This window comes from Macrotis lagotis, chromosome X (assembly GCF_037893015.1).
Source record: "Macrotis lagotis isolate mMagLag1 chromosome X, bilby.v1.9.chrom.fasta, whole genome shotgun sequence".
NCBI classification, from domain to species: domain Eukaryota; kingdom Metazoa; phylum Chordata; class Mammalia; order Peramelemorphia; family Peramelidae; genus Macrotis; species Macrotis lagotis.
The window spans coordinates 286,000,491-286,072,579 of NC_133666.1; the positions used below are offsets into that span (position 1 = coordinate 286,000,491).

The 72,089-nt window shown below is 39.3% G+C and overlaps 1 protein-coding gene across 4 annotated transcripts; it reads left to right on the forward strand.

The window, feature by feature from the left end:
- The first annotated feature begins 402 nt into the window (after nt 1-402).
- GDNF (glial cell derived neurotrophic factor) lies at nt 403-57,531 on the forward strand. 4 transcript variants are annotated; one of them, XM_074200444.1, is made up of 4 exons: nt 403-577; nt 16,978-17,030; nt 26,441-26,608; nt 54,192-57,531. In XM_074200444.1, exons 3-4 carry the CDS (start codon nt 26,467-26,469, stop codon nt 54,665-54,667), a joined length of 618 nt encoding a protein of 205 aa, XP_074056545.1. In that variant the 5' UTR covers nt 403-577; nt 16,978-17,030; nt 26,441-26,466; the 3' UTR covers nt 54,668-57,531. The 4 variants fall into 4 exon arrangements, with proteins under 4 accessions (XP_074056545.1, XP_074056546.1, XP_074056547.1 ...); XM_074200445.1 differs by lacking the exon at nt 16,978-17,030; XM_074200446.1 differs by lacking the exons at nt 403-577; nt 16,978-17,030 and adding an exon at nt 20,259-20,415.
- The last annotated feature ends 14,558 nt before the right edge of the window (nt 57,532-72,089 follow it).

Below are 72,089 nucleotides of genomic sequence, written 5' to 3' on the forward strand. Positions count from 1 at the left end.
ATGTGTCCAATGAAAGATTTGAACTCTTCACAGTTCTAAGGCCAGCCCTTCATCCACAATGCTACATAGACTCTCTAAATAATATATGTAGTCTCTATATTTGGTCATCTACATGTATTCTTGATATATGATGCTATATGTAATGTATTACATATGGTCTATGTTTTTACTCTTTAATGAACAACTTTCTATATGTGCTATTTGTTAGACTTCTGCCTAGATCCTCTGCACCTAGCCTGCTACATGTAGCTTTAACATGGTATCTGCATGAGGAACAATTACCTGTGACTAGCCATATGCAAATGAATAGCTCTTTGTGATGCTTGTGTACCCAGTTTGACTTGTTTTTGTTATTGTTCAGTCATTTTAGCTGTGACTGACTCTTAATGACCCCAAGTCCAGCTCCCTATCTACTGAGCCACTCAGCTGTGTCAGAGGGGACTGTAGTGAAAAGGAGAAAAGTCCATGGGACTTCACTTCCCATGGTGCTGATAATGAAGAAAGCATTGAAAGAAACTCAGTAGACTAAATTTCCAAGAAGGGTGACTAAGTGGTAGAAGATCAGTGGCCATATCAGGTAAAGATTCTGAATAGTAAGGGGTGTCCTTGAAGCAGGGAGACAAAAGGAATGTGTGTGGCAGTATAACCATGGTTTTCTTTGCCCCAGAGTTCTTAGGATGACTCTGGAGTCAAGCCAAGAACCTGTCCCAAGAGGTGTCACTGATCTCTGACTTGCCCTTAGAGATGTTAATGGAACTCTCCAAGGGCAGTACTAGATCTTAAGCTTTTTAAGAACATACTGAGGGGCAGCTAGGTGGCGTAGTGGATAAAGCATCAGCCCTGGAGTCAGGAATACCTGGGTTCAAATCGGGTCTCAAGACACTTAATAATTACCTAGCTGTGTGGCCTTGGGAAAGCCACTTAACCCCATTTGCCTTGCAAAAACCTAAAAAAAAATACTCAGTTATGTGGTGTGAAGCAGATGTGTCTCTTCTTCAATATGCTGGGGAGGTTATAGACTTATGTAGATTATAGACTAATGTATATTAAATGTAGATTAATGTATACTGTTTTCTCCCAGGTGCCTTTAAAGTGGAGACATCCATTTGTGTACAGAAACAGAGAATGATTCCATTGATTTCTAGTTATTTCCTATTCTATTGACTTTCTAGTTTTTTACTCTGATTTTCTAAAATGCTTCAATATTGATTTCTTTGGCTCTATGAACAGAGAACATTGAACAGTTGCAAGGCCCAACTATGATTTGCAAAATTGTTTACCCACAAAAGCCAACACTGATCCTGGGAGAAGCCACAAAGGGGTTTTAGGTACCTGATAATTAATAACTACAATGAATGTTTATATTTTTCAAAATACTTTCACTTACATTCTCACTTAATCCTCACAATAATCCTATAAAGTAGGAAAAAATTAGTGTGCTTCCCTTTTACAAATGAAGAAATCAAAGCTCAGAGACTTATCTAAAATTACCTAGCCAATTAGATGGAACTGAACCTAATAATTAGGTCTTCTCACTCTTTTCGTTCAGTGCCCTATGGTAGAGTTTCCAGGCATAAGATAAGGAAGCATTGCTACTCTGTACTGGTTAGATTACATATGTATATATGTTTATGCACATATATAACTTGACCAGTACAGAGTAGTAATGATTTCTTATGTGTGTATAGGTTTATGTATGTATATTCATGCGTGTATATATAATGCATGTGCACATGTGTTATATATGTATATGCATGTGCATATGTGTTTATATAAAACTTTGTATTCAGTTCTAAGCACCATATTTGGAAAATATCCAGAGGAGGATAATGAAGGCCATGTCATATGACAATAGATTGAAAGAAGGGTGAATGCTTCACAAGGAGAGAACAAAAGGAACATGATAAATACCTTTAATTTTAAGAGCTACTTTGTAGCAATAAACTTGTTTGTTCTGAAAAGGCGAAATCAGAAGCAATGGAAATGAGTAACAATGTGGCAAAAAATTAGGCTTGCAATTCTGAAAAAAAACTTCCTCTCTATCAGTTATTTATAAGTGAAATAAGATACACTGAAAGGAGCTGGTTCCCCCATCAGTGAAGGTTTTATTGGCTATCCTAGAGCAAGAATTCCTTTTCAGGTATGGGTTGAACTTGACCAGTCAATGAGATCCTTTCCTTGGCCTCCCTGCAAATATACAGCAGGATCCCAGGTGTGGAGATGAATTCAGGGCTTTGTCTTTTCTACCTAGGACTTTTATTTTCTCCCTGACATTTTCTTCTATCATTTACATATGAATTACTTACTTCTAGCACAGTACCAAAATGGTGGCAGTAAAAAGGTGTCTTAATTAGCTATAATCATTTGGGCTTGAATCTTTCCCTTCACAAACTATTCCTTTAAAACACTCTCACACACATAAAATTCGATATCCACCTGCACAATTTTTCTTTCATAAACCATGATGCTGTATTGGTCCAGATTGAGTAATAAGTTTGAGAAGCAACATGGGAAAGATTTATGCATAACTACAAGTTAGTGAAATAAAATCCTACAGTTATAATGACCCAAACTTCAAGTTATAGTCACAAAAACGATTATTACTATTATTGTGATATAATATAGACAACCAATATTTTATCCTGTCAAGAACAGTGAAGAAATATTTTTAAAGGGCAAAGCAATAAAAGTAGTGACAACAACAAAAAGACATCCTAAGGAAAGACAAGTTCTGGGAATTTGCAATTCATTAAAAATTCTTTTGAAAATATATTTTTCCCATTTTTCTGTGGTTTGGGATAAGCCACTTCAAAAAAAAGCCTTGAAAGACAAAATGCTAAATTTCTTTCAGGACAAACCAAGATGGTTTTATTGCAGTTTATAAAATTTGGTAACCATCATGCAACCAAAATAAGTCCAATCCTTAAAGGTCCATTTAATAGTTCTGAAGCAACATTATACTCACCCTACAATTATCCTCATATAAGGGCAAAAGTTCTTCAAGGCCAGGGGTTCTTTTTGGAATTTTATGAACGCTTCCATTTGTTTTACAAACTACTGGCCCCATGTGAACTGGAGAGCCCAGTGCTTGAGCTTATCTGTTCCCTCAATAACAGATAATTATCAGGCTCCAAGCACTATGCTGACATCTCCTGTGATAGGAGTACACAAGTAAGGAAATAAACACAAACAGCTGTGCTAATTCCAGCAGCATTCAAAGACTAAGTAAAAGAGGGTTGGGCTGGGGGAGCTGTTCAATCAAAAAGAATTGAATTCATCTCAGAAAAAAAAAGTTCTCCATAAAATAATGCTGCTCAAGTCAAAAGGAGTATAATCATGAAACAGGAAAGCACAAAAACTATAAACTCAGAAAAAAAGAATAGTTGAAAATGTTCTTTCTCTTCTTAATGTACATTTGTAATCTATAAGGCTCTATAATGAAGACCACATTCTCACCTGCCAAGTTTGCCTTACAAATAGATCACTCACTAAAGGCATTAGATGAGATATAGCTATAAAGAAGGAATTCTTAAATTTGCGGGGAGATCACTGAACCTTTTGTGGAAGCCTATGTACCCCTTCACAGAATTATATTTTTAAATGCATTAAATAAAATTTATAGGATGGCAAAGGAAGACAATTTTATTTAAATACATTTATTCAAAAAAATTTTGACTTTACAGATCTCAGTTCAAGAACTTTCAATATTACATTTTGATGGCTGTGTGTAACAGTGTGCTAAATAATAAATTTCCTAAAATTTATAATATACCTTCATGCTACTCCTGTCAAAGCAACTACTTTCAGTCTCTATTTTTTTAAAAAGGTTTCAAGAAATTAGACTATTTAATCTAGTGAATCTACTATTGTTTTTGTTTTTCTTAATTTATTCTAAAACCAGTTTAGGAACCATCTCCTGAAAATTAGTCACTATTTTATAGTCACACTCCCATTTATTTTTATTTGTAAAATATGTCTTATTAATGTCTTTTGTCTTTACATCACAGTCATGGGAAGATCCCTCCTTCAGACCAAAATCCTATCTTGTAACAAAAACAATTTTTAAAAGTCGCCTAATAAAAGTGACCATACCTGACAAACACACAACATTTTGATATATTCATTCCCTACCTCTGCTTCATGAGGAAAGAGATACATTCCATTGACTGTTCTCTGGTACCATCACTTGTTTTTCAATTGACTTCCTTTTATTAATCTTTTCATATACATTGTTGTAGTCATGGAATATAGTGTTCTTTTGATTCTTGCTCTCTGCATTAATTCATAGAAATCTTTTCATGTTTCTTTGAATTCTTCTCATATGTCATTTCTTTCAGTACAATAATGTTCCATGTGATCATATACCATAATTTGTTCAACCATTCCATAATTAATAAGCAACCAATTTGTTTATAATTATTTGCTATCATAAAGAGTGCCATTAGAAATAGCAACATATATGGGGTGGCTAGGTGGCACAGTACATAAAGCACCAGCCCTGGAGTCAGGAGTACCTGGGTTCAAATCTGGTCTCAGACACTTAATAATTACCTAGCTGTGTGGCCTTAGGCAAGGCACTTAACCCCATTTGCCTTGCAAAACAAAAAACCTAAAAAAGGGAATATCAACATATATTGGATCTTTGTTTTAAGTTTTTGACAATATACTCAATCTAAAAATTATTTCTCTAAATAGATTTTTATTGATGTCTTGTGTTTTTATACTACCTAGACTTCCCTTATATCCCTCCTCTCATCTCTCTCTTAAAAGTTATTCTTCATAACAAAGAATTTTTCAGAAAAGAAAAAAAGGGAAGAGAAGAAAAAGTCAGCAAAACTAATGAATGAACACATTGAAAACTGATTTTATATATAGTGTTTATACACCTAAGGATCCTTCCCCTACCTCTGCAAAAGAGCAGAGTGAGGTGTCTTCTCATATCTGTTCTTTGGGGTCAATCTTGTTCTTTATAATTCTGCACCATTCATTTTCTACTATCTTGTTGTTCTTTGCATTTACACTGTTGCAGTCATTGTCTATTGTTTTCTTAAATCTGTTTGCTTCACTTTGCAGCAGTTTATATTTCTTTACATGTTTCTCTATAGTCATGTTTATTGTTTTTATAGCAGAGAAATTATTCGATTAGCATAACAAAAAATTCTGCTAAAGCTATTCACTGTGAAATATTCAAGATATGTGACCTTAGGCTTATTGACCTCAGCTAGCTAATGAAGTTTCCCTCCTTCTTGCAGTAAATCCAAGAAATCTTGCCCTTGGGCCTCAAGACTTGCATCTTTCACACATTTCTATATTTCACTCATCATTGAACCTCACCTACCTCAAGGCCTTTGAGTAACCTGGCCCTTTCAAGTTCCTGAGCCTGCTTGGTTCCCTGGGTTGAGAAATCTGTCCCCATCTAATCCCCTAACTACTTTTTCCTTTCCTGCCTCTACCCCCAGAACTGAATGGCTATTTGTTACTTTGTTCTCTCATGCTCTTCTCACTGCTTTAAGGATTTTCCTATACTTGAAAGATTTTCTAGTGTTTATTGGAGGGAGGGAGAGAGAGAGAGAGAGAGAGAAGAGAGAAGAGAGAAGAGAGAAGAGAGAAGAGAGAGAGAAGAGAGGGAGAGAAGGGGAAAGGAAAGGGAAGGGAAGGAACATGTATAAATTTCTATTACATAAAATTAAGTAATGCCAAACTGGATTGAACTTAACACCTTATTCTATCCAGTTATATTTCTCCAAAACCTAGGTTGTCCCATGATTTCAGCTATGGAACCATCAGCTCCCTAAACAGCCTCAGCAGAAAAAGATATATTTTCCTAGAACACATCTCTATGCTGATTTTTAATGCATTGGATAAAACCTATTAACCTACTTAGGAAACACATCTTGGTTATGACTGACTCTTGTTTCTGTTATATATGCTCACTTAATAATCAATCAGCTACTCAACTAAGACATGCTAAGTCAATATATCCCAATAGAGATTAGGAATTAAGAGAGTCACAAATTATTTGCATTTCCTTTCAAAGCTCCAAAACTATACAAAACTAATCCACCTAGTGGAATCAAATACTTTATTCACCTGAATTGGCACTGAATTTCTCTAAAATATAAAGTCCCTAAAAAAAAGACAAAAGGGTTTATGACTTTGATGCCTTTGTGCCATCACCCCTCTTGTATGCCTTAGTATCTACCCTGTCCTATACATTATATGTAATATAATATACATAATTATATATTATACATACATCATTTCCAAATAAATATTTACCTCTCAAAAGCTATAAAATATTTGTTTCAGACTCTAAAGACAATTCCCAAAAAGGAATTATGAAAACAGTTTGAGCACTGTTAGACTAAACCTGAAGCAACACTTCAGTTCTTCACTGGGGCTAAAGGAACTGTGTCCATTTCCTGTTCTATTGTCAGTCATTTGGCTCCATTGCAGATAGGTGTTAGACTCCTCATTATTGAATTATTTAACTCATCAAGTCCCTCACCCCATGCTCCTCTACCCTTAAAATTAGGACAATTTTACTTATAGGTTCACATTTAGGAAAGCTAAACCCCAGGACAGCTAGGTAGCACAGGCCTAGAAGTCGTGAGATCATCTTCCTGAGTTCAAATCTGTCCTTGGACACTTAACTGTGTGAGCCTGGATAAGTCACTTAACCCTGTTTGCTTATGCTTCCTCATCTGTAAAAATCAACTGGGAAAAGAAATGAAAAACACCCCTATTATTTTTGCCAAGAAAAACCCAAATGGGGGTCAAGAAGAATCATAGTTAGATATGACTGAAAATGAATGAACAACAAAAAAACACAGGACACTTACAAAAGTTCTTTGGAAAGCAAAAGAAGCTTCAGTTTACTAGGAGTCTGACACCTACCATTTTAGAACACCAAAGCACTTTATAGGACTACTATTTGAACAACTACTTTTCACCTGGGCACTCAGCATTATCTAAACAATTCCCAGTACATGTCTTCTGATAAAAGCATTAAAGACTCAAAACAATTTCTTGCCAGTTGTCATCCTTTTGGAAAGAGACAGAAGAAACAAATTCAGTCCAATAAAACTTCTCCAACTCACAAGGTGACCTCCAATCCTGGATCTTTCTTGAGGATGACTCTTAATCTAATATTCAGGAAAATGACAAAGTAGATGAAGAAAGAAAAAGAAGGAAGAAGAAGAAGAAGAAGAAAAGAAGAAACAAGAAGGAAAGAAGAAACAAGAAGAAGAAAAGAAGGAAAGAAGAAACAAGAAGAAGAAAGAAGAAGAAAAAGAAAGAGAAAGAAGAAAGAAGGAAAGAAGGAAGGAAGGAAGGAAGGAAGGAAGGAAGGAAGGAAGGAAGGAAGGAAGGAAGGAAGGAAGGAAGGAAGAAGGAAGGAAGCACAAACCCCAGATTCAGACTACACTATGCAGAAAATGTGCTTTAGCTTTATCACATGCTTGAGCAGCCTAGGGCCAACCAAGCCAACTCCACCTACCTCTCAGTTCAAAACAGTTTTTCCAAATTAGCAACTAATCACTTTTGTATATCCACTGAGTCATTTAGCTATTTCCCTAGAGCCAATAAAGAGGCTTATCATTATATCACTGTATAACCCCCTCATCAATGAGTCACACATGGCCAGAAGTAGGTCCCTCAAAATTTCCATTCAATTGCCAGAATCAGGAATGGCAACTCTGAATATGCTCCATGGATGATGAAGGAAAGGTAAGGTGAGAATTAGCCCTTGCTACTCCAGCTTCAATGCAACAAATGTATGTGCCCAAGGTTACTGACTACTTTGTAGGGGACCAGTCTTGTTTGAATGTGCAAATCCCACTATATTCTGTAAAATAATGTTTGTTGTACCTAATTCTCAGGGTTAATATTTTAAGGTTCAAAAGAGATGATGAATATGAATTGCTTTCTGAATCTTCCTATATTATCTCTATAAAATTAAAGTCACAAGATCCTAATCTAAATGTTCTTAATCTGATAACATTTTTAAACATGCTTTGATAATTAGAAATCAGTGTGATTAGTTTCCTTGGTAATCCTATGGGTTGATTTCAGGTTTCATCAGAATGATAAAGAAGTCCATGACATAAAAAAGACTGATAAAGAAGTCCATGACATTCACACAAAAAGTTAAGAATTCCTATTTTACTAATAAGCTTAATAGGTACCCACTATATTTGCAGAACATAAATAGAGTCTGATTTTAGGAACTTTTAGAGGTTTCTTTTAACACTTTATAAATATCCTTTAAATTTGTAAAGCATCTCATAAATATATAAAATCTTTATAAACTCCTTTGCTATGATTTTGGGGTTATTATGGGCTCACCCTAGATTCTGTCCTCAAACTTTGCTGGGACTATTTGAGAATTGATAACACTGGATCAAAAGACTTGAATTGGAACTCTCTGTTGTTTACAAACTTTATGACCTTGGGTAATGTAGCCTTGGTCTTTCTGCCTCTGTTTTTCTTTTTTTTCTTTTTGTGCCCTCTTTCCCTTCTCCCTCCTACCTCCTCACAAGAACAGAAAGAAGATAAATAAGATAATGAGCCAGATTTTTCTTAGTGTATAAATGATTCCTGGGGAATAATTTACATTGTATTAACTCCTTCAGGCCACTGGGGTGCCATTTTGTAAATTGCTGTACTCCTGCAGTGTACTAAATGGCACCCTAGTGACCTGAAAAAGTTAACTCCTCCCCTCTAAATGATTGAATTACTCCTGGGGCATAATTTATATACTGGGAGGATCTGATAGACCATATGTGAAGTTCTTTGAAAGAAGGTTGGTTATAGAAATTCAAAGAATTAGCATTGTGTTCCACACATTTGAAGACTTGCTTCAAGAGGTCTGTCATGACATTTTCTCCTAACAGCTTTAAGAAGGAGGTCATTGTAATCCTACCCTTTCCAAAGCCAAACAATAGACCAAAAAAAACAGGAAAATAACCAAAATGAGCCTGGGGAGTGTCATATTTATAGAATGACTTCAACACCTGTAAGGAGTCATAAAAGAATATAAGGGAGAGGCCAGGAAATCAGTCTGATAATATTAAGTATGCATATAGCATACCTCTAGGGAGAAGCCAGAAATCAGTCTGATATTATAAAGTATGTTTGTAGCATACCTCTTCAATCTTCCAACCTTGAAGTAAGTACACAGGACAATCGAGAGTACATAGGAGTCACTGAAAATAAGACACTGTTAACTATCTTCCTTACCTTCTTCTAAAGAAGAAAATATAAAGGAGCTTATCCCCTATTGGGTAGAGGGAAAAAAGAATCTAAACACTTAACAATTCACATAAAAGACAAAATGGTTGGGTGTTTGTTTTTTGTTTTTTAAAATTTTTATTCAGGACCCCAAAATATCTAGGTCTATCATTCTTTTTCCTGATTCTTGACATAAAAGAGTATTGATACTACTAGTCAAGAAATAATATGAGAAGAGTATTGGACCTAAAAATTGAATGATATGGATTCACTTATTAGCTCTATTACCCTGGACAACTTGCTTCACTTTTCTGACTTTCTTTCTCTCCTCCATTTATCTTCATCTGTAAAATGAGATAATTAGACTTGCTTTGATAGCACTAACTTTAAGGAAAGCACTTTGTAAATGAGTCATTATTTGTGATGATTGTCTTTCAGGGCCACCATTTTCCTTTGACTGTCATTTAGTAGGAAGGTAATAGAATCTTAATTATTATGCCACATTCCCCTGGTTGCTCAAGATTATTGGACAAGTCTCTTGGCTATGCTAGTTTCAATTTCTTCATTAGTAAAATGAAGGATTTTAGACTAGCATGTCTCAAGGGTCCCTTCCAGCTCTGACTGAGTCATTCTATACACCTGTGGCTCAAGTAGCCTGAGTTCTATTTTATTCTTATTGATTTGTTTGATTGTGTGACCCCATGATCTCTAAAGTCACTTCTAGAATTCTACAGCTAATTACCATTATTATAATTGTTGTATAATTGATATAATTATAATAATAAATTCCACTAGATTGTAAACTCCTTGAAGACCAAGATTATCTGTCTTTTTTAAATATTTGTATCCCCAGTACTTGGTTGAACTTAACACACAACCAAATCAAAGCTTAATCTTTATTACTATTGGCTAATATGTCTCCTTTGATTATTTATGACCTTACTTTGAGTGATTGAATTGTTTGCATGCTAAGAAGTAACTACTTAAATATGCTGGGTATTGTTCTCTTCCAAGATTTCTGAAGTTTCTCATAATGTCAAAAAAAAAAAAGAAAGAAAAAAGGAAACGAAAGGAAGTCAATATAACACCTCCTCTTTAGTGAAGAGTTGATGCAATCATTGGAGGTTCTTCTGTTTTGGTTGGCCAATGAGACAACATGCATAAAGTTCTCTGAAATAGCTAAAGAGCTGTTTAAATGATAGCTGTTATCATTGCTATTAGCATCATAATTATTTTAAATTCTTATTATTAATGGAATAAAAAATAATGTTTATGATAGAGAAATTATCTCAGAGACTGGAAAACTTGGACTCAGGTCCTGCCTCTGACACATACCAGCTTGACCTTCCATTTCTGTAGGTACCTCTCTTAAGATCATAAGTGGCAGAAAAGGTATATACCTATTCTGTAATTGGGGAGTTTCCCTAGACCAATAAAATCACAAGTCCAGACTCCATCCCTAGCTAAATAATAATCAACAAAAACAAATCAACACAAAATAAGAGGGGAAAATTTTATTCCTACCCTCACCCAACCCCACCCCATCTTTTAACTTGAGAGAAAAAGAAAAAAGTGGTGGGAAAGGAGATTTTTCTTTTGTTCTCTCTTCCTCCCAGACCTCTCCAAAGTTTAGACTGCTTTTCTTCATTCTTTTCATACAGATCAATATAACTATGGATACAGATATGATATATGTGTGTATATGTATATATTATATATTTTTTTGCAGTTATCTAAATTTTTGTTTCTGTTGACCTCATTTTATACCATAATCTTTAAATCTTTTCATATTTCCTTGTATGTTTCATATTGTCATTTTTTTCATTGTGCCATAATATCCATTATGATAATATGTCATGGTTAATCAATTATTGCCCAATTGTTGGAACATTTCCAATTTTTTGCATTACAAATTGGTCAGTAAAATTTTTTTTCATGATTGATTCTTATTGGAAAGAACAAAATATTTTTTTCTACTTAATCTCTCCCATTATCAGTCTTCAAAGGGATTATTCCTTTTTTATTTTTAAATAGATCTAAAGAATAACGGAAGGCTTGGGTTTTTTTTAATTTTCAAGCAGTTTTATTAATTGTAGATAATGACTTTCCTATATGACACTTTAAATTTTAAAAAATATTTTCCTGTTAACAGCCTGCTGTCAAAGTAGGAAGTACAAATATTATTTTCCTCATTTTACAGATGGAGCAGAGATTAAGTCACTTGACAACAGTTACAAATTTAGTAAATGCCAAACCAGGATATAAATGCCAGTCTCTCTTCACTCCAAGGCCTTCTCTCTTTTCAGTCTTACATTCTGAATCCTCTGGAGTTGGTAAACCCAATACCACAAATATAGAAAGCCTGCTGAAAGTGAAGGACAAGCTTAGATGCTATAAATACAAAATTAACTAAGATAATTACTATGAGAAAACTTACTGCCAAAAGGGGGCAATAAGAAATACATGCCAGGGACAGCTAGGTGGTTCAGTGCATAAAGCACTAGCCCTGGAGCCAGGAGGACCTGAGTTCAAATCCAATCTCAATAGTTTTGAGATATAGTCATATAAAAACTGCCCTAAAATCAATATTATTTAGAGATATGCAAATTCAGACAACTATATAAGGTACCATCTCCCATCTATCAGATTGACTAATATAACAGAAAAGGAAAATAATCAATGTTGGAAGGAATATGGGAAAACTGGGACACTACTGCCCTATTGGTGGAGTTGTGAATTGATCCAGTCATTCTGGAGAGTAATTTGGAATTAAACCCAAAGGGCTAACCCTTTGATCCAGCAATATGACCTCTGGGTTCTAAGACTGTATCCCAAAGAGATTATTAAAAAAAAAAAAAGGAAAATACTACATGTACAAAAATATTCAAAGCTCTTTTTATGGTGGCAAAGAATTAGAAATTGAGGGAGAATTAACGGCAATTGAAGAATGGCTGAACAAGGTGTATATGAATGTAATGGAATATTATTCTATAGGAAATGAGCAGGTGAATTTCAGAAAAATCTAGGAAAACAAACATGAACTTAAAAGGCTAAGTGAAATGAGCAGAACCAGAAGAACATTATACATAGTAACAGCAACACAGTAAAATAATCAACTATGGCAAACAACTCTTCCCAGTAATAAAGTAACCAATTACAATTCTCAGACTTGTGATGGAAAATTCAGAGAAAGAACTATGAGGGGCGGCTAGGTGGCGCAGTGGATAAAACACCGGCCCTGTAGTAAGTAGTACCTGAGTTCAAATCTGACCTCAGACACTTAATAATTACCTAGCTGTGTGGCCTTGGGGAAGCCACTTAACCCCATTTGCCTTGCAAAAACCTAAAAAAAAAAAAGAGAGAGAGAAAAAGAACTATGAATGCAGCTCAAATCATACTATTTTCACTTTTTTCAATTTTTTTTTGCTTTTTCTTTCTTTCCCTTTTGTTCTGATTCTTTTTTCATAGCATGACTAATATGGAAATATGTATAACATGAATGTGCATGCATAACCACATCAGATTATTTCTTAGGGCAAGGGGAGGGCAGAGTGGGAGAGAGTAAACTTTGTAAAAATGAATGGTGAAAACTATATATATTTATATATATGTATGTGTGTGTGTGTGTGTGTGTACATATATATATATATATATATATATATATATAATTGGTATAATTAATTTTTTAAGTTTTTTTTTTTGAAAGGTAGTGGTGTTAAGTGGCTTGCCCATGGTCATACAGCTAGGTAATTATTAAGTGTCTGAGACCAGATTTGAACCCAGGTACTCCTGACTCCAAGGCCGGTGCTCTATTCACTACCCCACCTAGCTGCCCCTGGATTGATTAATTTTAAATATCCAACCTCAAACATTTTCTAGCTTTGTCACCCTGAGTTACACTAAATGTGTAACTGTTGTCAGGTGACTTAATTGGTAATGAAGGAAAGGGAAGGAAAGGAAGGGGAGAGGAGGGGAGGGGAGGGAAGGGAAAAACAAAGGCATAAATTGATAAAGACAGCCTAGTGTAAACAATAGAGGAGCAGCTTGACTGTTAAGACCTGAATTAAGAGTTTTACTCTGGCACATACTAATTAGGTAGCCAAAGAAATCCAATTGGCATTAATAGAAAGAATTTCAACATGAAGAGTTCCTGATATTGATGAAATCACAAATTCAAAAAGTACCGTGATATAATAAATGCATTCTTTCCTTACCTCTACCTCTTAGAAGTCAAGTCCTTCAAAATGATTGGGATTCAAAGAATATGGTGGACCAAGGCAAGAAACTACCTGGCTCTCCCAAATTTTCTTCCACAAATAATATAAAATAATGCCTCAGAGTGAATTTTAGAGCAGTAGAAATAACTAAAAGTTGTGATCAAGCAGTTGTTCAGCATGAGAAAACTTGGGAGGATATTAGGAAAGACTTGACTTCCTCAGGGGGTGGTGATCTGGCCTGATTGAAGGGAAGATACCTCCAGCCAAATACTACTGAACAGATAAACAAGTCCTAGGGAAAACTATGTGGGCAGCAGCCTCAACTTCAGAAACTTCTTCCCCAAGGAACACTGTGGGAATAAGGAAGCTGGTCTTAGGAATATTATAGAAACCTCTACTGGCTGTCATTGGATGAGGGACCCAAGTGCACTGACCAAAGGCAGTCACAGGCTGGGGCAGTGTTCAAGAAGGAAGGTACATGCTGGTGTGTATTGTATTTGCAGAAGGGCAAGGGCCCTGCTGGCTATGTTCACTCTAAAGATAGTGAAGTCCCTGGTTTTGATTCCAGGGATGGTGCAAAAAAAAAAAAAAAAAAGAAAGAAAGAAAAGAATGTCAACCAACTAGAAAAGACATCCAAAAATTTGCAAAATAAAATAACTCCTTAAAAATTAGAATTGGGCAAGGGAAATCTAGTGATGTTATAAGGCACCAAGAAATAATAAAACAAAATAAAATGAATGAAAAAATAGAAAAGAATGTGAAATATCTCATTACATAAACTGACATGGAAAACAGGAGGTACAATATAAAATTTATTAAACTACATGAAAATTATGTTAAATAAAAAGTCTAGAATACTATACTTCAAAAATTTAAGGAAAATTCCCTGAAGCTTTAGAGTCAGAGATAAAATAATTTTTTTAATTTCTCATCAGAATTGGGTTAAAGAGGGAGTAGCATGTGTATCTAGAGGATATAAAAGTCAACGTAGGTAGAACTAGGAAGATGAGAGGTGAGGATAAAGGAGGGACTCAGAGGATAAAAGTAAATTAGAGAAATATGAAGCATATTACCTATCAGACTTGTGGATAAGAAAAGAATTTATGAATAAACAAAAGACAAATTATTGTGAAATTGTAAAATGGTTGATTTTGATTACATTAAATTAAAAAATCAATATCAATATAGTCAAGATTAGAAAAAAAGAAGAAAATGAGGGGGGGAAGAATTTATAGATACTTTTCAGATAAAGATCTCACATTTCAAATAGAAAATTTTATCAAATTGATAAGAATGAGTCATTCCCCAGTTGATAGCCAAAGAATGTGAAAAGCAGTTGGGGATATATACAAAGCTATAAAGTCATATGAAAAAATGCTTTAAATCATTATTGATTAGAACAACTCTGGGGTACCAAAACATACCTATCAGATTGGCTAAAATAGTTGAAGGGCAATATAACAAATGTTAGAGGGGATGTGGAAAAGTCAGGACACTAATATACAGCTACTGGAATTAAAACTGATCCAACCACTTTGAAGAACAATCTGGAGTTATGATCAAAGAGTTATAAAACTATATATAGTTTTTGACCTAATAATATTATTAGGTCTATTTTCCAAGAAAATAGGTAGGGAGGATAAAATATAGCAACTCTCTGAGGTGATAGAACTGGAAATTAAAGGGATGCCCATCAGTGGGGAAATGGTTATATAAATTGTGGTATATGATTATGATGAAACACTACTGTGTCATAAGAACTGATGAGTTGGTTGATTTAGAAAAACTTGGAAAGACTTGCATGAGATAATGAAGAGTAAAATGACCAGAACCAAGAGTATGTTGGATACAGTAACAGCAATGTTGCTCAAACAATAACTGTGAACAACTAAGTTATTCTGAGTATTATAAATATTCAAATCAACCACAAAGACTTATGAAGGAAGTTATTGCTACCTTTAGAGAAAGAACTGATAAGCAGAAGTATGAATAGTGTGGTTTTATATTTATATTTATATACATGTATGGGTGTGGGGGTGGAGGTGTCAGGAGGGAGAAATGGTGGCCTTCTCTAGTTCAGGCTGAAAAAGGAGGGAGATAGCTTGGAACAAAAAATTATTCAATTTCTTTAAAGTCCTTCAAAATTCAGATTAAACATTAAAATAAAGCTTTTTTTTTGGATCACCCCAGACACTACTATTTCCCTCCCTGCCAAATACATAGAATGAATTGTTTATGTTCATGTTTCCCCTGATTATTTTAAGAATAAGCTCCTAGAGGACAGTAAGGGTTTATTTCATTTTTGTTTTTTAATTATCATCACAAATGATTGATGTGTAGTTGGCAAGCGATAAATGATTGCTAACTCATTGTTTGGTTAATTGATTTAAAGCATCATGACAAATATTAGGGGAAGTTTATTTTAAACTAGATGCATAAAAGGCAAAGGAGAGTTCACCCAAGATAGTCTAAAAGAGAGGAAAATCTTTCAGTAGGTAGAAACAGAAGGAGGGAGGGCAACCACTCCAGACATGGTGTGAACAAAGCCAAAAAGGCAGGAGAAATATGTGAAGCATAAAAACTCCTATCAAGTAAACTTGTGACTTTTAAAAGAAAAAATATCATGAAGCAGTGAAAAGCATTCTTGATTTAGAATCAAGAGACCTAGGGTTGTATCCTACCTTTCAAGCTTCCTAGTCATATGGACATTCCTAAGTCACTGTCTCTAAAATGTAACTAATAGTCAGACCTGCAATACCCACTTCATAGGGCAGTTGTGAGGATTAAATGAGATAATGGATGTAAAGTGCTCTATAAACCTCCCAGTATAGTGGAAAGAGTCCTTGGCTCAGGAGTCAGGGAACCTGTATTAAGTCTGATGCCAATTATCTATGTGACCCTAAACAAGTCACTTAAGCTCCCTTGGCTTAGTTTTCTTATCTGTAAAATGAAAGGGATTAGACTAGATGGCTTCTGGGGTCCATCTATGGTCCTATGATCTTATATAACTATGAGTTAGTTATTATTGCTATTAAAGATATGATGACCCATGTTATAATGGAGCTCAGGGACTCAGGTCCTGGCTCTTACAAGAAAAGCAGCTGTGCCCTGAACAAGAGCACATGAAGAGGGCTCTGTATATAGACAAGGGCTGAACCATAATCCCTGCCATTCCCCCCTGCACTTGGCAGCCCACAAAAATCAAAGGAGTCTGGGCATGAATGTGTGAGGAGTGAGTTGTGTGTTGTAAACCATCGCAGCTATAAACAGTAATGCCTTTCCAATACAGAGATGTTATTCCCCCTGTCTGGAATGTTCTCCCTCCCTTCCCTAGTCTATGTCCTATCCTTCCTCTGAGGCTCAGTTCAAGCCCCACCTCCTCCACAAAAGACCTTCTCTGACCACCTCAGTTCACAGGGATTGCATTCTCCTCTGGCCTCCAGCAGCACATACTCTATTATAGGGCCCTAGAGCTAGAAGTGCAAGGAACCTCAGGGTTAACTAGTCCAAACCCATTTCCTCTTACAGATGAAGAAACTGAGGCTCTGAGAGTTAAAGGATTTGACTGGGGTCTTCCACAGGTAATAAATATAAGAGGTAGGATTTGAACCCAGGTGATGAATCTAAATCTATTTGTTTCCATTTAACCATTCCAGTTATTTGACTTATAATCAATAATTTTTTTACTCACAAACACAAAAATCTCCCACTATTTACTGCATTTTCCCCTAGATTTTTCTTTGCAATTAAACAAAACAAACCCAAAGTATTTGGGGGTTAAAAAAAAAGTTCTACATTACATTATTCTTTATCTCTTTGTTCTTTTTATATTGCCCCCCCACTCCCAACTAGATTGTAATTTCTTTGAGTGGGAAGCAGGTATCATGTTATATATTCCTTTGTAATCCCTATAACTAGCATGGGAATGTAATCTCTGTAAGCATAGTTTGCTTTTGATGATAATGATGATGAAAACATCTTATAGAACAAGCCTTGAATTGATTGTCTCAAGGTGGGAGGATGATAAACCCAAACCATCTTTGATCTTCTTCTAACCAAGGCTTTATGGTTTGGTTTGCAAAGTGGCTGGTTGTGGCCTCTTGGGACCACTGAGGAAGCAAGGTTCTCCAAGCAAAGTTCCATTGGGCATCAAGTCCATGATTGGCATGATCTATTAGCACACTATTCTGACCAAAGGAGCAAACTACCCATGTAGAAAGCTTCTGGATGGGTTCAATGTCTACATATTCAAGTTCCAAAGAGCTCAGATCCTGAAATCTTAATGAATTCCTTCATCAGCCTACAACCCTAGGAGAATAAGAATAATAAGAGATGCTAAGTTCCCATTTTCTAATTCATCTAAAGGTATGCCACAGACCTATCAAAGAGAACAAAGGTGACATTTCACAGGGCTAGAAAGAAAACACTTGAGGAATTCTGAATTAGCTGAAGTAAGGTATGCATAGAGATCATTAGACTTTTGCTTCCTCATAACTTAAATCCCAGTAATGTTACTAAGTACAATTTTCCTCCCACACCAGTTCAGATAACAAGTCTCCAAAGTAGTTGATCTTTAACTTTTACAAAGAATTTAATAATATATGATCTTCCTTCTTTCTCTCCCACACTACCACACACACTTCCCGGGTCTATTGTCTGCATTAGCTGTGTGAAGACCCACATACTCCCCACTAACAGGATGAGTCATAAATATGAGGTATATGGATGTAAACTGAGACTGCTTACACTTTCTATGGCCTCCAGCTCGTAAAATAAAAGTGGTCCACTGAACTTTGTATTGCCTCTAGAGATGCAGGTTACTTCTTATCAAAGAGATAGCAACTTGAATTATCATCTTTAAAGGCTAATTTTAAATCACACAAGACTGAAGAATAAGTTGTCCTCCCTGAACGACAGACCTTAGGGAGGCGGCTTATAGGAGATAGGCATTATAAGTTTCCTAGATTTCCTTCCTTTATAAAGAAAGGTAAATGCTGGTTTCACCTATTATGATGAAAAGTGATCCTACCTCTGCTTTTCAAGGATCTCTGAAAACAGGTATGATTCCTGCAACTACTCCTAGAGAATTGAAATGTGTTCTTGAGGGTTTTTTCATCCCTTTACATTTCTGAAAACTTGGACAAAATCAGATTTAGTCAACCTCCTGTGACCTGTTCTCGCAGAAATGATCTTATGATTCTGGAATTGTGATTTCGAATGTATGTGCCTACCCCAGTGTCTGGTATTATATTACATCAGCATGAAAATTAGCCCAGGCCTAAGGAGCCGGCCAACTTCAGAAGCCTTCTTCATTGCTTGCCATGTAATACATGATATGTAGAGCCTCTGACTTCAGCCAACAGACATTTGGAGACCGTGTTGGCCCTAGCATAGGGTCTAATCTAAGTGTGTGTTTAGGTCTGAAAGCGAATCAGAAAAGGCACTCGAGGGCACGTCACAGAATAAGAGCCCTATAAATTCATCACCACTTGCAGCTTCCCCTGGCAAACCGACTGCTCATCCTGGACTGCTCCACATCTGTCCTCAGTGATACACCTCCAGCTGGCAACTCCCAGTCCTCTTTCCTTCCCCAGGAGAAAAGAGTGAGTGAAAGAGGGGAAATAAAAAGAGACGGAGGAGAAAGGACAAAGGCTAGAAAGAAGCAAAACCACCCTAAAGACCCAACCGCCATCAGGTCGAGTTCCTTCTCTCTGACCCCAGAGACAAGAGGAGTGGATCCGGAAGCCACAGCTCTTTGGCCAAGTTTGGATTGCCCTAGTGGATCGGTCTGAGCCTCTTGCCATGTTTTATTAGGAATTAATTGGGCAATGTGATTCAAGCCCTCGCCGGCCTTACGGGGATCCTCCAGCACCTGGGTGCCCTGCTGAGCCCCCCCTCCGCAGCGCCCCTCTCTCCTTCGACCTCGCGGAGTTGTCTGGTGCTGACATCCACTCCCACCCGCCCCCCACCTCCATCTCGGCATTCTCACGCACCGGTGCTTCCTTTTTCTTCTCTGTTTCTTCTCCCTCCCCAGCGCCCCCCTCTTCCACCTCAAGCCCGGGTGGTACGCGTGTGACTGTGGACTCCCTCCCCCGTCTCCCACCCCCACTCTGGTCTCTCTTCCCCTCCCCCCTCCCCACCCCCATCCCCAATATCCCCTCCCTTCCCCTCCCCGCCCCCGGGCCCAAACTCGGGCTCTCCTGGACCAGCCGCCGCTCTTGGAGCCCTGATGTCTTCATCGGACTCCTTGCAGGGGTTGATGGGGTGTCTCGCTCGGCTTTCCAAGCAAGAGGATCTCGGCTTCGGCAGCGGCAGCAGCGGCGGCGGCAGGAGCAGCAACATCCTCCGGCCCCAACCCGTGCTCCCAGGCGGCGCTCCCCGCGGCGCAGAGCGCTGCCGCCGCTGAGCTCCGGCTAAGCGGCCGGGACCAGAGTCAGCGGAGCCCGGAGCGGAGCCCCGAGTGGAACCGCGAGTGGAGCCCCAGAGCGGAGCCCCAGAGCGGAGCCCCGAGCGGAGCCCCGAGTGGAGCCCCGAGTGGAGCCCCAGAGTGGAGCCCCGGAGCTGAACCCGGAGCGGAGCCCCGAGCGGAGCCCCGAGCGGAGCCCCGAGTGGAGCCCGGGAGCGGAGCCCGGAGCGGAGCCCCAGCGCAGCGCAGCGGCCGAGGCCGCGTCTCCCCCCGGCCAGGGCAGCAGCGGCCGCGCCAGACTTGGTCCTCGGGGGCCGGGGGCAGCAGCGGGGCAGCTGTCAGCCGCGGCCGGCCCAGCAGCAGCAGCAGCAGCAGCGCCGCCTCGGTCCTCCCTCGCCGGCTCTCCTCCGCAGCGCTTCCAAAAGGGATTGCGAACTTTGTGTCGGACCCGCTCCGCGGGTCTCCGTGGTCCTGAGCTCGACCCCGATGCGTTTCTTGGCCGGCACTCGGGCTTCCTGGGGTTAATGTCCAACTGGGGGTCTGCCGAGACCGGATCAAAGGTAAGCGGGACTGCTGCGGAGGGCAGGGGTCTCTTGCTACCCCCCACCCCCACCCCACTAGGATGAGGGTGGGAGTGGCGGGGATGGAGAGGTCCTCCCGGCTGGCCCGAGAGCGCGGGCGTGGAACCTGGCAGCAAAGGAGGGAGCACGGGGGGATGAGGCGAGGAGGCGCGGAGGACCAGAGGAGGGAAGGAGGGAAACACGCTGGGGAACCAGGAGAAGAGGGGAAGTGGAAAAGAAGGCGCAGGCCTTGCCCAAAGGGGACTTAGGTAAGTTTGGAGGCAGGTTGTCTTCTCATCCACAACTTCCACCACCACTCTCCGGAGTCCAGGATGCCCCTCTGTGGAGTCATGATCGTTCTGTCCTGGGGTAGGGTGCAAGGGAAAAATGAAGCCGTCCTCTTCCCCACTACTTAAAGTGCCCGGGCTATCCCCTCTACCCGGTGTCCGCCGTAATAATGGAAGGAAGCTATTATTAGTGAGCTTGCTTTAGTCTTCTCTGGGTTAAAAAGAAAGGCAGGTATCTGCGAGCCGGCGGGAAAGGTGTACAAAAGTGGAAAGGAAAGACGACTCCCGTGGTTACTTTTGGCCGGCGTGTTAAAGAGACTTGAATTGTTAAGTCCTTGAAAACAGGTTTAATCCACATTTTCAATGGCTGTCCTCCCTATCCAGGAGGAAAGATGACTGCTCCCTTCAGAGCATATACACCTGTGTGGATGGTTCACTTTTTGCAGAGACTTTCCAAGCCTCTGCCCAGGGGCATAATTTTCCCATTTATGTTTCTCAAATCCTCTCCCTTCCCCACTCCCCTCAGTGAAAAGTTGGTTTGGGAAAAGATTCTTCAGTTTATTTTCCTTTTGTGCAGACACACAGTTGTCATAATGAAGCATAGTTAGGCACAGTTGGCAAAGCATTGTTAGACATAGTGAGTGAAGTTAGGAGTAGCATGTGATAAATGTGCTCCGAATCCAAAAGACTGACCAACAACCAACCATTTCTAATTCTTGTATTCATCTGGCTTTCAGTGATGTCAGTGTACAAGCTGTAGAATGAGTTGAAATAAATAAAAATTAAAATTCTAGCTATTTTAATGAATACTTTGCTTTACTTTTGGACTTTTCTTTTAAATGTAGCACCTGAATATTCCCCCATTCACAGATGGGGCTTCCAGAATAGGTACCTCATATTCAAGTTTCTTTATAGATATGCCTTCATTCAAAAGGATGGTCTCATCATTGTGTCTACTTTTTCTGTACTCAAGTCTCCCTACTAATAAATTGCAAGCTAAGGAGGCCAAGGAAATTAATTATACATACATACACACACATACACATTCACACCTATACCTTTGTTTTTTCCTAAAATAGTGTTTGCTTGGTGTCATTTTGATGGAACTAGCAAAGCACACAAAATAGTAGATGCTTAGGTCCTAGCTAAATATTCTCAACTTCAGCCTTTGGCCCCTGCCTAGGTCCTGATCAGCTATGCCTCTAATTTTTAAGGGCAGAGGTTAAGGCTGTCAATGTAACAAGTGTCAAGTGAGGAAAAACTTCAGGGTGAGGCTAAATAATCTCTGTGGTAGAGCAAGACTTCCATCAATTTATTCAGTACAAGAAAGGCTTTCAATCCTTTAAACACATTACTGTTCTAGCCTGCTTTGGACTTTCAGTTTTCTTCCACATTTTTCATAGACACCTTCTATATCTCCTGGAAATAGTACTTCTGGGATAATCTACCAACAACCCAGCAAGAACTGTTGACCCCTAAAAATTATGGGAGGAAAATCAACCTGGCTCAGCTATTAAGAAGGTAGTAAACTATTCACTGGTTGGAAATTCATAGGGTCAAGACAAAAGTTTTACAGGACTGTAAATTTAAAGTTGGAAGTCATTTCAGAAACTAGAGATGTTAAGTGAGTTGCCCAAGATCATCCAGTATATAGCAGTTTTCTTTCCCAAAGTATCCTTTCTTCATCTCCTCCTCCTCCTCCTCACCTCCCCAAGTAACACTTCTCAAAGTATGCTGTTTAAATCCCATCTCTGAGATCAAAGTGTTGCTTATACATATCATACTTTTATGTGAATGTTTCCTTTACTCCTTTCCAGTCCTCTTTCTGTGAGGTTGGTTTAGAGCTATCTATATCTATCTTGTATCTATCTTCTTCTCAAACTCCATATCCCACTTTTTATTTCTCATGTCAGTCTTGAAACTGAAGTCCAAATAGCTTTCTCCGACTTAAGAATTAAGAACAATAGAGGGGGTTCTGGTGGTAAGGACGGTCACCCGGGTGCGAAACTATCTCAATGACTTGTTAGGTGAAGAGTGAGGACAAGACTTCAATGGCCAAAGAAAAGTTGTCAAGAAATTAGTCCAGGTTAGAAGGGAGGTGGATTGAAGAAGAGAGAATATCCTCCCAAGAGACTGAAGAACATGGATAGTGTTGGGTAGGAATATCAAATAGTTCTAGAGATAACTCCCAAAGACTTTAAGGTGAGCAAGCCCCCTCCCCGTTTGTTATACTTAAGATGTCAAATGACTAAACTTCCCAGCTATGTAGTAAGGTGGCCTCCTGAACTATGGTGGTTTTAGTGCCCTCTAGTGCCCAAAATGAGGAAAAGTTATTCCAACACTTGGTAGGGAGGAAAGAGGACTTGTTTTGTAAAGTGGTCCTTTTTCCAACATCATTGATCCAACTCCTCGCTAGGGACCTGTACTGTGCTGTGTATCTCAGATTCAGGTGCCAAGAACCACCAAAGCAGTTACCTTCATGTATATAAGGTGGTTCATTAGCCAGAAACACCAAATCAGAAAATCTGATTTCTTGTCCCAGCTGTTGACCTCTCCAACCACTCTGGTCCTCAGTTGATATTATACTATCATCATCATCATCATCATCATCATTAATCACATTACAACGCTATAGTCTAAAACCTTTTCCATAGCTTTGGAAAGCACTTTACGTGTTATCGCATTAAATTTTCACAACAACCCTTCGAAGTAGATGTTATTATCTTTTATTTTTACTGTTGAGGAAAACGATGAAGCTTAAAGATGGTGATTTGTCCGGGATCATCCAGCTAGTCAGTTTCCTAGATTGCCTTATCCGCAGGAAGAGATGAGTCTGAATTACTTAATTTCCAAATAATTTACACATCTGTGACTTTTTCACCTACTGTGTGGGAATTTTTTTTTAAGTTGTATCTATATGAAAACACATCGGTGAATGCTTATATGGCTCTCCTATACAAATACAAAACAAGGTTATTCTTGAGTTGCAGTTAAGTAGACTGAAAAAGAACAGAAAAAGAAGCAAGATGCACAGATGCGCCTTTCCAACCAAATAGAAAGGGAGTGAGGGAAGAAAAGGAGAGAGTGACAAAACCCAAGGAGCTAAATTAAAAAAAAAAAATGGACCGAGGCCTTTGAGAAACACTTAAGAAAAGTCCGGGCAAAGCTGGGTCAATTTTTTGCACCCCTCTGCCGCCGGGCGTTTGCATGCCCGAGGAGCCCGAGTTAGGGTTCCTTCCTGGAGCAGATAGGAGAACTCAGCGAGGGCTCTCTCCAGAGAGAAGAATGCGCTTTCCCCAGCCCGGGGGGCCTGTTTCGGGGACAGGAAAGAGCCGCGCCGAGAGCGGGAAGACGACCAGGGCTCGGGGAGCCTCCTCTTTGGCGGGGCGTAGAGTTTTCCATTCCCCTCCTTTGCCAGCTTCGCCACACTCTTAATTGAGAGACTGCACGTCCAATTTCTGAACTCGCCCCTCCGCCCGCGGCAGAAGGAAAACGGGCGGAAGCCCTTTCCATAGATAGGGAAGGGGATGCTGCCGGGGGGCAGCTGGACTCCGGGGGGGGGGATGCCGGCTCGGGGGCGGCTTCCCGTAGCCCTGCTCCCTCCCCCATCCCGCCCCCGATGGCTTGGGGCTCGGTGCCGTCATGTGGACTTGGAGTTGGGGGACACGGGACCCCGGCTTGACCCCCCGCCCTCTCCCGGTGGTCTCTCCCCACGCTCTCCCCCAGCGCCGCCGCCGCCGCCCAGAAAACGAGCCCAGGGACCGGAGCCGCGGGTTTCTCAGAGTTTCTTTTTCCTCCTTAGCGAGCAAAACAGGAGAACGAGAAGGCGAGCTGGCCCCCGGGGCAGGCGGGCGGCGGGCCCGAGCTGGCCCCGGGGCTGGGGGCGAGGAGGCGAGAGCCAAGTCCGGGGTGCGCGGGAGCCCAGGGCCCGGCCCCGACAGCCGGCCGGAGCTCCGCAGAAGCCCTCCTGCCCGCGCTCCGTCCCTCCCCCTTACCCTTTCCAGAGCGAGGGAGGGGGCGGGGTCAGCTTGTCCTTTTCCGACGGATATGTTTGAATTAATAGGAAAGAATGGCAGAGCTGTGGCACTCACCGCGTGCAGGGTCCGCCCGCAGCCTGGGGAGGGGAGGGGGCTCAGTGGGCGTCTAGTAAATGGATCCTGGAATTGGAACACATCACATACATCTCTCTCTGTGTCTCTCTGTCTCTGTCTCTCAGTCTGTGTGTGTGTGTGTACACACACACACACACACACACACACACACACACACCACGTTTTCCCTTCTTTTCCCAATTTCCCAATTGGGGGGCGCGAGTAAAAAAATTTCTCGCGTACCCGAAGTTGGACGGCCGGCTTTTATTTCTGCCTCAATAATACCCTTTTCCTCCTGGGGGGGGGGGGGGGTGGAGGGCAGAGGGAGCGTGGAAAGTCCCAGTGGTGCCCCCTGGCTGAGAGAGGCTCCTATTCACGGTATCCTGCGCCTCCTGCCCTAAGCCCCCACCCCGCCCCGAGACCGAGCCGGAGCTCGACGTGAGGCGCCAGCCCGGGCCTCGCAGTGCCCCGCTCCCCCTCCGAGAGCGAGCAGCGCCCCGGGGGCTCCGCCGGCGCGCCCCTCGCCGCGTGCTCCCCGTGGCGCATCCCCGGCGGATCCCTCCCCTGGAGCTGTGAGCAAACCGGCTTGCTTTGTGCCTTGAGAACCCTGGCTGGGGCTGGAGGCGAGGGCGCGGGAGCCTTCGCTCCGTCTAGTGTCGGGAGAAGCTCCTGGAGGGGATGGGGGAGTAAAGGGGGGGCGAGCATTTGGGGAGGGGGGAGATTCAAGAGTGTTGTTGATCTGATGGTAAGACAAGCGCCACGCTGCCTCACACTTAGCCAGAATTAAAGCTGCCAGGTACCCACTAACTTTCCTCCCCTGTCCCCAATAAAAGTTTGTTGGTTTGGTCCCCCCCCCCTTTGGTCGGGGCGAGGGGCAGAATGGGAACAAAACAGACGCGCTCCGGGGGAGATGCAAGTGCATAAAGCGAAAGCGGCTGGAGCCGCTCGGTGCCGAGAACCCCGGGGAGCGGGTCTAGTCTAGTCCTTGCCCCTCTTGGTGTGGGTGAGCCCAGCCAGGGGAAGGGTCGGCTTCCACGCTGGGACTCCCCCTGGGGAGGGAGGGAGGGAGTTCTCTGAGCCGCCTTTGGGGGGATGGGGGAATGGGAGGATGGGCTGGGGGGCGGGAGAAGGCGCTTGGACCGCGAGGCTGCAGCCTGCGCTGCAGATGTGGGGCAGGGCAGGAGTCTCCCCAGCCCCGAGGCTCCCCCACCCGAGCCGGCGGGAAGCGGGGCACCGACCTGGGAAAGATCGCGCCGGCTGCCGGGGTCCCCCGGGAAGGCGCCGTGGGGGCGGCCGGCAGGCTCGGGGACTGCCCGACCCTCTTCCCCCCACCCCAGCTCAAGCCCCAGCATTCCTTATTGCCAAGCTGAAATGGTCCCAGAGGCGGTCAGGGGGAGATTCCGACCTGGCCAGGGTGCTCCCAAAGGGGATGGGAAGCTATGGGAGAGGGGGTCCTTAAGGAAGCAGTCACCTGCGAGCTCGAAGGTAACATCATCTGGCGTGGATGTGGATGTGGACGGGGTGGGGGGGCCTGACTTCGCGGGGGGGGGGGTCTCCGCGGCTGTCCGCACCTCTGGAAGGCTGACCTCTCCTCTCTCGTCTCTCCCTCTCCCTCCTGACCCCCAACTCCAACCCTCCACCCCCTAGGAGCCGCCGCTGGACGGGAATCTAAGATGAAGTTATGGGATATTGTGGCTGTCTGCCTGGTTCTGCTCCACACTGTGGCCGCCTTCCCGCTGCCCGCTGGTAAGAAGCAGCCCGGAGGGCCAGAAGAAGACTACTCCCCCAGCAGCCTGGCTCCTGTGACCGGAGACTGTAAGAAACCTTCCCCATCCGCCGCTACCCTTTATGACCTGCTAATCATGGGCAGACCCCGAGAGTTTAAGATAAAGAACCCGCGCCCCCTGGGCTGGAGATTTTGTTCTCTGAGCCCGGGGCGGAGTTGGGGGTGGGGACCCAGTTTTTCCACACAGGAGAGTAGTGAGGCAGCAAGGTCCAGGGAAAGAAACACTGAATTTAGCATCAGATGCCATGGGTTTGAACCCCAGTTCTGTGTCTTTAGAACAAAATTCCATCATCTTTCTGGGCCTCAGTTTCCTCAGTTGTAAAATGAGAAGGTGGGCAAGGAAAGTGTGTGTGTGCTTGTGTGTGTGTGTGTGTGTGCATACCCACATGTGTGGCCTTTCTATGTAATATGAAAGGAGCTCTGTTAGATACAACTGGGGAGGTTGGGGGCAAATTTTTTTCACTGCTCCAGTCCTTGTTGTTCCCCTTTGTAAAGTGATAAATTTGGATTAGATGACTTTTGAGTTTGTCCTTTCCATCTCTAAATCTATGATCCTCTGACTAGAGGAGCTCTAAAGTTCCATCCAACTCTAAAGCCTATGATCCCTAGGAGGTTCAGAGTTACTGGATTATTTTTAAAGTGCATGCTGGTAAAAAGTAGCAGAAAGTGGATAGATTTCAAGAGGTCTGAGACCTTGGATGGAAGATTTTTATCATGTTTTCACTAGCCTCTAACAAATATGTAGCATTTTCTCCAATTATTTTACAATGTTATCGTGAGAAAGGGTCCATAAGCTTCACCAGATTGCCAAAACAGGGTCCACAGCACAGAAAAAGCATATGCTTTAGAATGTAAGTCCCTTGAGGGAAGCTGCCATTTCATTTTTGTTTTAATAAATGTGTTACCTATTTGGGGTTCACCATGCCGAGTAGCTCATCTACCAAAAGGAATGGTTCTGATTTCACAAAAACCTGACCAGAGACAAGATGTCTTTTTAGAAAGGACACACAGCTAGGCATTGTCATATCCAGGCAAAATAATCTCCATTTCTATTTTAGGTAAAATTATTGCCAAAGCAACTTCAGAAAGGCTTCTTAAAAGACTTTTATTCTACCTTCTATTCCCCACCTCCACTCATCTTACTTCAGAGAGGACTTCTGTGCCCACTGGACTAGAGGACCTAGATAGCTTTGGGAAATTTGCTTTGGGGATTTGGAGTTTATAGAGTAATCTGGGGTTTGAATAGGACTCTATCCTTCTCCCTAGACTTATTTCCATTATACTCTCATGTTGCCTCAATTACAAATAAATTAGATGATTACTCATGTTTCAAAAGGAGTCTAAGTTTAACAAAAATATGCTTCAGACATCTTATAAATAGCAAACTTCCTAGTCTTTCTTAAAAGGTGATTTGAATTAAATATAATGTGCTCCACTCAAAACCTTATATGAACAGTGGGAAGAAGTCTTAGGCTCCAGAAGTAACAGAGCAGAAATAGAAAAATTCCCATCCAAGGAACTGACCTGATGAATTCTTTTCTTTTCCCAAAGTCATTCTCAGTGTAGGCACAACCCACCATCCAGTCTATTCCTGTGAAACATACTTTGATCATAATCATAAGAGAGGCAGCCAGAACACTCTGGCCATATGGTAAGAGGTGGAGATTAAAAGTCAGTCTCAACCAAGAGGCCTTAAGGCTAGGAAACAATTTATGGAATATGACGTGCATATTATGGCCCTAATTACAACAACATAGCCATCTTCCTTCCTAGGGCCTCAGAAAAAGCTACATAGTCTTTAGAGTTTAGCTCATCTAGCCATAGGATGAGCTTAGATAGATAAATTAAGGATGGAAGAGTGATTCATGAGTGAAAAAGCTAATACTGTTGGCACCCTGATATAAAGGACCTGTTAAGAGAACTACCAAAAATAGTTGTGTTGGGGCAGCTAGATGGTACAGTGGATAAAGCCCTGGCCCTGCAGACAGGAGGACCCGAGTTCAAAACTGACCTCAGACACTTAATGATTGCCTAGCTGTGTGAACTTAGGCAAATCACTCTTAACCCCATTGCCTTAAATTAAAAAAAATAATAATTAAAAAAAAACAAAGGATGAATAAAAATAGTTGTGTTGTGAGCCTACTTTTAAAAGTGGTAGAGCTGTTGATTAAAAACATTAGCTTGCCATTTAGCTGAGGTAAATTCACTAATCATTTGCAAGAACCTCAAATTTATTGTAACATTAAAGTAAAAGTGCTACCTACTTATCCCAGTTACCTTCAAACCTCATTTCCAGAGCAATACACATAAGAAGGACATAAAAGCCTTTAATATAACACAATATCACATCAGCATAATTTGAGAGAAAAATGGAAACTAACTACTGACCAGTCACTGCAGAAATGAAATAGAATTTACTCCCAGCCCTGTCTGGATAAAACAGTGGTGAGTTAAACTAACTACAGCCTCAGTGGGCAGAGGAGTGTCTTAATGTTGACCAGAAAATATAACGTTGGAGGACATATATTATGGCTTGGGCTCAGGTAGATATGAATTGGAATCCCAGCACCAAAATTTAGCAGCTAGGTGGCGCAGTGGATAGAGCACGGGCCCTGAAGTCAGGAGTACCTGAGTTCAAATCTTACCTCAGACACTTAATGATTACCTAGCTGCATAGCCTTGGGCAAGCCACTTAAACCCATTGCCCTGCAAAAAAAAAAAAAAAAAAAAAAAACCTAAAAATAAATTTTAAAAAATATTGCCTTGTAACAAGTGAGACCCCTGTGTTAGATCATATAATTAATAGCAAAATATTTGCAATAGATTGTTATTATGATTTATATTAATTAATTTTAAAGTAACATTACATATTAATAATATATAACATTATAAATTTACATATTGTATATAATATGTCCTATATTATAATGCTTTTTATTATTTTATATATAAATTATAAAGGGACCTTGAATGAGGAAACTGCCAAGCATTCTTAAATACCTTGGCTTCATTCCAAGTATATCCAAGTAGGCAGGCCTGTTAGCCTAGTAAGGACAAGATAAATGATAGTGAGTCCATTTTGAACACTTAACCATTGCAAGTAGTTAGCAATAACACCACCAACACAATTCCAGTTTATTGTTGATGTTCTTTTCTTCGCTCATGATGCACAAAGTCTTCTGTAGTAAACCATCAGACATGTTTCTAAACATTGAATTCCACTGGAAAGTAGGAAGGACTCCACTGGTTGAATCTATGGATATCCTGGTAAATGTTTAACAAATGACTTTCTGAAAAAATGGAAAGAAAAAAACCTATGGCATACTTTTAGTTTAATTTGCATTATTAACACTTTTTTAAGTCTAGTCAACCAACAAACTATAAATAATGTCCCAATTTGTAGTGTTTGCAAATTTCCAAGATATTTATGAGCAAAAAATTTAAAAATCAGCTCTGAAGAGCTAATTGGAACTGGCTTTAGCACATTCCTCGCTGAATCTCTGCAATTTCTTTCAAAGGCTAGCAATTCAGTCATTGAAAAAAAATCCAAAGTTTATCAAGTCTGTGTGGTAGAGGGAGGTACCCTCAAAGTCAGGAAGACCTATATCTGACTCATACTAGCTGTGTGATGCTGAGCAGATCCCTCAACCTCTCAGGGCCAAATAATTCATTAAGATTATATGTTGCAAGAGTCATTGTAATTTGCATTGATGGAAGGAGTTTCTTTCCTGGGAATTCAATACATCAGTGAAATAACAGGTCTAGCTAGAACTAATAATAATTATAGTAGCAGTAATAGAGTTTATAAAAGAGAAATCTATGGATATTGTGCCCAGTTCATTCTTGAGATAAGATTTGGTGGTTTTGTTTCAATGCGAATGAGGCCATCAGAGCAATCCAACTGGGTGGGCTACTGATCTAGGATCTTTTTGGAAAATATTAATAACCAACAACAGGCATATTTAAACTAGTTGAATTCACATAGCTTTCTTTCTTACCTTGTAGTTTTTTTGCTCTCTAAATGGGGGGGGGGTTCTTCCATCATATTACCTTGTTTCTATTCACTATTCACCAGTATCTTCAATAGAGGAAGAATCATAGGTGAATCTCCAAGCATTCTGTTTTGCTATGTAGGAAAAGAACTTGATGGAAGGAGGGAGTCACAGGTTCATAGGAACATTGCACCAATCATCTCATCTAGCCGCCTCATTTTTCACAAGAGGACATTGAGCCCCAATTTGAAAGCTAATTTGAGTCTTAAATATTTATATGAAGAGCAACACAATTCTTATCCCTGGGGAATGCTCCAAGAACTGGGTCCCTGAAAGGGATGCACAGCCAGAAGTTAGGTTCAGGGGGAACAGAGTCAGGAACAGGCCCCTTCTAACCTGCAAGTTGACCCATGTCAGTGGTCTGGGGGCTCTTATCCTTTTCTCCATAGCTTTTCATCTTTGCATCACCCCTTTCTGAGTCATTGGTGTTATATAACTACTTATGCAACATATGACCAATCAAGAATTGCAAAAGGGTCGAAAAAGGTCTTTTTTAATGTGAGATCTTGGATTCAGTGTCTCTGAGGTGTCTTCTAGCTTAAGATCTATGATTCTATGAGTCTTTCCTGACTTTTCCAGCTCCTTCCCATCTGTTTTTGAACCCCCATGATTGCTAAGCCAGTTTCCTTTCAGTTTCTTTTCTATTTGTGAAAGTGTGTATGTAAATTTGTGTAAGTTGGGGATTGCCCCAGCTGTTATTTCGGTCATTCTGTAACATTAAAAATTTAGAATTTAGCATTAAAAAACAAACAAAAAACCAGCAGCAGCAGCAGCTAGCTTCACAAATCACTTGCTTCGACCCTTACAGTTGAAGAAACTGAAGCTCAATATATTTAATAAGAGCTAGTTTTTAATATAGCACTTTAAGATCTGTAGCATTTTACAAATATTCTCTCACTTGATCTTCAAAATAATCCTGGGAGATAACTGCTATGGTAATGCCCATTTTGCAGATGAACAAACTGAGGGAGACAGATTCACACATATAGTAAGCATCTGAAACCAGATTTGAATTAGGGTCTTTCTGACCTCAGGTTCAGCACTCTATCTGCTCTGCCCTAACTGTTAATATTACTATTAAAATGTAGCACAGGGCCAAGGTCAACTGACCATGTTATTTAGATTTGTACTCCAATATTTCAATTCCATCTATTTGGGTCCTACCTTCATTAATGCAGCTCAGAACCTAACCATAATCTTCCTTTGAAATTCTTGTTCATGCCTCACACAGTAGTGGAACCAATACGCTGGGGCCTTCAAGATGAGTGGTTCTCAAGGTGTCCAGAGACCCCTAGAGACAATTTCAGGGGGTCCAGGAGGTCATAAGGGCACTAAGGAGTTTTAATTTCTGAAACGGTAAATATCGGTAGATGTAATTCATAGGTAAAAGCTCTTTGGGGAATCTTCAATACTTTTTGAGAGAGTAAAAAGGTCCTAAGACCAAAAAATTTGAGATCCGCTGTTCCAGATGGCCTGACATTGGGTAGGAGTTCTTGGCGGAACACACAAGCTGCCCATGGGTTACCCCTCGCTCTTGCTACATTGCTGAACTGGCCCACCTCCCTTTCCGGTCACACATCTCTCTGCTGATATCCTTTACAGGCCTCTTTCTTCCCTTGTGCAATTCTTGGTTGGTCATATGTTGCACAATCACAGTTATACAAACTCATTTGCCCTGAAAGGGGTTGGTACAGAGATGAAGCTGGGGATCAAAGGATGGCAGTCCCCAGACCATGGGCCCAGGTCAGGTTGCAGGTTGGAAGGGGCCTGTTCCGGGATCTGTACCCCCTGAACCTAACTTCTGGCTCTGCACCCCTTTCAGGGGCTCAGTTCTTGGAGCATACCCCAGGGATAAGAATAGCGAGTTGTGTTGCTCTTCATATAAATATTTAAGACTCAAATTAGCTCTCAAATTGATCTGGCTCTCAGTTCCAGTACCTATTTTTTGTAGTAACATAGGACCTAGAGCCTGAAAGATAGCAACCCTAGAAATAAAAGTAGTCCCCTTCCTCCAGTGGTTATTCGGCACTTGCATAGCAGTATTCATAAAGAGCCCCTTTGTTTCAGCAGAATCCTGTCAACTTTGCTTACTTTTCTAAAATCCATGAGTCCAGACTGTAAATAAACACTTCCTGATCAGCCACCCTGTGCTCCATGTTGTGCTCCATCACAGAGAAATCGGATCTGATTCTGATCCTTAAGGAGCTTCCAAATGGATTGAGTATCAAATTAGAGTACAGTAAACAATATTTAATCAGGGCAAAGTAGCTACCGAAGACCGTAGCTGTGGAAAGATGAAAGGGAGAAGGAAAGGCATTTTAGGCGAGGGAGGAGAGTAGGAATAAAAGGTGGGGGATTGGGAATGAGCATGGAGAAGGAGGAGAGGGAGGGAAAGACAGGCAGCATAGATTCCAGGCCTGTTGAGGCAAAGGGTTGTTGTATTTGAGGGGGAGGGGGAAGGATAGATAGTAGAACCACAAAGAGACCATTAAAAGTGGGCAGAAGAATTAGTAGCCCTGATTTGGTAGATACTGGGGAGCCATGGTTGGTTCTTGAGAAGAACAGGAAACCAAATCACTGCATCACAAAGAAACCTAATGGCATGCTTCTAAATTGTCAGATGAATAAATCACCTAACTTATGTCTATTAGGCATTTATTAAACATTATTATGGATTAGACTAGATGACACAGCTAGATGACACAGCAAATAGAGCTCTAGTCCTGGAGTCAGGAAGACCTGAGTTCAAATTTGGCCTCAGACATTAGCTAGCTGTATGATCATAGGCAAGTCACTTAACCTTTGTTTGCCTTAGTTTTCTTACCTGTAAAATGAGCTGGATAAGGAAAGGGCAAACCATGTCATTGTCTTTGCCAAGAAAACCCCAAATGGTGTCATGAAGAGTTGGACATGAGAGAAATGACTCAACTACAACAATATACTAAACAAAAATGAAATCATCCCCAACTTCAAGAACCTTATATTCTACTGGGAGAAACGACTTATGCAAGTCTATTCAAAATTAGCACAATTTGTGAGGGAGACAAGTTTCTGAAGAAATCAAGCTTTCATAGAGGAAAAAAGTGTTTGAGCAGAGCTTTGAAGTACAGTTATCAATTCTAAGAGGAGGAAATGTGGAAGGAGGCTTGAAAAATTATGTATGTAAAGGAGATTGAATTTTGTATATGAGGAACAGTTAGAAGACTTGTTTGTCTAAAATGTAGACTCTATGAAGAGAAATAACATGCAATAATCTTGGAAAGATAGATGAGAGCCAGCTCATGAAAAGTTTTAAACACCAAACAAAAATCTGTATTTGGTCCTGGTTGGTTGGGTGGTTGTTCCCTTCATGCTCAAAGAGGATCAAAACGAAATCACTATGTTGAGTCAAAGTACAGTATGTCCCCCTGCGGCTGATCAGACCAATTCAGTCTCAGAAGGATCTACCACAGGTTAGGGACAAATAGTCCATGTGAACATTTGGAGTGGATATATCTTTAAATTTGTGCATCTCACATTCCTTTTGATCTACTGAAGCTTTGTTTTGCTCATAGAGCACAACAGCTTCTTTGATGGGGGCTCACCATACTGGGTAGTCCTAAACTTTTGTCTCTCATGTCTCACAACTGATTCCAAAGTTCTTCACATACATAATTTGGTTCTAGAGATAATGGGAGTCACTATAGCTGGACCACAGAGTGACATAGTCAGATATGTGCTTTAGAAATATTAATTCAACCATGGGGAGGATTAAAGAGAGAATTCTTGAGGTAAGGACATGCCTAAGTGATAAGTACCTAAACTAAGGTGGTGGGTGTTTGATTAGGGAGAAAGGGATAGATAAGAAATGTTGTATGGGTAGAATTGAAAACTGTAGACAAATGATTGGATTTATAAAGTAAAAAGAACAAGGAGTCAACTTAGATGACTCCAAGGTTGTAAACAAGAGTGACTGGAAAGATGGTAGTGCCTTTGACAAAAATCGATAGCCTTGAAAAAGAGTTGAAATTGAGAATGAAAAATGATGAATTCTGTATTGGACATGTTGAGTTTGATATGCCCAATGTATTGGCATTGAAATGTCCAATAGGCAAGTGGTGATATGAGGGTCTGGCATTCAAGAGAGAGACTTGGCCTGGATATAGATACTTGTGAATTATCTGCATAGACATGATAATTAAAGCCATGTGACAAGAGGAGACTGCCAAGGGAGAGAATAGAGAGAGAGCAGAGAGAAAGGTCGAAGAACACCTGGAATTAGGAGGCTTCATATGGGTGATGATGCAGCAAAGGAGAAGAGAAAAATCACATATAAATAGGAACTGTTTGGTATCAGAGTGTATCCAGAGATGATTTAATCTACAGCTTGTCAGTTGTAGCTTTAAGATGATATTTAAGAAAGTGTATTCCTATCTTTTAAAATAAGCCTTTGGTGAATCAGTTTACTAAAATGCTTAAACAAGTGAAATTAAAATGAAACTTGACAGCATAAGACAGAATTAGAACTGGAAAGGATCACAGAAATCATCTAATCCAACCTTCCTCATTTTACAAATGAGACCCAGGGAGGTTAGCGTCATAGGGTCATAGATTTAGAGCTGGAAGGAAGCTTAGAGATCAGTTAATTCCCCTCCCTTAGCAGAGCAGGAGGAGAAGAGCTGGCATTCTATTCTAGCCTAGGCTCTCTGACTCCATCACTCAACCTACCTAAACCTGTTTTTAGAAGGTAGGTTTTGTCCTAAGGCTAAAAGAGCTCTTTGGACAAGATAAGAAAGGAAGTTGTAAACAGAAATGATTCCCCATCCCTGCCACTATGATTCCTCAAAATGCTCTGCCTGGAAGACTAACAGCTCATAATAATAACTAGATTTACATAACCTTTTAAGGTTTGCTTTGTCCATGTTAATTCATTTGAGCTTCACAACGGCCCTTGTTGTTAAGGCATTATTTCCATTTTATAGAAGAAACTGAGGCCGAGGTTGTGACCTGTGCAGGGTCACAATGAAGTGTCTGAGGCAGGATTTAAACTCAGGTTTTTCCCCATTCTTAGGCCAGTCCTCTATTTACCGCACAACCTAACTGGCCAAGCCTTGCAAATAACTTTCCAAAAAGAACTTTGACTCTCCAAAGTTTGTCATAACTCTAAATATTTGCCAATAACATCCTTACTCACGGCTAACCAGCTCCGTGCCTCTTTCCATTTCCCCCTTTATCAGAAGAATAAGAAAACATAAACATCTACTTTTTAAAAGGACATTCAAGTCCTCCCCAAAACACCGATTTCCAGAAGAATCAAGTAAAAAGTGAACAGAAAGGAGGGGTGGAGAATATTCACTTTCTTTTAGGTCCATTGTATGATTTTTATTGGGGTCATTTGGGACATGTTGTTAATTGATTATCTTACTACTTGTTCCAAAGTACAAATCTGGAAACCTGGTGCTGAGAAACATGAATTGATTTAAATTCTCTTGCAATACTATTGTTTTTTTACTGGTAGAGATAAATGTTTTTCATAGACAAAGCTAAAGTGATGAATTAGAATGATAATCTGGATTTTTCCCAGCAATAGAGCAGAAAATCAAGAAATTCATTTGGCTTGGTGAAAAGTTGTTGTTGTTTAATCATGTTTTACTTCTGTCTAAAGCTTCATGATCCTTTTCAGAGTTTTCTTGGAAAAGATACCAGAATGCTTTGCCATTTCCTTTTCCTGCTCATTTTACAGATGAAGCAACTGAGGCAAACAGGATTGTGCCTTGCCTTGAGTCACACAGTTAGTAAGTGTCTGAGGTCAGATTTGAACTTGGATCTTCCTGACTCCAGACCTGGTGTTCTATCCACTTGGCCATCTCACTGCCCCTTGGTAATAAGATTTGGAGTCAAAGGAGGTGTTTTCAAATTCAGACTTAACCACTTCACTCCCTTTGTGACCATATAAGTGACTTAGCATCTGAGGCTCAGTCTTCTGAGCTTATATTATTTCTTAAATTTATTCCATTTCTAAACATTGTTTTGTGTACCTAGCACATTGCTAGGCTACAAAATAAATAATTCTTGCCCTCAAGTAGTTAGATGGCACAGTGTATAGAGTGCCAGGTCTGGAGTAAGGAAAAGTCATCTTTCTGAGTTTAAATCTGGTCTCAGGCACTTAATAGCAGTATAAATATGAGCAAGTCATTTAACCCTGGTTACCTCAGTTTCCTCATCTATAAAATGAACTGTGGAAGGAAAATGGCAACCCCCCCCTCATATCTTTGCCAAGAAAATCCCAAATAGGTTTTTGAGTCAGAGTTTTGCTGCTTCATAGAGGATGGGGGGGGGGGGGACATTGAGCTTTCATTTCATTGAATATAAAAGTTGTCTTTTTTTAATTGGATCTTGTTTCTTGCTGCTTTATTGTTTTTCCCAATTGAGATTTTATTTTATTTTTCCAATTACATGTTATGAAAGTTTTCAACATTCATCCACATGCATATGCATAGTTATGTTACATAATTTTCTTCCATCTTTGGTTTTAACCCCCCTCCCCTCAACAGCGAACAGTTTGGTGAATATCGTACATTTTCATTTATGTTTAACATGTTTACAGATTAGTCATTTTCCATATGAAGAATTAGGAATAAGGGAAAAGAAAACCACGAGGTAGGAAAGAAAAATATGAGAAATTTTTAAAAAGTGAACGTAGTGTTCATTCAGATTCTGTAGGTTTTTTCTTTGTTTTGTTTTGTTTTTCTTCCTCCAGATGTGGATAGTGTTGTCCATAACAGGTCTCTCAGGGTTGTCCTAGTTCTCTGGACTGCAGAGAGGAGCTGCATCCATCAAGGTTGATCAACTCACAATGCTGTTAATGTGTACATTGTTCTCTTGGTTCTGCTCCTTTTACTCAGCATCAGTTCCTGTAATTCCATTCTATACTTCTCTAGAGTCTGATCATTCATGGTTTCCTAGAGGGCAATAGTATTCCATAACATTCATATGCCATAACTTATTTAGCCATTTCCCAATTAGTGGGTATCCCCTCAATTTTCAATTCTTTGCCACTACAAAAAGAGCTGCTATGAATATTTTGGAACATGTGGAACTTTTCCTATTTTTTTATGATTTCTTCTGGCTATAGGCCTAGTGTTGATACTGCTGGGTCAAAGGGTATGATCAGTTTTATTGCTCTTTGGACATAGTTCCATATTGCTCTCCAGAAAGGCTGGATCTGTTCACAACTCCACCACCAATGTATCAATGTCCCAATGCTCCCATAACTTCTCCAAATATTGATCATTTCTCCTTTTTTGCCATCTTAGCCAATCTGATAAGTGTGAGGAATGAAAATGTTAAGGGCTATAGGAACTGAGTGAAAAGAGAAGTGAGAGTGGGCTGGAGTGGTCAGAGAGGAGGCTAATGCAGAAGGTAAAAAGCTATGCTCAGAAGGATGGATAGGATTTGGAAGTTGGTTGTGCATTGTCTGTGGGATAAAGAGTCTTAATTTAATTCAGACAGAAATCCAATTTTGTTTTAATCAATATAGAGTGGAAGTGGACCCTTCTGAAGGAAGCATCCTCTCAGTTCTTCACTTTAGTCATAGTGGAAGCTTGGATAGAGAGAGCATTGGCAAATGGTATGATATTCTCCCTGCATCATTAAGCATTATCCAGTTGAAGGGCTCATGAAAGATGATGGTTCATCTGTGAATTCCCTAAAATAAGGGATAAACACTTTCTGGAAAAAATAGATGAAAGAGAACACCCTGAATTCTAGGCTAAGAAGTTTGTATTGGGACCTATAGGAATGAGGAGTAATTGAAGATTTTACATCAGGAGAATGATGTCAGATTGGAATTTGGAATCAGAGCATTTGGATTTGGATCCCAACTCTAGGACACATTGGACAAGTCACTTCCCTTGTCTAAGCTCTAATTTCCTAAATTTTGTAATGAAGTGGCTGGAATCAAACACTGAGATCCCTTCTAACTCTGTTCTTAGACACTATTACTAGATAATGTCTGCCAAAATTCTCTTTCCATTGAGAGATAAGAGGCAGAGAGATACATTAGTGCAGATTGAAGGTTATGAGACCCTTAAGCCAGGATGGGCAGCTAGATGTGTTCCCCAACACTGAACTTGGAGTCAGGAACATCTGAGTTCAAATTTGGCTACACTTACTGGCTGTGTGACCCCCAACCAAGTCACTTAACCCTTTCTTCTTCAGTTTCCTCATCTGTAAAATGAGCTAAAGATGAAATGGTAATTTCATATTCCCGCATCATGGTTTCTTACACTCCTGTATCTCTACCAAGAAAACTCCAAATAGGGTCACCAAGAATGGGACTTGACTGAATCACAACAAGAAGTCAGGAAAATGGTAAAGGAGAATTGAAAGACAACAAAAATGAGAGATGTTAAGTCAATCCTACTTTAGCAAAAAAAGAGAATTGTCGTGTTTTGTCTAGAGCATTTCTCCCCCCAAGTAAAAAATGAAAATCCTTTGAGAGATTAGGGACCTGAACTCTAGTGCTCATAATGAACATCATTCCTCAAACCATGTCTGTGAGAATTTTGCACTTACATAATACTGAGACGTGCTCCCTCACAACTTACAAGTTTAAAGTCTCGGGAAGGAGCCAGGATTATGAAAATACCAATGAGACAATTCTTCCAATTTTAAAAAAAGAAAACCGAGGCAGAGAGGTTGTGCAACTTGCTGTAATATTAGAACTCTGAGGCTTCTGAGTTCTCTTTGGTGAGTGTTTTTAACTTCTGTCATGTAGATAACATGGATTTGAATTTAACTTGTGATCTGATTAACTGGAGACTCCTGGGTTTATTTTCCAAAAAGCTCACTCATCAAAGTATTCCAGTTATAAAGCACATTTCCATGCATCCACTTCCAGTCCTGTCTTCCCTCTCTTTTCCCTTCTCTCTCTTGTTGGTTCAGTCCCTCAACCCACCCCCCATTCCCTTCTATCTCGTTCAGCTGCTCCCTAGTTCAGTTCTGGCGTAAACTGGAGAGTAGTAAGCCTTGGAAGGGAAGTGTGTTGGGAAGGAAAGACAACTGGCAGAGGGGAAAGGGGCAGCAATGATTTTATAGAGGACTTCATTAGGTTTTCCACTCTATTCAGTTGAATTGGTTAATACAATAAGGGATTAGGTATTGTTGTTTTGGAGGAAGTCAGGCATTCTGTAAACTTTCCTGTGAAATTTTTCTTTCTTCCAAATCACCATGTTGAACACTCCCTAGTGTGAGTACTTGTTAATGTTTGGTGTTTATTACTTCCTTGAGTGTTTAAAACCTTTGGCTGAGCTTCTATTAGAATATGCATACCGGGTGCAGAATGAAGATGATGATGGTGAACAAGAAGATTAGCAGAGAATCAGATAGAGAGATGGATGAATGGATGGATGGATAGATAGATGGATGGATGGATGGATGGATGGATGGATGGATGGATGGATGGATGGATAAATAGATAGACAGATAGGTAGGTGTTAACAAGTGCACACCCTGTTACATGTTTAGCTAATTTCTAAATATAGAAATCAGGAACTTTACTACTACACTGTTGTTAGGGAAGTTGGCCATATATTCAGAAATCAGAGAGCATGCCAAATTACAATCAGACCTTGAATCCCCCAAATTAATATAACTTCACTATTCCCAATTTTGGTTTTTGTAGTGATCTGTGTTGCTGGAGAAGCATTCCAAGAAATTTGTCATAAGTAGACAGGCAAATTTTGTCTTAATAGGAGAAAAAAATTTCCTGGCCATCCAAGCTATCTAAAAGTAAAATGGAGATATTTCAAAAAGGGAGATTATGCATCTTGTTGATTGTAAGACATCAAGCTAAATGAATGGTCACCTGTTGGGGATACTGTCTGAGGACAGAATTCACATTTGGATTCAGCTTGAACTGGTTGAACTCTTGAGGGCCTTTCCAACTCTGAAATTTGGATCTTTGTTTTGCTCTGTTTTTTATAAGGAGAGACTGGTTTTCTCTTAGTGTAGTTATAAGAGAAAGAATAGAAAGATGTATCTTTGGCCAGGAGGCAGAGATGTTTTTAGCAAAAGTGGGATGGGACTAATGTAAATAAATACCATTTCAATGACTTCTGAAGACTATTTCCATGGCTTTATTACTATACTGTTAAATTATTTGCATTCTAACTGCTTTTGTTCTCTGGGTTTGAGAGAATCCAGAAATGCTTTTAAACCAACAAAACACTGATGTTTTTACAAAGCAAATACTTTTCAAATAAACCAATGTCATGCCTTGTTGTCAACAAACCACTGGTCATGTTGAAAGCATGCTGGTAGTTTTCTAACTGGGCACAATAAATTAGTAAATTGTAGCAACTAATAATGGTTCACAGGAAGATGCATTGGTTCCTAAGTCCCTCAGGTTAACTGGGGATCACCCTAGAACCAGAATATTCTCATTAAATGGTAAGAAGCTTCTAACACTGTTTTTGCATGAGTTGTTCATATTTGGTGCATCAAAATGTGATGTTAGTTGCCACCATGTAGATCTTTAAAATTCAGATCAAGTGGCAAATAAAATCAAAACTTTGAAATAGTAGCAAATCCAAAAATTTTCCAGAATTCTTTCCAAGAGTAAGAATATCATCCTAGTGAAGTCCTTTATTCGTTCAGCCATTTTCATCATGTCTGACTTTGTGACCCCATTTGAGGTTTTCTAGGCAAAAATGCTGGAGTAGTTTGTCATTTCCTTCTCCAGTTCATTTTACAGATGAGGAAACTGAAGCAAATAGGGATTAAGTGACTTTTGCCTAAGGTCACACAATAAGTGACTGAGACTGGATTGAATTCAGGAAGATGCACTGATTAATACAGTGGAATAACCAATAGCTTCGGAACTATTAAGATTTAGATTCACATATCCTGATTCTGACACTTAGAACCCATGTAATCTTAGTGCCTGTGTAACTTTGGGCAAATTGATTAGTTTTATTAGGTCATGGATTTATCATCATTAAAATAAGAAGAGGTACAGCAAGTTTGTACTATGGATAGAATGTCGGGTCTGGAGTCAGAAAGTCCAGAGTTCAAATCAGCCTCAGACTCTTAGTAGCAACTGGGCAAATGTGTGCCTCAGTTTTCACAAGTGTACCTCATAGGATTGTTGTGATGATCAAATGAGATAATATTTGTAAAGCATTTAGCACATAGTAAGTGATTAATAAATGCTTGTTCCTCCCCCCCCACACACACACACCTAAAATTTCTGAAAGAAAGAAAGAGATTTGAATTAGATGTTCTCCAAGATTCCTTCTAGTTCTGGACTTGTACTCCTATTAGCTAGAGTATGGCTGAACTCTTCTGAGTGTGAGACATTCCTGGAAGTTAAACAATAGCAAAGTATAATTCATTTTATTCAGATTACACAGTTGGTGATTCCTAGCCATGGTTTTATATCCAATAGGAGTTGAATACATCATGAAAATTCTTAAAACAGGAGAATAAGGAAAAGTAATTTGAAATTCTGAGAAAATGAGAAGTTTCAAACTGGAAGAGCCCTTAATGAGAATCTAGTTCATTTTACAGTTAGGGAAATGGTGACTTAGGCTAGGTAAGTGACTTGCCTAAGTCCTAGGGCAAGAACAACTCAGCTCTCTTATTTTTACTATATAACACTGCCTCTTGTTTCAAAAAAGACATAAATGAATATAGTCTAATATGAAATATAAGATACAAGATGAGGTTGTATTCATTTGAAAGAGTAGTCAAAAGAGTCACTATGCAAACAAAGTTTAAAACCACTTGATGCTAGCACAGAATGACTATATTTTCCAGAGTAGCTGATTCCAGGGTATGAGGGAAGCAGCAGGTGGCAGTCTCTCTCCTACTGAGAGAAATTATAAAACCCACCAATATGAAGTTGGGTATCAATACATTCCAGACTGTCTTTGAGGCATTACTGAGGGATAATACCCTTCTCCTCTCAACCCCCAGATAGGACTCTCAATATTCCTGAAATTGTATCAGATTTGTGCCATATATCCAGGGAATTGAAAAAGTCATTCTCCAAGGTATAGGAAAAGGCATAGGACAGGATCAAGACAGTCCTTCAAGGATCATGGACTCACAGCACTAAAGTAAGATGGGACCTTAGAGACCCTCTGGTCCAACTCCTCAAATTTTTACCACGGAGGAAACTGAGGCCCAGAGAGATTGTGACTTATCCAAGGTCACAGGGGTACTAAGCAGTGAGATTTTTAACCTAGGTCTTTTGAGTCTAGAATATTTTCTTCCTTTCCTAAGCAACAATGGGCCTTTTTAAAGTGATATTGCATTGACCCTTTATGGTTAGTGCTCTAGACAGCTCAAACATTATGGCAAAAACCATTGTTAAATTTATACCTCCAAAATCAGCAAACCCTTTAAATCAGGGATTGATTTCTTGTTTTGTTGATTATCTAGACTTAAAGAAAATGAGGAAGAATATGTTAATAATGCAGGTGTTGGGGCAACCAGGTGGTGCAGTAGATAGAGCATCAGCTCTGGAGTCAGGAGGACTTGACTTCAAATCTAGCCTCAGTCACTTAATAATTACCTAGCTGGGTGACCTTGGGCAAGCCACTTAATCCCATTACCTTAAATAAATAAATAAAATTTTAAAATAATAATGCAGGTGTCCAGGTAAATTCTTTTTTTTTTGTCAGTTGTTACACATTTATCAGCATACGTCTGCTTATGTTTTGGTTATTTTCACCTTTTTCCTCTCTCACAAGTTCTTTCTGAAGTTGTCCATGAAGATGGAAAAGAGTGACCACTATCACCTTCTGTCTGGACTTCTGCCATCAAATATATGTAGTCAAACCTAAAGCATACTCCATAAGAATTCAGTGGGTCCTAAAAGGCTATATATGCATCAAATATATCATACCTGTTTTAAATACATCAATGACTTTTGCTATTGAGAAGACTTAAATAGTGAATTATTTTATAAAGCAGAGAGTCCACTTCTCACTTATCCTTTGCACAAACCCATATTCTATGATACTTTTGCTTAATTCAATTCAGCAGACATTTATTAAGCACTTATTGTGAGCAAGGTATTCTACTAAATGCTAAAGCTGTAAAGAAAAAAATATACTCTTTAAGGAACTTTCTGTCTAATGAAGAAGAAAACATTCATTCATAGTGCACCTAGGATGCACCTGTAATAGGATGTTCAATCTAAGTTCCTCATTTCTGGTTGAAATAATTAGATAATACAAAGACAAGCATTACTTGTCCCTAGTATATTTGAAATAAAATGAACTATGCAAGCTTCATTAACTGGAGCTTCTGAGCTGGGGAACTGCCTTCAAAGAATCTTAATGAAGATTTCGATTACTAATTCATGGATGGGTTATATGTTCATTTTATATACATTACTTGTACCTGCATTTGCTTTATGTATTGCTTGAAAACCAATGTTTACTTAAGTAAAAAAATCAGGTTGGGCCTATTTTAAAAAAAAGCAGCTAAATCAAACTGAGCTCAAACATCTGGTGTTTTCCAGTTTGCTGCTGCTCTTCTCCCATCTTGGATGTGATTAAGAAGACTACAAATACACACACACACACACACACACACACACACACACACACACACACACATTTCTCTCTCTCTCTCTCTCTCTCTGTCTCTCTCTCTCTCTCTCTCTCTCTCTCTCTCTCTCTCTCTCTCTCTCTCTCTCTCTCTCTCTCTCTCTCTCTCTCTCTCTCTCTCTCTCTCTCTGAAGGCAACCCCAGTCAAATCAGATGGTCCAGATTGGAATGATCCCATGTCAGCTTTGCTTGTTAGAGTTTAGCCTATTAAGTTGGACATCAACCCCAAGTGAGGAAACCTGGGGACTACTTCAGGCGAGGCTATGGTCTCAGCATACTTCCAAGCCACTCAGACACTCAAATGCTTGCCCTAACCTCATAAGGATGTTGTGCATATTAATAAAACAATGATGAAAATGGGCAGGAAAAGGGAAGAATCTCCCTTCCTCAGATTCTCCTGCACCAGAGGGATAGAATCATTGCCCTATTTCTGGCCATAGGATAATGACATATTGGATTGTTCTCAATTCAACTACAGAGAATTCTGCCATGGAAACTCCAAATGCATTCAGTCATATCCTTTTCTTTATTTACCAATCACGTGTCTCTTCCATTCTTAGGTAGTAAATTGAAGAAGTCTCGTCTCCACCTTTAAGGGTTTCCCTCCATCAGATTACAACAGTTTGTGACTAATCCACCCAGAATTTGGAGAATGAGGGGTGACAGGATATGAAAATAAAGCAACTCCAATGATTAACCCTCCTTGTTATGGATACTATGTCTAGAACAATGAAAAACAGTAGTACATCTTTGTCCTCAGAGAATCTTCTTATAGAAGACCAAACCTAAGCTCCATTTTTTAAAGAGAAAATTACTATCCAAAAATTTATTTTCTGAAGGTTGAAAATTATCAACTAATCCCAACCAGCATCTGAGAATGACTACTCTAATTTTAATTATAGCATAACCATTACAGGAAGTTCACTGAACCGCCCCCCCCCCCCATTGTTCCTGTAAAACAGCATTGTCTTTACAAAATAACTCACTCTTCAAGCCTTTTTTACTGAGGCAAAAATTTTCCATTTTTTTCTTCATCAGTCAAGGGCAGAGTGCCCCCTAAACCCTGCCCTGCCAAAAGGTTTCATTAGTTAAAGTAACACTATGTTTATGTTATCAATGCATCAAAGTTAAAACATTTTAAAATAGAAAAATGCCCAAATATTTGGAAGCTCTCTGAATCATGGCTTAAGTGCCTTTTATTGTTTTAGTATTTATAAGGCTACTTTCCATCTCAATGGACACATTTTTCCAAAAGATTCTATCATAGTGGAAATAAATAGGTATTGGGCTCTTTTTGACCCCCCCTTTTTTTTTAAGTTTGCAAACATCATACCATCAACTTTATTTAATACTAATAAGCACCATTCAAGGTCTGTACAGCATACCAGACCTAGGAGAGAAAGCATTTTCTATCTTACTTTGTACTAAGTTACTTTGAGGAACTAAATCCAAATAAAACTCCTTCCTTCTGCCCATGAGTTCTAGGACTAGGACTTGTGAACTTGAGAGAGAGAGAGAGAGAGAGAGAGAGAGAGAGAGAGAGAGAGAGAGAGAGAGAGAGAGAGAGAGAGAGAGAGGAGATAACTGTATTTTAGTATAGTTGATTTCCTTTGGAATTTAATGTATTTTGTTTTATGCACCTAAAAGACTATTCTGAAGAGTCCAAAGGTTTCCCTAGGTTATTACCAAAGGGGTTCATGACCCAGAAAAAGTGAAGTACCTGTAGTTTAGTAGAATGCACATCAATATGCTTCTCTTTTTACCCAACAGTTTTCTTCCTAGACATAACTCAAGAAATAATTTTTTAAGCACCAACATCCTCAAGGTACTTTTGTAAACTCTAGGGGGGGAAAAAAGAACAAAAGAGTCTCTGGTCTCAAGAATCTTCATCCTCTCTGCAAAATTCATGGTAGTAGACTCTTAAAAGTTCATTTAAGAATTCTCAGTGGAAGTGGGTGACTAGCTAATCATGACCCCACTCTTATGCTCCTAAGTGTATCAACACATCAAGATTTCCCTTAATGGGTTCTGAAGCTCCAGGCCTCATATTGTCAGTAGTAAAAGTGGAAAGAACAGATTCTTTTATTAGAACAAGGTTGTTTTTCTTAATGCTATAGTTGCTCCTTATCTCTTTTCCAGAGTTAATATTAATGCAAATTTTTGAGTATACATACTATTGATTATATTTTTCAGCAACTAATACAATAAACCATTAATTCAAAAGGAGCCTTCATATCTTGGAATTTGACCTGCACCACCCCTACCCCCAAATGGCTAGGTTAACGAAATCAATGAAGTTGGTGGAATGTATAAAGTATATTTGATTACTCTAGCATTGATATTCTGTTGTCAGTCCACCAAGCACAGGTAGTATTAGAAATCTTCACATTACTGGATCTCTAACCCTGATAAAAGGAGAGCTGATCCCCTTAACTGACTAAGCTCTTTTCCTTGGTATTCTAGATAAGGAAGAAGGGAAGGGAAGGAGAGGAAGCCACCTATCATATTTCCTAATAAATAAATAAATGAAGCCCCTGAGTCAAAATAAAAAAAAATTCAAATGGTGGTTATGATTTCTTGAGGGAGCAAGCCATCATGCCCTGAATTTGACTTCATTATTTCACATACTGTAGACATCCCCTTTGATAGCTCATCTTTGAACAAATGTTTATAATTTGTTCTGTGGGTCAAAGAGTCACTTCAGAATCATGGTTACAGAGATGTTATTATTAAAGTTTAAACATGTTATCATATTCAGATCACTGTAGGATATTTCAGGCCATTTGGAAACCAGACCTATTTTTAAGCAGAATTATCTTTCAGAATCAAAAATTTAAAAAAAATTATCATTCTTGGAGTCCCTTGGGAAGTTCTGAGCATGTTTTAGGTACTGCTACCTCATTGGCAAGGAGTGACTTAATTCTCCCTCAATACAGTTTACAGAACATGTATTCCTAAACTATTCTAAATCTGTTTTCTCCCCAATCATCATTATTAAAATTTCACAAATACTTTTATCTTCTTTTCTGATAAATCTCATGTTGATGCTTAACATCAAATTCTAAGTCATCACTTAATTATAGAAATATAAATAATTAAATGTAGGAATAGAAATTCTTTTCTGGAGAATCCTTTTTAAATGTTATCAAATACAATCCATCTTCCATTTTATGATTTCACATTTTTATCTATGAGGTTTTTGTAGAATCATAGGATTTAAGTCTGGCCAGAACCTTAGATAGAGGTCATATGGCCCAACCCTCTCATTGTACAGATGAGGAAGCTGTTGCTTTGTTTTATTCAGGGAACACTTGTATTTATTTCCCCTTTGGTAGCTAATTATTAAACGTATTTCAGTTAATGAGTCTTCCCAGAAAAGACCTCATCTATGCCCTTTCATGACCTGCTTCAGTAGGTTTTGTGGGGTAAAAATCAAAGAGACTTGACCATAAAATTTTCCTAAGATGTCTATAGCTACTAAGTGAATTTCTATAGCCATACTATTCCACATTCTCTTTTCAAGAATGTTGCCCTGGGGGTGGCTAGGTGGCATAGTGGATAAAGCACCAGCCCTGGAGTCAGGAGTACCTGGGTTCAAATCTGGTCTCAGACACTTAATAATTACCTAGCTGTGTGGCCTTGGGCAAGCCACTTAACTCCATTTGCCTTGCAAAAGAAAAAAACTAAAAAAAAGAAAAAGAATGTTGCCCTGGGTGTGGAATAATTCAAAAATTACTAGACTCGGTGGATGTGTTGGTTCATTTAACTAAACTTCTTTCCCCCCCTTTATAAAAATCTTGGTTGTGACAAGTGATGGTCAACTGAGCAGGGAAAGGATATATCTGGAAATGGATGTAATGTGAAAAAAAAAGCATGAATAAAAACATGATAAATGCATCACCCTATGGGTTGCAGACCCTTTTGTGTCTCCTTTTCAGTTGATAAATCCCAAGAATAAAGAGAAAGAGTAATTAACAGTGCTAACTCTGGACCAGGCTAATCACTGGGGACTTGGAGAGGGGTAAAAATGAAATCCCTATTGTCTAATGGAGGAAACAACATGTGAACTGGTATGTATATCTGAGACATATATAGTACAAATGGGAGGTGATTTCAACAGTAGGAGGGGGTCAGGAGAAACCAGGCCAATTTTGCAGGGTTAAAAAGTGCAGAGGAGAGGAAGTTAACATAGGAGAAGTCTGGAAAGGTAGGTAGGGACCAAGTTATGAAGTGACAAAGGATTTTATACTTGATCCTGAAGGTAATTAGGAAACTAATGGAGTTTATTAAGTAGAGGAGTTGACACTCTGACTTATACTTTAGGGAAGATCATTTTGGCAACTGAGTGTAGGATTGAAATGGAAAGAAGCTTGAGGAAGGGGGTCCAGGAGTGGTGAGTGATGAGGAGCCTATAGCAATGTGATAGCTATTTTGAAGTAATTTTTCATTTTGGGGTCTGCAAGCTCGGGGAAATACCTAAGAAATATTTATTTCTTCTTGTAATTTATTCTGTCTTGTCATCCCCAGTTGTGAGTTAATGTATACTTAATGAAATGTAAATTTGATTTCATCAAATCATTTAAAATCAGTACCTAAAATTAAGATAAATTTTTAGGTGGTAAATGGGCAAGTGACTTTGAGAAAGTCTGTTTCAAAAAGTTCAGAGAAATGAGAAGCATGATCTCATCCCCAGAGAGTCTAAAAGGGAAAATAGCTCAGGAGGGTATAGGAGGCTCTTTAAAAGAATTCAGACAGTTCAGTCACAGATAATTCTTATGGGGGTGGTATCTAAAGAAACACTGGCTGATAAGTTCCAAAGTTAAAAGGACATTTAGAAAAGATGGAAGCAGGGGCAGGTAACCAAGTCAGAATACAAAAGAGGTATACACTAAAGCCCAAAATAAGCTAAGGCTTTCAATAAAATGGTAGATACATCAGAAAGGGCCTTTATAGCTATGTTCAAAGTAGAAGAGACAGGCCACCCTGAAAATGAAACATTATGTATTTTATATATAATATTAATAAATGAGAGGGGAAAATGGAAATATTCCTTAGACTAGAAAGGGTATGGGGAAAGCATGGTTAAGAGAGTATGAAATTCCCAAGTTTTTAAGAAAAATAATGAAAGAACAAATTGAGTTGAGGTCTCCTGGACCCACTGAGAGAATTCTCCTGTTAACTCCCACTGTTGGCCATCTTTAAAAAATATGGATAATGGGAAAGGTATCAGAAAGTAACCACATTACCCCAGATTTCTAAGGGGTTGAGAGGATCAGTAGAAGGAATTAATTCTAGAAATAATGAACTGATGGACTTAAAGTTAGTGCCTAGTAAAATTGTGAAATAGATGAAAAAATGAAAAACTTAAGTGTGATTCAATGGAAGGAGTGATGAATTTGAAGTGATGAACTTCAGATAGCTAGATTTGAGTTCAAATCCTAACTCTCTCACTTCTTTCTCCCTATGTGACCTTGGGTCACTTAATTTCTCTGAGAATTTCCATTCTTTCATCTGTAAAATGAGAGAATTCATCTAGAATTCCAAGTTCCTTTTAATCTTTGAAAATATCCATCACTATGAACAAACATGGGTCCACCAAGAATGAGTCAAACCAAACTAATATCTTTTCCTTTTTTGATAGAATTACTTGGGCAAAAACAATACTATAGACCTGGTGATCTCATACTCAATTGAGTGTTTGTTTTACATTTCTATTCCTGAATAATTTCTTTTATCCTCATCTTTGTTTCCCTTTATTCAGACAAATATATAACTGAATTAGCTTTCCAGTTAAATATTTGTCTGAATATATGTGTGTGTGTGTGTGTGTGTGTGTGTGTGTGTGTATGTATAGGGACTTGAAAGTATCCCTAAGAATTAAGCTCTCTAATGTAGACAATGTATATTTGAAAATTATATCATTGGTAGGAAATCTCCTTAGAGGAAAAACCTAGAACTGTGCAATGGAAGATAGTACATTTAAATAGATTCAGAATTTGTTAAATGACTATTCCAATACCATAAATGCTGATTAATGGATTGTGATCACCTTGACAATTTTCTAGTGATATGCTGAAGTGCTCTGCCTAGTTCCACATTTTTATCATTATCATGAATGAATGAATATAGGTCATATTTATTTATCAATTTAGTGTTTGCAAAGTGCTTTATAGACATAAAGACTTAGAATATCACATTTGTGCAAAGCTGAAAGGAAGAGTATGTACCCCTGAGTTGGGAGTGTTCCAATGTTAAAGATGATCTTGAGGTCAGGCCTTGTCCTGGATCAAGGGACAATAGGGTGACAGACCCTTCTCGCTTGCTCACATTTTCTCTTTCTTTAATATTTTATTCTTAAAAATGTTATTCTAAAAAAAAGTTATTCTGTTTTTATTGATGCCTTTTGTTTCTGCATTTATCTCCACACACACTACCCCCACTTTCTTTCCCCATATTTTGGAACAAAGATTTTAAAAGAAAGAAAAAGAAAAACAATTAACCTATTATTAACCTTTGTCTGATAATATACATAATATTTGTCAAGCTCAGAGTTTCCACAAGGAGGAGAAATCATTCTCACGGAAGGTGTCATTCATGGATCTGGGCTGAGATATAGGGAGCTGGCTGGGAGGTTGTTGGGAGGGGAGTGAGGTAAAAAGAGAAGTTGCATTGCTAAATGGCAATGAATTTGGAATCAGGAGCTCTGGGTTCATGTCCCAGTTCTACCACTTACTACATGTGTGGCCTAGAGCACATGTCACTCAGGGAAGTAATTCCCTGAGTCTAGATTCTCATCCCTAAAATGAATAGATGGGACCAGATGACCTCCAAGGTCCTTTCTTCCAAAACTTCCTTTCTTACAAAATCCTATGAAAAAAAAATTTTCAATAGGACCTGCATTTTTCTAATTTTCCAAATTCTAAGAATTTGGAAGTCAGAAGAGATCACCAATTCCTACCCATAACCAAAAAGGAATCCCCTTTACAAAATCCTCAGCCATTGGTGGTCAGTTGGATGACCTCCAGGGAGAAGGGGCCAGTTCCTTCTTGAGACTACCCATCCCACTTTTTGTACAGCTCTAATTATTAGAAAGTTTGTCTTTACATTAACCCTATATCTACTCCTTAAAGAAAAGTGAAGGCATCAAAACTTTCTTATAGATTCTAGTGTAATAAATGCAATCTTGAAAAATTCTAATCTTCAAAAATTAAATGAATAAGGTATATTAGATCACACAGAGTTTGCTTTTTTATTTCTTATACTATGCATTAGAGGCTAGAGAAGTTTAGGATTTTGTTTTATGACACAGGATAGGTGGGACCTGCTATATCAATAAATAGATTGTAATAATAATTACATATTATTATTATTATTACATAATATGCATAGCTCTTTAGAATATAACAATCCTGTGGATGTAACCCAAGAATTATTATACCCATTTAACAAGCAAAGAAACAGACTTCATCAGGATTTGCACCTAGATCCTCCTAACTCCAAAGTTAGCAACTACATCTTATGTTAATAAAGAGAAACAATCGTTACACATAAAGGTCTGTGTTAGAATAAATCCTGTTATATGCTTATCAGTTTTATTGGTAATCACCAAAGCAAAGTCATGCAAAATGATGATCATTCTGATTGTAATTTTGAGTGAGTAGAATTAATTTAGGCCTTTTTGCCTTGATATATAACATAAGCCCAAGAACAAACTCAGCCATTACAATAAGGACCCATTCCACAACCATAGTTAACCCCAGAGTCAGTAAATTCAAATCCTAACTCTAATACATATTAGCTGTGTGAACAGGAGCAAGCCACTCAATCTCTTTAAACCTAACTTTCCTCACAAATAAAATGGGATCAATAGGGGCAACTAGGTGGTGCAGTGAATAGAGATTGGCCCTGGAATCAGGAGGACCTGAGTTCAAATCTAGTCTCAGATGCTTAATAATTACCTAGCTGTGTAACCTTGGGCAAGTCATTTAACCCTGTTGCCTGACCAAAAAAAATAGGACCAATAATACCTGTAAATAGTAATTCCCAGGCTTGTTGTAAATGACAAATAGGTTAATGTTGGCCAGGAACTTTATAAATTTATTTTTACCTAGTTGAATCTAGTCAACTCAAGTAAAAATCGAATTAGTCTAAGAATTTGGAAGTCAGAAGAGATCACCAATCCTACCCATAACCAAAAAGGAATCCCCTTTACAAAATCCTCAGCCATTGGTGGTCTGTTGGATGACCTCCAGGGAGAAGGGGCCAGTTCCTTCTTGAGACTACCCATCCCACTTTTGTACAGCTCTAATTATTAGAAAGCTTGTCTTTACATTAACCCTATATCTACTTTTCTGTTGCTTCCAATATTTGCTACTATTTGTACCTGAATAGGTCAAGGGAACTATATTTAATCTTTTTTTGTACAACAGCCTTTCAAATACCTGAAGACTATTATGGGTCTCCCCTAAATCTTCTCTAAGTTAAACTATCATATCAGGACAGTTGGGAGCACCAGACTTGGAGTCAGGAAGATCTGAATTCAAATTTTACCTTGGACATTTATTAGCTTTGAGATCCAGGGCAAGTGCCTTGCCTCAGTTTCCTCATCTGTAAAAAATGAGAATCATAATAGCATCTTCCTCCCAAGGTTGATGTGAGGATCAAATGAGAGAATAACTGTTAAGTGCTTATCACAGTGCCTAGTTATTATATATAAATTATGGTGAATAATTTCTTTTTCTGATCCTTGGTCTCTCTCACCATCCTGTTGGCCCCCTTTTGAATGCTTTCTAGTTTGTCTACATAGAAAAGTAATGTTATAGTTTTTAATAGGCAATCTTAGCCTCTTAAGGACATCATTTCATCCTTCCCTGTAAGACCACTCCAAAGCCATCCCTGTTCTGGTTGTGCAGCCCCAGAAGCCAGGGCTGAGGGCTCCTCCCTCACCTCAGGTTGCACAGGAAGTCAGCTAGACTGCTATAAACAGAAGCCAGAATCCTTGGCTCTCAGTCCTTGGCTGTATCTGTTAGTCACACGGAAACCGAGAAGAAGCAAAATACCAGCCCAGTCCTTCCACACCTGCCTTTCTACTCACCTATGGATTTGCGTATTTTGTTTCTCTTTGCATACATGGTGTTACCTGATTCTACCACCTAGCTACCTATCTGCGACCTGGGATCGTTTCTGCCCTCTCCTGGCCCTTTCCTTGAGCATTTTGAGATAAATACTTCTTGACTTTAGCCTCAAAGATAGGAAGAGGGTTTTTCAAGTCCCCCCCACCATATTAAGCTCTCAGGGTTGGTCCCATTTAGGTCTTGATAAACAGATGTTGTCATATGGGTACCTTTCTATGTTAGCAGAGGAGATTTCCTCACCAGGAGTTACCTATGCTTATGACATCATAGAGCTGATCAAAAACAACCCAAAAACCCCTTATTTGTGCTCATGACTTCTAAATTTATTCTACCCAAACAACTTTTCTTCTTCATTCATTTCTTGGCTTTCTTGAAACTTGTCAGTTAGGTTGACTAGCACAAACCCCTCAACCTCTTCAGGAAGATGAATCTTCAACAGTCAAACTCTTCTTTCAAAATCTCACAGTAGCAGAAAACAACTTGTGCAAATTAATGGACTAATTCTCTACAGAGAAGCATTTATCCATCATTTCAGGACACTTAACTCCTGGCTCATCACTGGCTTTATTTAGAGAGGTTTTCCTCCTATTTAAGGTTGTGAACATCCTTTACATCTAAGTTCTCAAATAAGTCTTCCAGGTGAAGGACCCATCCTTTTCTTTTTCCTCCCTTTTTATTTCCCCAGACTTCTCAGGGAGGGGATTACTTTACTGGTCACTTAAAATGCAGATGGTGGTGTTGTTGTTGCTGTTATTATTATTGTTATTATTATTATTCATTGCCTCCTGAGTGTAACACTTGTGTCTTTTCTTTTTTAAAAAACAGCAAATATGCCGGAGTATTATCCTGACCAGTTGGATGATGTTGTGGATTTTATTCACAACACAATCAAAAGACTAAAGCGGTCGCCAGACAAACTAGCCGAATTGTTTCCTCGGCGGGAGAGGAACAGACAAGCCGGAGCAACCAATGCAGATAAAAAGAGGCACAGGGGACAGAGGGGCAGGAACCGGGGCTGTGTCTTAACCTCCATACATTTAAATGTGACTGACTTGGGTTTGGGATATGAAACCAAAGAAGAATTGATTTTTCGATATTGCAGCGGATCTTGTGATGCAGCTGAGACCACCTATGACAAAATATTAAAAAACTTAACCAAAAAGAAAAGGCTGATGAGTGACAAAATCGGGCAGGCCTGTTGCCGGCCTACTGCTTTTGATGATGACCTGTCATTTTTAGACGATAACTTGGTTTACCACATACTGAAAAAACATTCCGCTAAAAGGTGTGGATGTATCTGACTCTGTTTCCGGGAGACGGCTATGTATTGCATTCCTGCTACAGTGCAAAGGAAGGGACCAAGGTTCCCAGGAAATGTTTGCCCAGAATGGAGAATGAGGACCAAGGATGGAGATGAAGGAGGAGAACCAGGCAGAAGGCTGCCCTCGTGGGAGCCTGGTGGAGGGAGGTCCAGCCACAGACGACTGGATGAGAGAGAGAACGGCCCTCTAGTTTTACAGGAAAGCAACTTCAAGGCGCATCACAAGCTCAGGCCGGTGTCCTGGATGGATGCGGCCACTGCCATTTCACTTGGTACCATCCACCATATCATCAGCTCAGAATGTGCTGGAAGGACACAACCACTTAGTCTCCTGTGGTTTGTTTTCACGCTTGGTGATGCCAGGCAGACGAGGCTGGTGTAAACTCATGCCACATTGAGTCATTACTGAAAGTCAGGAAGCTATATTTTTTTTTCTGTCACTCAGTTAGGGCATACCTGCCCCTCCTCCCATCTTTCCCCTCTCCCTCCCCCCAAATATATATTATATATAAAATAAACAGACACTAGAAATAGCCTTTTGACTTCAGAGTTGAGGCCTGAGGTAAACTTGGACAGGAATCTAATGGTGGGTTATTGATTTTTTAACATAGTGTGTTGGGTGGTAAGAAAGTGGATAGAAACAGGCTGTATTCACTGACTAAAGAAAACCCAAAAGTATTTTCTTTATATACTCTTGGTAATAGGAAAGGAGCATACATTTCTAGGAGAGTGAGGGGAAAAACAAAGCCAGATGCACCTCGGTGTACAAGGAGACAAACAGGTCTCTTTTCAGTTTACAGCTGGACAAACGTCACATCATCACTACATTTATGCTTGGTCACCAGTGGCCAGATAGAGTACTCGATGCAATGCATCCATTTCAGATACAGAAATATATAGAAGAATATTTATTGAGATTTAAGTTATTATTATTTATTACAATTCACTAATGAGTTTCTTTTTTTCCCCTTATTTATTAAAATTTCTTTTCTAAAGGTGCCAAAGTGTAATGTGCTTGCAAAATACAAAGAAAGAAAGAAAGGAAAGAAAGAAGAATCAAATTGGGAACAAGGGTCCATGCTTTTAAAAATGTTGAATTTTTGGTTAGCCAAAAAAAAATCACTTACTTTACCTTTTTTTCCACAAAACTTCCTGGTTAAAATCTGTAAATCTACCTGTTTGCCACCCATTCATCTAAAAACAGGAAGAGAAGCGATGTTTCTGAGGGACCCCCATACCCCCTTTCTCAGATGATTTCCACAGATCAATGAGCAGAGACCAGTGGCACTTGGTTTTATTTCTCTGATGTTCCAACACTGAACAAACATGCCATAATTTTCACTCTATGTTGTACTTAAGCTTTTTTCCTTCCACATGTATTTATCTATAATATGCCTATATATATATAAAAGGCATAATACCTTTTAGTAGTTAGTCCTGGATTTTAATGTTGACTAAAAGGTAAACAATTCATGTTCAGTAACAGCCAAAGTTGCTATAATCCACTACGAGTCATTCACACAACAACCCCCCCACACACACACACACAGAAAAACAAAAGAAAACAAAATATACCTGATTTGAGAAGGGAATATTCTGAGCTGGGAGCCAGGTGCTGAATATCGTGATCAGCACACTGGTCACCTACCCAGAGGCAGATTGCCCCATTTTCCCCAAAAAACTTTTTGACAACAACCTCAGACCAGTAAGTAGTGAGTTGTTCCTTTCGTGTAAAATCCCTTTAGGGTAACACAACACGACTGAGGAGGTCAGAGGCTTCTGGCCTGGCCACAGAAACATGTATATGACTGGATTGAAGTTCCCAAAATGATTCTGGTGGATGGAGTGGAAGAAAGCATAGGGGTAGGTAGCTATCTTTGCCAGTGTTCCCCCAAAGTGGGGGACAAGCTTATCAGAAAGTACACTCATAGAGAAAAATAACATTGGGCTCTATATTGGGGCTTCTATGCTTTTTTAAAAATTTTTGTCAGAAAAGGGATTTTTTTAAATCAAGATAAAATATACTTAGCTATTAGCAGCAATGGTTTGATAAGAGTTGGGAATTCCAATTGGCTTCCAATCAATTAGCCATGATCTTTTGCAAGTCAATATATCAGCTACCAATACTAATCCCTGTGAATTCTCCTCCTCCCCACCCCTACTTTGCTCTTCCTGCAGCTCCATACTGGAAGTCACAGACAGGATGACTCCCAATCATCCTTCCCAAAAGAATGAGAAAGCTAGGTCGTGTAGCTCTTATAGGAGACAAATCTGTTTGTTAATTTACTATACAAGAATTCCAAAGTGTACCCCCAGAATTATCAACCTCGCTCAGATAATATTGATTGTGAGCAGAGTTAACTGCTGATTTTTGTTTTAAGTTTCAGCCTAAATTAGCTTGCAGCATTAGAATCCAAGCCCTTGTCTTCACTGGCTGCAATATTTCAGGGAGGGCTGTGGTACATTTTCTGTATACCTACACACCATAAGCAGGTTTGAACTTTTGCAGATCTAAATACAGCTAATCTACAAAAGGGTAAAGTTTGTGATTTTTCATCATCATCATCATCATCATTATTATAATTATTATTATTATTATTACCATCTAAAATAGGAGTGCACTTCTTTGGAAGCTCTGATTTCACCTCTGATCTATGTCTCAGTCATTTGTGTTATACAACCAAAGTTCTCTACAAACTTTATTTTTGTACAATATCATTTTGTAACTTTTTACAAATAAAAGCTCATTTCTATCGTTCTCTGTACTTTGTACTTTCTCTAGCTACTACTTAAGTGCTCTATCTCACTCCCCTCATCAAACATACTGTGCAATAAATGTTTAAATATCTCTACTGCTAGGTAACAGGGCTCTCTATCTCCCTCTGACTCCTGCTACCATGTCCACAAAGGCATGATTGTAAATTAATTCAGGTGGGTAGCCAGGTGGTACAGTGGCAACTGGCTCTGAAGTCTAGAGAACTTGAGTTCAAATCCTACCTCAGACACTTGTTAGCTGTGTGATCTGGATAAGTCCCATTTGCCTCCAAAAAAAAGAAAAAAGTGTTTCAATGGTGCAGGAAGATAACAGTAGGAAAAGTAAATCATATTTGAAAGGATACATATTGACCTTTTCTTCTTGAGAAAGCCTACTACTCATTCCATGCTACACAAAGGAAGAAGACTTAGATTGGGGCTGGACCTGTGATTCAAAAATATAGAGAGCATCCTAAAGAGGAGACTGTTCTCTGCAAATTACAGGCTCGGAGGATTATCTAGAGTACTGATGGGTTACTAAGTACATTGCTCAGTACATTGTCAAAACGTGACAAATGTCAGAAAAAGATTTGAATCCATATCTTCCTTGGAAAAACTAGCTCTCTGTACATGCCATATCCTGCCTTTGATACTTAACCTCCCTGGATCTTGGTTTTCCTCATTTTACAAATGAGGAGGTCATACTAAACAACCTCTAGCATCCCCTCGAGTTTCATATCTACATTGCAGTGGAAAGAAACTCCAGACCTGGATCAGGTCTCACCTTCCCAAATTCAAATCTGACCTTGGACACTCACACAAGCTGTGTGATCCTGGGCAAGTCATGTTAACCCATTTGCCTCAATTCTTCACTGTTACAATGAGCTGGAGAAGAAAATGGCAAACTATTCTGGTATCTTTTCCAAGAAAATCCCAAATGAATCACAAAGAGTTAGACAAAACTGAAAAAGAAGTGATCAACAACAGATTAATTCACAGACAACCTCAATGTTCCATTGTAAATTTACAGGTAGCTTCACTGATCCATCCTCATAAACAATTTTTTAAAAAGCCTTAAAAAAAGGTGGGGGGGGGCAGCTAAGTGGTACAATGGTTAGTGCACCAGTCCTGGAGTCAGTAGGACCTGAGTTCAAATCTAGCCTCAAATACAGCATAATTACCTAGCTGTGTGACCTTGGACAAGCCACTTAACTCCATTACCTTGCAAAAAACTAAAAAAAAAAAAAAAGATTTCATTAAAAAGCATCAAAAAAATTTTGAAGTTAACATTACCCTCAGAAACCAGTTCTCTAATCTGGATTTTCATTTAGGTGGTATTCTGAGCAGTGTTATATTTTGCTTAAGCTGCCCTCACCCTTCTCAAAATGATTCCCAAAATCTTTTGTTTATGAGAGTCCTCATATCTCAATTCTATTTGAAGAACAAAGATAAGTCATTTTGGACACATTGGAGCTTTTTTTCCCAGTTATATTTCCTACTTGTTTGAGAGATGGGTGATTATTCTTCCCAACAGTCCTTTATCCAGTGTTTTATTAAGAGAATTCAATAACATGCTGTTGGGATTCATTTCATGCCAAACTCTGTTGGAGTGTCTGGTTTGTAAATTCTTGCTCCCTCCAATCACCACCCCAAATAAATTTGACCCCAGGACAAGAATTTCAAGATAGGGCTCTGTTAGGGAAGTTGAGGGGATGGTGAGATAGAGCATTAATGTGAATCTGTGAGCCCTCAGGCATAGGGTGGGCTGGGGAGGAACCTTGAGGCTGGACTCTTATCCAACCATCCTCAGCTCTAAACATGCTTTAAAATGATGCATCTTTAAAAAGAGAAGGAAGGAAGGAAGGAAGGAAGGAAGGAAGGAAGGAAGGAAGGAAGGAAGGAAGGAAGGAAGGAAGGAAGGAAGGAAGGAAGGAAGGGAGGAAGGGAGGGAGGGAGGGAGGGAGGTCAAGAAAGAAATAGTGAAGGAAAGAAATATTGACTATGGCTTAGCCTCACTCCAGAGGCAACATGTGCTGAGCAAAGAATGGCTTCAGTTAAAAAATATATAAGTTCAAATTCTCCTGACACTTTACTGCTTATGTTACTCTGGCCAAGATACCAGGCACCTGGCAGAAAGCACTAGTCTTGAAGTCAAAAAGATTTGAGTTCTAATCCTTCTTCCGACACATCTGGGCCAAGACATTTAGCCCCTGGGCACTGGGGCAACTTTAAAACCATAATTTGGAGAGCAGATGCTGCTATGCATTGATAAAGAGTGTTTCCTCTCTGAGGAATCCCAATATCAATAAAATCACAAGTGTGGACTAAAAAAAATCCCTGTTTATTTTCCTATGCTTTCAATTCTAATAAAGAAGCAGTAATTTAAGAAGCAAATTCAAAGGGAGGAATTAAGGGGCACATTTCTGTAGCAATCAAGATTTATGAGGAGAGGTGGTAATACCAGGGGCCACCAAGAAAAGGAAAAACTGAAAGGATGCTCAGTTACAGGCTAGGACCTAGAGGATAGGGGACCCTGAGGCAAATCACACATTTCTTAACTCCTGTTTTCCAAGGCCTTATCTCCCCACTTTAATTTCTAAATTAAGAGATTATGTATCAATGAATATTAAAGACAACACTGGGAGAAAAGAAGAAAAGGAAGGAAGGAAGGAAGGAAGGAAGGAAGGAAGGAAGGAAGGAAGGAAGGAGGGAAGGAGGGAAGGAAGGAAGGAAGGAAGGAAGGAGGGAGGGAGGGAAGGAGGGAAGGAAGGAAGGAGGGAAGGAAATCACAAAAGGGTTTTTACAAAGCAGTTTCCCATCCCCTTGCTGTGTATGCAATAGAGCACCAGACCCAGAGTCAGAAAGATCTGAATTCAAATGTGGTCTGTGATACTAACTTACTAATTATACTTGCCCATAGACAAGTCACTTAATCCTGTTTGCCTCAGTTTCCTTATCTACAAAAATGAGCTGGAAATAAGAAAAACTCCAAAGAGTTGGATACAATTGAACAACAACAGCAATCCCCTGGATCATGTGTGGCTTACAACCCACCTTGCCTACCTGGCTTTTGATAGGCCTCTTCATCAATCTTCCTCATCCTCTGCTTCCATTTCCCTTTTTATTCCTCCCATTCACCATCATCCTTATCCCAAACCGTTGAGCTATTTGTCTTCTGATCTACCTTGAGAAGCTTGGGAGAAGGGTCTTACATATAGTTCCTATTTAAGAAAATAGAATGGTTGTCATTCCTGATAAAGGGCAAACCACTCATGTTCACTAATGTTCCAGGGCACATTCATTATTTTTAAGAAAAAGAGGAAGGGGAGGAAGGGAAGGGCGGGAAAGAGTGTAACTTAGGGGAAGTAACAGAGCAGAGCTGGAAGAAAAGAGAGTTAGGAAGAGTTCAGACTTCAGGAAATCAAAGAAAAGTCAGTAGAGCTAAGTGATGGCAAACAAGGATGAGGTTTTGAAACATTTGGAAAAGATTATGTAACTTAGGAACCTTTTTTTCTGATGAGAGTAGTTTTTAACTCCATTAGCTGTTATCTATATATGCTTCTATCTTAAAAGGATCTGAGTTCAAATCTGCCCTCACATACACTTTCTTTTCCTTATTTTCATCCCCTTAGTAGCACCTTAGTAAATACTTAATAAATGTTGCTTGACTATAGATACTTTTATGACATGCTTTTGATTTTTCCATGTCAGTTGTCAGCTGTATACATGCCTTAACTTATAAATTTCCTTTGTAAAATGTCACACCCAGGAGCAGCTAGGTGGCATAGTGGATAAAGCACCGGCCCTGAAGTCAGGAGTACTTGGGTTCAAATCCAGTCTCAGACATTAATAATTACCTAGCTGTGTGGCCTTGGGCAAGCCACGTAACCCCGTTTGCCTTGCAAAAACCTAAAAAAAAATGTCACACCCAGATTGTTGGTTGTCTGGGAACAGATTTGGGCTTGGGTGCTCCTGATTCCAGAGCCAGTGCTTTGTCCAATGTGCCACTTAGCTGCCATTAGTAGTAGTAGTAGTAGTAGTAGTAGTAGTAGTAGTAGTAGTAGTAGTAGTAGTAGTAGTATTTTAATTTTAATTTTTTCCTCTTTACTTTATTGCTCATAAGGGTCTATATTTTGGGAGGGAGGGGGTATTATGTTTATTCTTAAGACTATTTTAAAAATGTATTTAAAAAATCATTTGTACAAAAATAAAATAAATATAAAAAAGTCACACCCAAAATTGAACTTGGCATTCCACATGTGGACTGACTATTTATCTTTATATTTTTGGGTCCAGTTATTTAACCAGTTATACATCTACCTAATCGTATTTTTTTAAAATCCCTTGGAAGCCTATTCTCTTAGGTTATTTTTTAAAAGTTTTTCTTTTTACCTACCTCATTAAACTGTACTTTTAAAAGAAAATCTTCCCTTAGACACTTGCAGTGTGGCTCTGGGCAAGTCACTTAACCTCCATTTGTCTCACTTTCCTCATCTATATAATGGGGATAATAATGGCATCTAACTCCCAAGATTTTTGTAAGGCTCAAATGAGATAATCTTTGCAAAAGCACCATGCAAGCATTGAGCACCACAGTATGGGTGCTTTATAAAATCAGCTACTTTTCCCTTCCTTAAAATTATGTAGCAGTGAGAGCTCTAAAAGAGAGGGCTGGATCAAATGCTTAGAGGGCAATTAATTTTTTTTATATCCTTTTACCTCGGTCTCAGTCAATCCCTCTCCACTCTCCATGAACTTAACTTACAACAAAACCCTACTTGAAGACCAAAAAGCCTTTACAATACAAATGAATGAATCTCTAATGGTTGGATTTCAGTAGGGAACATTTGGGGATTTAGGGAAAGTGATTTGGAGGGAAAATGACTTCTTGAAACTCTTATACCCATCAGTCTAAAGGCAGCTTCTGGCTAGTCTTGGTACTATGGGTCAGTCCAGGCCAAACAGCTGCTGAGATTTTTCTTATCTTGACTACTGCTATTACTGGGTGGATTTATCCAATGCCAGTGAGTCATCAGATTGGTCACATTTTCATTTTCTCCAGAGCCTGGGCAACAGTTTTTGATGTCTTTGTTTTTGTTTTGTTTTCCCCCACTCTGCCATAGTTTCAAGTTTCTGGCCTAGTAGGGGTTCCTAGGGAATTGATTGCATCACCAGCAGTGGGTGAGGGGAGGCAGAGATGTGTGCCTCACCTGTGGCTCCTCTGCCTGCCCCCCTCACCCCGCATTCCAATTCATCTATAATTTATGGTCTTAGAGAGTCACTCAAAGACTTATAGAGCTTAAGTGATTAACTCATGGTCACACTGCTAGCAAGGGTCAGAGATGGCATTTGAACTCAAGCACAGGAGATAGATTTGTGAGTCTGAATACTGTCTCAGACATTCACAGCCTGGGCATCTCTCAGTCTGAGATGTCTCCTCTCCATGCAGACCAGTGATTCAAAGCTGAGGCAGAGTTAGAAAAATAATAAATAAATAAAAACATTGCTCAGGTTCTGAAGAAAATGAAAACACAACCAATCTGATCAGTCACTGGCAATGGATAAGCTGGGGGTAAAAAAATAGCCCCTGCTTCATAAGGTTGTGGCAATGATCAAAGGACATACAACATGTCAAGCACTTTGCAAACCTCTATAAATGTCAGCTAAGCCCAACACTCTATCCCCATGCCAGACAGCCTCTAAATCTAATTATAAAACTACTCATTTCTGTCCCTTGATTGGTCTTCCTGATAGGTAATTGAAGTCATCAACCCTTGGAAATTTAGGGAGCTGGACCCCCATTGGGAGGAAAGGTGAAAGTTTTACAGTATTTGGCCACACCCCCACCTTGAACCTGAAAGTACTGAACCACCTACTATATAATAGACACTGCCAAGGGTTTTACAAATATTACCTCATTTAATTGATGAGAAGGACTATTGAGGGCTAGGTATTTCATGCACTTCATATATGAAGCTACAAATCAATCCTTCAGGTTCTGAGATCCTATGCTTCTATCTTTCTGACATTCAGCTAGGATTCAATTCATGTCAATTCAATAAACAGTTATTGATCATCAACTGCAAACAGAGTGAGCAGTCTCAGTTTTCTCGTCTGTTAAATGAACTGGAGAAGGAAATGGCAAACCTCTCCAGTATGTTTGTCAAAAAAAAACCAAGAAGAATCAGACATGACTAAAACAACTGAATAGAGCAAGCAGAATATACTAGGCTGAGGTGCAGCCTTCGTGCTACTTACATCCTACCTAGTAGAGGGGGATGATCCATCCATAAACAATTATAATTCAAAATGGTTAATGAGAAGTGCGTTGAAAAAGAAAAACAAAGTTACATGAGGTCTATTCAGTGAAGGTTTCATAAAGGAGGAAGCTTCTGAGTTGAGTATTTGAAATGAGTAACAAACTAAGACAGGAGGAAAGGACATTCTTAATATATCCGGTGACCTGAACAAAGTCACAGAAAAGCATAGAATAAGAATTTAGGAGGAGTGGTTTTAAGATACAGTAAGGCCTCATCAGTAAGAGGTGATGACACCAAGCTTATTTCCTTTTCTAATGATGAAACAAAATTAATTGATCAGAGTATAAGCATCATCTGTTTTGGTTTTAGCAAGGAGTTTGGCCAAATCTTAATGGATCTCTGTGATTCCTGATGGAAGAGTCTAGTGGAATGCTCCAGGGGTCTGTTTTTGGTCCTATTCTATTCAACATTGGACCATTTTAATCTCTCAAGTGTCATGGTAGCAGAAAGAGAGGGAGGTCCCTGTACTTTCCTGATCTTGCCATAATTTCATTTTAGAATGAGCTCTCACTTCATATAAATGGGCAATTCTTCAACAAGGTCAACCAAAAGATAGAGATTTCCCTGTCTCAGACCCTGAGGTCAATAACAGAAAAGCAGAGGTCAGAACTAGAAAGAGTGGACTAAAGTTAGAGAAAGATTTAAGTTTAAAGAAAGAAAATTTTCCTAACAATTAAAGCTCCGCATAAAAGGTCTGCCTTAACAGATGGTGAGTTCCCCATAACAGGAAGTCTTCAAACTGATGCTTTGCTGGTAGTATTTTTTTTAAAAAAGCAACTTTTGAGACCCTTTCCAAATCTAACATTCTATGATTCTTGGATGGCAATAGTTTCTTTAAGTATAGTCTGTGGTAATTTCCATCTGATGTATGGTAAGAGCTATAATGGAATATAGCATGGTGTGCCTATAGTTTTGTCCCCAAGTACCAACATCTGGAGGTAGGGAAGACATACTTCCCCCACATACAATGACCCACCCCTCTGGTACTCTGCTGGTACTGCTTTGACAACCTGGATCTCAGCCCGATCCAGGTTACCTGAAGGTTTCCATTACTCTCCATCATTCCTCTTTCCTAGTCCCCACCTTCCTCTTGTCAAGTCAGTTCAACAACATGTGATTGGGGAAGACATCTCAATTTATAGTACCAGATCTAGGGACTACCCACACTATAATGGACACCCAGGATCAGCAGTGATAATAACTCTTGCCTGTTTCCCTAGCAGTAGCTCTCCTACTCACCCCACCCCACCCTACCCTAGCTCAACTGAATTTGCTCCAGGTGTAAGAATTCCTAGCTATAATTCTTCCTGTAGTTTAATTCCACAATTATTTTTCTTTTGAACAAGAACTTCCCTAAGATTCTCCCTCAACCCTTCTGAGCTCAAAAATCTTAATCAGAGTCTAAAACTAATTAGACACAAACATATATATACATACATATATATATATATATATATATATATATATATATATATATAGTCAGGAAAAAATCAATGAAGGACTAGGGTTAAATGGAGTGTAAGATGTATGTTCCTTACCTCCCCTTGTCCCTTACTCATTCTTTCTTTTCTTTTGCTAATTCCCCAGAGGATACAGACACACACACACACACACACACACACACACACACACACACACACACACTCACACTCACACACACACACACATCACACAGATATATATGTATAATATATGTGTGTCTATATGTGTACTGTATTAATGTGTATATACACATATATGAACTGTTTCCTCTCCAGGCATCATAGACTTGAAAGACAATTTTTAGTAATGTGTTCATGTTAACAAAATATCATACCAATAAAATTTGGAGGTCAACTAGAGATTGTCATAATGAGATTGCATTTTCTGCAGGGGGTGAATTAACTAAGAAGCAGAGGTAGGTCATTTGCTTTTATTTTTTTAATCAAGCCACATCTGTTGGGTTCTAATTTAATCTGGGTTTCCTATCATCAATTCTGTAAAAACATTATTCCATAAGAAGAGGTCTGCTTTCAGAATCAGACTTACAGAAAGAAGTCAAACAATGCCAAGCATTCTTCCCCAGTTCATGCATCTGAAAGTGGGACAGCTTCTCTGTTTTTTCACCACACAACACTTCCCCCACCCTTGGCCTCCAATCATACTCTTGGAGACAGGGGAAAGAGGGAGGGAGAAATTGCACTTGAGATTCAGCTTGCACCAAGGAACCCACCCAAAAAGAAGATGGCTGGGGCATTTTCTGTCACATGGTCTCGATTTCCAGGCCAACTTTCCATCCTCAGACCTCTCTGTTTTCTGCCCTTGATCAAGACACACAGGGAGAAGAATCAAATAAAGGGCAGAAAGGAATAGGCCCAAATGGCAACCATTTTCTTCTGGTGGCCTGCCCTGGGGATCATGAGTATTCTCAACATTAGCTGTCATTATGTACACCCAGGACTATGGAACCAGCTCCTTTCCACTACATACAGTATCCTGTCTTGATCATTCCCTATTGCTGGAACTTTTCCTGACAACTGCTTTTACTCCAAATTCTTTCTTCTTGAAGGCCATCATGTTAAACACTCCATCATTTTTTTTTCCTGTGAAAGAATTGCACAGTATTTGATGTGTACTCTGGATCACAGCCACAATTAAACAAACAAAAAAAATCCATCCAAACCCATTAATCTCCTTGCAAGTTTCTTCCCTTCAGAGTTCACTGTTGACAGGGAGCTCTGTTCATTCATTGTTCTGGCTAGACTACCATCAATAGGATGCTGATCTGAGATACCTGGAGCTATTGGACCATATCCACCCCTAGGCTCTGTCTTCACTATAGGAGAGCTAGGGAAACATCTTTTGTTTATCTTCCATTCCTCTTCATTAAGAAAGGTACCAGAAGTGCTGATTGACAAAGAAAAGGGGGAAGGAACTATTTATTAAAAAATGAATATTTTATTTATATGTGGCAGCTCTTTTATGTCCTGGAATGTTATTGTGCTATAAGAGCTGATAAGAAAAAAACTTATGAAGATATATATGAACTGATGCAAAGTGAAATGAATAGAACCAGCAGAATCATTGTACATGGTAAAACAATATTTTGTTTTGTATAATGATCAACTGTAAAAGACAGTTACTATGATAAAGACAATGATCCAAGACTATCCCAAAGGATCCATGATGTAAAATGTTATCCACCTCCAAAGAGAAAATTGATGTATAGAAATTGAAATATATAGTTTTAAAAAAAACTTTCATATTTTCCTTGGGTTTTTTTTGGTCTATGAGTCTTTTTTGTTTATGTGGGGTTTTGTGTAACACAGCTAATATGGAAATATGATTTGCATGACTTCCTATGCATAATCAATATCAAATTGATTGCCTTCTCAAGAAGGGAGGAAGAACAGAGGAGGGGAGAGAATTTAGAATCTAAAATCTTTTAAAATGATATTAAATCTGTTTTACATGTAATTGGAAAATATTTAACAAAATAAAGAAAAAAGAAGTCTGACTGAAGACAGATAGACCAGGCTTAGTCTTTGAGGTTAATAATAATAACATATCCAGATACCTGGGATGCCATCCAGAACCTGGGAACATCAAAATCTGGTTCACTTCTAGTATATTCAGGTCAGCTTACCTATTAGCAATCAAGGGAAGTATTTTTAACATAAACATTGAATACAAAATGTATATGTTGTAAACAAAATACAGACAAGGACAAATGTGAGTTAATTTAAAAAAAATAAGGCTCAGACCCAAGCAAGCAAGAAACAAATTCATCTGGTCAGACTGTAGAGAAGCATGGAATGAATGGCATGAACTGATGCTGGGTGAAGTGAGCAGAACCAAGAGAACATTGAACACATTAACAACAACATTGTGAGTTGATCAACCTTGATGGCTGCAGCTCCTCTCAGAAGTTCAGAGAGCTAGGACAACCCTGGGAGACCTGTTATGGATAATGCTATCCCCATCCAGAGGAAGAAAAACAAAACAAAAAACCTTACAGAATCTGAATGAACACTAACTCTCACTTTTTAAAAAAATTCTCTTTTGTATTTCTTTTCTATCTCATGGATTTCTTTCTTTTTCCTTTAATCCTAATTTCTCATACCAGAAATGACTAATCTATAAACATGTTTAACAGAAATGTGCTTGTACAATATTCACCTGACTTTTCACCACAAGGGGGGGTAAGAAGGGAGGGTGGAAGGTAATTATGTAACTTAAAAATATGCATATGCATGTGGATGAATGTTGAAAAACTTTCATAACATGTAATTAGAAAAATAAAATAAAGATCAAAATGGATACAGGTTTTAGACATAAAAAAATATTATAAGCAAACTAGGAGAGCAAGGAATAGTTTACCTGTCAGTTCTATGGAAAGGGAAGCAGTTTTATGACCAAGGAAGAGATGGAGAACATCATTAAAAACAAACTAGGCAATTTCAATTACATTAAATTAAAAAGCTTTTACACAGACAAAACCACTGTAACAAGATCAAAAAAAAAGAAATATAGAAAACTGGGAAACAATTTTTACAACTAGTACTTCTGACAAAGGACTAATTTCTAAAATATACAGAGAACTGAGTCAAATTTTAAAAAACTATCATTCCCCATTGACAAATGGTCAAAGGATATGCAAAGGCAATTTACAGATAAGGAAATTAAAACGATCCATAGTCATATGAAAAATTGCTCTAAATCATTACTTTTTAGAGAAAAGTAAATTAAAGTATCTTGGAAGTACCACCTCAAACCTCTCAGATTGGCCAATATGACCAGAAAGGACAATGATCAATGTTGGAAAGGATGTGGAAAATCTGGGACACTAAAACATTGTTGGTGGAGCTGTGAACTCATCCAACCATTCTGGAGAGCAATATGGAATTATGCCCAAAGGGCAACAAAAATGTGCATACCCTTTGATCCAGCAATACCACTACTGGGTCCATACCCTGAAGAGATTATGAAAAACGGTAAAAACATCACTTGTACAAAAATATTCCTAGCAGCCCTGCTTGTGGTGGCAAAGAATTGGAAATTGAATGAAATATCCTTCAACTGAGCAATGGCTTAATATACTCTGGTATATGTACATGATGGAACATTATTGTTCTTTTAAAAACCAGGAGGGATGGGAATTCAGGGAAGCCTAGAAGGATTTGCATGAACTGATGCTGAGTGAGATGAGCAGAACCAGAAGAATATTGTATGTCCTAACAGCAACATGGGGGTGATGATCAACCTTAATGGACTTGCTCATTCCATCAGTACAACAATCAGGCACAATTTTAGGATATCTGTAATGGGGAATACCATCCATATCCAGAGAAAGAATTGTGGAGTTTGAACAAAGACCAAAGACCTTTAATTAAAAAAAAAACATTATCTTATTATGCAATTTTGCTATCTCTTATACTTTATTTTTGTTCCTTAAGGATATGATTTCTCTCTTGGCACATTCAACTTAGATCAAAGTATAGCATGGAAAAAATGTAAAGACTATCAGACTGACTTCTGTGGGGGGTGGGGGAGAGAATCGAGATTAGGGGGAAATTGTAAAATTCAGATTAAATAAATAATTTTTTTAAAAAAGAAAAATAAAATATCAATTAAAAAAAAAGAAAGAAATTCATCTTAGACAAATCCCAAGAGCTGGTCCCTCCAGAAAGAACATCTGCTGGTCATTCCATATTTTTGCTGCTGCTGCTATTGCCTCTTCCACAGCTGCCATCTGTCTCTCTCATGGACTGTTTCATATCACTGTCTCTGCAGCTGCCTTCTGCTATATGGCATGCCTTTTAGTGGACTCTTTGCCCCTAAGAAGTCAGCAGAATATGGAAACTCTTAGCTTTTTTTCCCCTCTTTCCCTTGTTCCTTCACATAGTTTCCTCTCCATTCTCATCTCTTTATTATTTAGTGTGTTATCCCAGGTACCTTGAGCTCAGCATTCTGAGAAATTTTAGTAATTGCTTCCCACCAATTAATATACATACTCTTCCTGAAGGTGGAGGGAAGAAAGAGGAATAAAAGCTTACAAATATGCCTCCTGTATATGTCTCACTTATTTCAGTATAGAAGTTATTTCTTAACCCTCATTACCCATTTTTAAAGACAATAGTCTCAGTTATAGTTTAGGGACTTCATTGTCTATTGTGAGCCAATAATAAATGGTACAGAGAAGTCAAGGAAGATGAGGATTGAGGGAAAAAAATCATTCTTTATCTTGAAGGTCAACATAATGGAAACAGAAGCAAGATTGTAAGGGGTTGAAGATTAAGTGGGTAATAGGGAAATAGAGACACTAAGTATAGACTGTTCTTTCTATAAGTTTGACTATGAAAGGAAGAAAATTACCAGGTAGCCTGAAGAAAGAGAACTAGGATAAGATTAGGAGGAGGAAGAGTCAGAATGAAACTATGAAGAGAGTGAGATTGAAGACACAGGAGAGGTCCAGCCAAGTTGCAGTAGATAGAGCATGAGTCCTGGAGTTAGGTTCTGAGTACAAAGTAGACCTCAGACACAAGTCACTTTAACTCCAATTTCTTCCCACCACCACCCTTCAAAAAAATACAAGAGAAAAGAAAAAGATGACTGATGGGGTAGGAGAATTGAAATAGGAGAAAAGATATGGACAGGTTAGTCTTAAAAAATGAAAAGAGCCAGAAATGAGACAGAAGAAGGGCCTGAACTTGTGTTTTTATTGATCTGGGTATTTCCCAGTTGAAGAAAAGTCTACTGGTATCTTTCCTGCAGCATATAGTATTAAGAGATGCTGAGAGGCAGCGTCAGATGGCCAGTACGTGTCAGAGACAGAGCTTAAACTTGAGCCTTCCTGGTCAAGGTCTCTGTCCATTCAGCCACATTTCACCATTCATGCTTATGATTGCTGTTGTCACAGGCCAAACCATTTCACCTTCCTAGGCTCAATTTTCCTCACTTAAAAAATCATGGGATTGGGCTTGATGGCCTCTAAGGTTATCTCTGGCTTCAAATGTATGACCTTCTAGGTTATCTGGAAGACTTTTACACACAGTCTTGTGGACCAGTTCTATTCATGTGTGTGTATGTGTGTGTGTGTGTGTGTGTGTGTGTGTGTGTGTGTGTATGTGTGTGTGTGTGTTTTGGTATGGTATGTTATGGTATGGGACAATATAGTATATGGAAATCTGAGTTACTATGGAATAGAATGAGAGAGACAGACAGAGAAAGAGAGACAGAGAGACAGGGAGAGATAGAAAGAGACAGAGAGAAAGGAGAGGTGGGGTGGAGAGAGAGGGAGGGAGGGAGAGAGAGAGGGAAGTGAGAAAGAAAAAGGAGAGAGAGGTAGGAGAGAGAGAATGAGAGGAAATGAGAGATAGAAAACAAAACTTGACTCTTCCTCTTTGATTCCAGTCCCCCCACCCAGGATGACTCTGGGTCCATGGGAGCCCTACCCTTCTTGTTAGGGTATCCATCATTTTTCTGTGCTGGAGCTGCCCAAAGACAGATGAGCAGAATTTCTCCCACTGATGATTAAAAAGTGGTTTTTCACTGGTCTGAGATCAGTGTAATTATGTACAAGGTGTAAGAGAAGAAACAGGCAGGACTTGAGTCTGGGCAGTTTGCCAGTAATTATCTCAGTCCTTGATCATTTGTCCTTATTTGTATATATTGATATTATCTACAGATGAGCCAGCCCTGGTGGGGAGGGATCTAAGTAAGAAGGTACAAGCACAAGTTTTCCTCCATGGTTGGATGGAGATGCACCTAAATTTCTCAGGCTTGCTCTCATGGACTTGTAGCCATCATTGCTATAGAAAAGATTTCTCTCCTTCCCCCCAGACCTAATTGATCCATTCTAGAGTGACTTCTCCAGGATGTGAAAGGAACTCTGTAAATTCAACCACTGTTGGCCCACTTTCAACCCTTGCAGGATGTGACTGGTGTTGGAACCTCGAGAACACAGGGAGCAATTGAGTCGTAGAAGGAGGAAACCAAGGGAATTTATGACAAAGAGCTTTGATCTCAACCAAGTGAATGTCTTACTAGCCTGTAAGGTCCTAGGACTTTAGTTTAACAGTGTGATGATTCCATTCTGTTTGAAAACCAGGAGCAGCTAGGTGGTGCAGTGGATAGAGCACTGACCCAGGAGTCAGGAGGACTGAATTCAAATCCATCCTCAGACTCTTAATAATTACCTAGCTGTGTGACCTTGGGCAAATCACTTAACCCCATTGCCTTGCAAAAACTAAAAAAAAAACTATTTGAAAACAAATGGAAACAACAGCATGAGATAACCAGGGTTTTCCCCCAGGTTGCCCACAAGGGTCAGGGATGGATGGTAGATGG

What these genes read in the sequence shown, in the direction of transcription:
- GDNF (XM_074200444.1), top strand. Translation starts at nt 26,467, where the DNA reads ATGAAGTTATGGGATATTGTGGCTGTCTGCCTGGTTCTGCTCCACACT. An exon ending in GGCTCCTGTGACCGGAGACT is followed by an intron (nt 26,609 to 54,191) that starts GTAAGAAACCTT and finishes TTTAAAAAACAG; the next exon opens with CAAATATGCCGGAGTATTAT.